The 50483-nt window shown below is 32.3% G+C and overlaps 2 protein-coding genes and 1 long non-coding RNA gene across 3 annotated transcripts; 2 read left to right on the top strand and 1 right to left on the bottom strand.

Moving 5' to 3' along the window:
* Nucleotides 1–2343: 2343 nt before the first annotated feature.
* LOC149901186 (uncharacterized) lies at nt 2344–3057 on the bottom strand. Its single transcript, XR_016457657.1, has 2 exons — nt 2831–3057; nt 2344–2527 (listed from the first exon to the last, which is right to left on the bottom strand). It is a non-coding gene; the product is annotated as an uncharacterized LOC149901186 (long non-coding RNA).
* Nucleotides 3058–4475: 1418 nt separating this feature from the next.
* LOC149901185 (uncharacterized) lies at nt 4476–7854 on the top strand. Its single transcript, XM_090111438.1, has 3 exons — nt 4476–4655; nt 4922–5026; nt 7572–7854. The coding sequence occupies exons 1-3, from the start codon at nt 4515–4517 to the stop codon at nt 7668–7670; spliced, it is 345 nt and encodes a 114-aa protein (XP_089967564.1). The 5' UTR covers nt 4476–4514; the 3' UTR covers nt 7671–7854.
* Nucleotides 7855–16414: 8560 nt separating this feature from the next.
* On the top strand, nt 16415–42714 carry LOC149901184 (uncharacterized). Its single transcript, XM_090111433.1, has 4 exons — nt 16415–16567; nt 37803–37921; nt 41996–42089; nt 42508–42714. Exons 1-4 carry the CDS (start codon nt 16415–16417, stop codon nt 42667–42669), a joined length of 528 nt encoding a protein of 175 aa, XP_089967559.1. The 3' UTR covers nt 42670–42714.
* The last annotated feature ends 7769 nt before the right edge of the window (nt 42715–50483 follow it).

The raw sequence follows: 50483 nt of genomic DNA, 5'->3' as shown, positions 1-50483 counted from the left end.
ACAAATTTACATATTTAAATCACTTGCCCACTAATTAAAAATCATGTTAGCGTACAGCAATAAACTCTGATGTCAAAAACGGGCAGGTGCATGTAGCATGCAGATACTGCAACTACAGTTATATTATACATATACCTACCTTCAGTTTATGTTCATGATAGTTATGCAGAGACTGTCTGAGCAGGTGCTTGTAAATGATTTGAAAACATACGCTGTTTGTTCAGTAGCACGGAAGTCATTTTGCCTCTGAGATATTGTTAAGCTGATAATTATTTGGCCCTGCAATCGATGTCTTAATTACTTTGACATTGGTGTATCTTACTGCTATATAGGGAATTAATACAAATATAATTTAAGCAATGTTTAAGCAAGTGTAAAAATTAGTTGTAAGAGTAAAAGTTGGCGTCTTTTCAAATGGAAGGTACTTACCTACTCACAAAAAATTGGTCAATAAGTAGTAAACATTTTATTACGAAAAATAAAACTGACATAAATAAGCGGTAAGCGGTTAAATTTAGAGAAAATACTTTAACGTCTATGCCATTGTTTTTTTCTAGTAGCAATTTTTTTTTCATATTATGCCTAACTATCTATATAAAACAAAATCTATAATGCTCATAATGCTCTACGCAAATTTCAGATGATCAAACAAAAGTAAAAAACTACTCACATAATATTAGCTTCCTCGCGAATTTTCATATATATATTATGTACATACTTAAGTAACTCTATATAAAATTAAAACTACAAAAATAAAAAAATGTAAAAAATAAAAACAAAGGCAATGGATGGTAACCATCATAGACAAGATCATAGACTAGACAAACTAATGTCATTTCGAATTTTTGCGAAAATTCAAAGCTCCGTCTCCTCTTTTGCACGCCTCATAAGCGAAGCGTTGAGGTGGGTACTACCACAGTATTACCATTATTTCCTACAGTAGTGCGACGAATGTACCTGTGCAGAGAAACGGAGGGGAACTGGCGGGGGTCGGGCGACGCGGGCCGCGTAAAGCAAACACGCTTAGTTTGCTTTACCTAGCGCGAAAGGATGACGCAGTCGTATTTTTTGTGTAATAATTTTATTATACATAGGTACTTACATATTCTATTATGGCGCGCACAAACTGTTCGGTTTACGGATGTAAATCTACATTGAAATCCCAGAAGGAAACAATATTTCAGAAAGATTGTATTAATTGTATCTGTTGAATTAAAATCAAAGCTATGTATATGTTGTCCTCATTATTTTCTAATCAGATTGTACATCCCAATGCGAATGCATTACTTAGTTAAATGTTATAATATACAATTAAGAACATCCAAAAATAAAGTGTCCACGTAAATAATATTTAGCAGTGCAATATCTGTAATTATATATTTATGAACAAATAATTACATCAGATTTAATAATCGCAATTATTTTGAATGTACATATGAATAAAGATTTCATCATAATATTAATAATCACAATTGTTTTATTTCCCATTTGTTGCAACCCTAGCGTATTTTCGTGTGGCAGCGTAAGTACCTACGCTGGCGGCGGCATCGCGCGACATCAAAGGCGATTCCTTACTGTAGGAAATAATATTGTAATACTGTGGTACTACTGTCACTTCGCGCAAAACATCTGATTTTTCAAACTTAAAATGTCTTTATGTATCATACATTGCACTTGTAAGATAATACATACACACACATATTAAGAAAAAACACTATTTTTAACGTTCATGATATTTTTGATGTCATTTTTGTTATTTAAACTCACAGAACAGTAAAAACATATAGAAGTGCTGTAATGTCTAATTAGTATGAAAACCAGTGTCGCCAAACCCACACATTTAAACCGATAGTTATACAGTACACTACAAGTAAACTATGCCTTTGATTGGACAGCTTAATTTGAGTAAAAACTGACTTAGGTTATAAATTCAGCATTTCAATATGTACCCTAACGCACCATGTTACGGTTTATTTTAGTATAACATCCCTAGGTATATTAGCTGTTTTGTTTCTCATTGCACAGAAATTCCAAATTCGAAAACATTCAGCTACTCCACAACAGAGGGCGTTAGTTTTCGATAGATATAAATTTGAAACGCAACACATAGAGATAAGGTTGAAATTTGTGTCACTCAACATTAATGACATTAACTTGATATTTATCTGATGCTATGCTCTGAGGGATGTCAGCCTTGTTATCGATAATTCACAAATAAATATTTTTTGTGTATTTTTTTTTCTTTCTTTTATATGAGTATAGTATAATGCGTCACATTTTGGAGTATGTTTATTACTACTAAGTACGTCTTTTTATATTATTATTATTAAATAAAAAACGGAATAGAATAGTATAAATCTATATTTACAAAATACAAACAGAAAATATGCATTATTTTAAATCTTGGAACTGCTGTAGGTTTGATGTATCGGTGGCCTATGTTAGATGCTTAGTACTGTTCGGCATCCAGTTAACTCGTCACGTTGCATTTATCCATTTCTCTTTTAAATTAGCCTCTTTGGGAAATCTATAAATAAATTAGACAAATGAAAGCTAAGGAAAAATAAAATAAAATTTAATATTTATAATGTTTGTCTTTTCTAAAGTATCGATACTGTCGATATGCACCACAAGCATCACTAAAGCGACATTCGTTTGTTTATTGCAATAATATTCCAGAAAGTCTTGTTTGCTGTTCAATCTATAATAGTACTAATTTCTTATGGATTAAGGTTCATTTTGACTAGATATTTGTATACAATTTTGACAAATTACGACAAGCGAAGTTATAACATAAAATATAATTAAAATAAATTAAAATAAGACTTACCGACGGTATGAAATGCCTTCATTGCTGATATTATTTCGTCTGCTATCATTTTTGCACTCTTTATACCGAACAACACGTCCTAATTAATGAATAAATATGGAAAAAAGGTTTGACAGCTGACAACCGACTCGAATATTTTTCTGCGCACAACTGAGAGCAAGTTAGGTGATCTTACCTTACTAGTGACACGTGGGCCACGCCCACATCACACTTCTATCTACTTTACTGTTCTGTGTTTAAACTAGTTAAAAAACAGTTTAAAAAAGTTCTGTCTTGGACGTCCGTGTGTCAGTATGTGCGGATCCTTTTTCTTGAGCGACCGAAATACTTTACTAATCGAGTCTTTTTTTTTCTCTTACGCTTGAGTATGCTCAGGAATAGAACCCTTTCATTTTTCAGGGTCTGATTCGATGTGGTTTAATTGTTATTAAATAAACAAAAATAATAATTAATAAATATTTATTAAAAAAAAATTATGAGGCGTGCACTTTTGGATTTTCCAAATTATTTCTTATTGTCTCTTGTTACGTACTAAATAGGAAGTAAGGGCGTATTCAGAAAGAAAGCTAGAAACTTATAAGCGCTTATCGGCGCTTGTCATGTTCATATATTTTCGTGCGTGGGTTACCAGCGCTGACAAGAGCCGATAAGCGCTTATAAGCGCTTATAAGTTTCAAGCTTTCTTTCTGAATACGCCCAAAGAGTGGAATTAAACATTCTCCATCAAAGAGTATAATGTATAATAGGGCATTCTCCATGTTTTATTGTTAACATCATTGTTACACAGCAGATCGCCCTAACTTCAATTCAAATTAATTTCAAATGATTATCGTAACGGGCTCAGTTAGCCGGTTGTTATCAGAAACTGAACAGGTAGGTACTTTTACAGGATATAATATATTGCGTTCATGTCGCAGACCCATAATAATACTAAAAGAATAATTAAATACAAATACTAAATATGAACCATTAAATACAAATATAAAATAGGTACGCTATGTTCCTGCTTATATTTTTATATGTTACTAGCGGTCCGCCCCGGCTTCGCCCATGGTACATATGAAAAATAGATGTTGGCCGATTCTCAGACTTACCCGATATGCACAGAAAATTTCATGAGAATCGGTCCACCCGTTTCGGAGGAGTATGCAGACTAACATTGTGACACGAGAATTTTATATATAAGAAGTATCAAAGATTGTTCTTACGTGGTTCTTACTATATGCATGTAATTGACAGTAATTACGTTATAGAAGCAACGAGCCGACAAGCGATATGGTGTGAGTAATGTGTCTCGCGCTCCTGTAATTACAAACGGTACATAAATTGCGTCTCACCGCTAGTCAATATAATCTGCAGAATAACTGAATAACCTAAAATATAGCCATAATATGAATAATAACCTAGTACGCTATCTATTTTGTGTTTAAACAGCTTGTCATTTTATTCCAAAATCAGTAGGTAACAAATTATATTTGTCCGAGTGCTTACAATAAAACTATAAATTATTATCATAAATAATTTTATTATGTACCATGGATAAGAGAACATTTGGATGCTACAATGTGTTCATATCTTTATTTACAATGTCATTGTCAAAAGCTAAACAAGTAAACGTCAATGTCATAAGCAATTCACTGTCATAGTTTGCCACTTCTTGTCTTTACTCTTTACTCAGTTTTAAATGGGATCTCGTTCCAGCAAAATTATTAGTAATCCGACAATGGCAGCCGAACTTCAACAATTTATAAAAAATGCTGTTGCTCAAGATAAAGTGGTAGTGTTTTCAAAATCCTACTGCCCTTATTGTAAACTAGCAAAAGATGTAAGTACAAGGTCAATTTATATTTTGGTACTTAATGTTTTTCTTTAAATTAATATTAGATAGACGAAGGCCTATTATAGTATTGTTAACCGGTTTATGTGAATTGATGTTCCATATTTTCCTAAATCAATTCAATGAAGTTTTAGTACTTCATATGAAGCATTCTATTTTCTATTTCAGATAATCACTGATTAAGTACATCAATTATCTACTGATATCTCGGTCACGGTTCCTATTATTAACCAATTATCGTAATAAATTTTCAGGTATTCAGTAAGGTGAAGCAACCAATCAAAGTGTATGAACTGGATGAGCGTGATGATGGAGCAGCAATCCAGGATACATTGTCACAGATCACTGGCTTCAGAACAGTAAGTATAATTATTATGAAACCTTGTAAAATGGATCTGAAATCATAAAAAATAACTTTTTTCCCAGCCATAAAATGATACAACAAACAATGGTTCCATACTAGATAGTCTTATTAATCCCTCAGTCCCGGAATCACAGACACAATAGAAAATCTATTGTGTCGCGGCCCGATCAGGCCGCTCGGTGGTCAATGGGTTATTGGTATCAAAGGAAGGGTCTATTGAGAGTTGTAATTGAAAAATAAAACATGATGTAATTCCTATATGTTTATTTCATATATTTTTCCATTATGAATCGCTAAATATTTTAAAATATGGTGTAATTTACCACATTAGTCATATAGACAATGACATCATATATTTTTTTCTATAACACTGGATCAATGTTTACAATACATATTACATACCAGTTCAATATTATCTATTACAAATTGTAGCCTGAGTTCAACTAATTATCACATAAGCCTAGTCACTTAAGCATGAGATATATATTTTGACACATATAGCTCGAATTTTAAATTTTAAATTATCTTTCCTTCATTATGCAGTATATCTTGTGGTTTCTATTGAACACTAACTGACTCAGGTAATTCCATCTGGTTTCAAAAGTCAGAACTTCTATTGTTTGTATCTTTATTTTATCACCATAATTAATACTCTAACTTCAAAAATGTTGTGTTTTAGTATCCTTTGTGGATAATTATTGTATTTTTTTATATATTGATTCTCTATAAAAAATTTAACATTTGTAAAATAGACCAATCCTATTCCATAAGTGTGGCAACTAGGAACAAAATATTAATCGATTCCACACAGTGAATATCATGAACCTGTATCACTTTACTACTTCATCTATAACAATAATAAAATTGGAGTGTGTAGGTATTATATTAAAATAACCGCTTTTTAAATTCACATGGATACATACACCAAAATAGCATTTTTTTACAATTTTTGTCTCTTCTCGCTAATCTTTGGAATCCCTAAACCGATTTTGATGGGTCTTTCACTGACAGATAGCTGATGTAACAAGTAACAACTTAAGCTACTTTTATACTGATATTCCCACAGGATTGAAAGAAACATCTCACTTATGCAGCTAACAGTAGGATGCAGTTGATTTTCCATAAAAATTGTATTTCCAATTTACCAATAGTATTACAATGATATAACAGTATTTTATTCAATATGATGAATGAATTAACTGCTGTCACAACAAAATAGATAGCTAATTGGCAATAGTAAAACATCAATGTAATACTTCTTCAACTATCCATTGAATTTGTTGTGTTTTAAGTATAAATTATAACTTTAAGCACAACTAAATCTTAATATACTTTTGAGTTTGAACATATACATTTACAGCTGTAGAAACTGCAATCATTTCACAAAACTTTTAATCAAACAAACTGCTGATAATAGTAATGATAAGTATATTCATTTTGTAAACCACAAATTTTTATCGTAAGGTAAATACAAGTATGAGAGATAATAATTAAAAAATTTGGTAATTTCTATGTAAATGTGGTTTTTGCCAGGATATAAAAAATGTGGTCTGGAAATAAATATTTTGTGAAGCATAGCAAGAAATTAAATTTGTTATCATTGTGTTATTTTAAATGTAAATAAATAAATCTATACTAATATTATAAAGCTGAAGAGTTTGTTTGTTTGAACACACTAATCTCGGGAACTACTGGTCCAATTTGAAAAATTATTTCGGTGTTAGATAGCTCATTTATCGAGGAAGGCTATATTATATCATCACGCTACGACCAACAGGAGTAGAGCCACGCGGGTGAAACCGCGCGGAGCAGCTAGTGAAGTAATATAAATTATTATGTAGAAATCAGTATACATGTTGGATGTTTATGAAATATAAATCGGAAGAAAACAAGGAAAAATACAGGAATGCTAGTTATAACTTTAATATTTATAACTGCAATGCATATAATATATTATGTACTAGCGGTCCGCCCCGGCTTCGCCCGTGGTACATGTTTACGTTTTCTCTACATAAGAACCATCCTCGTACTTCAAGGAATATAATAAAAAAAGAATTATCGAAATCGGTTCAGCCGTTCTCGAGTTATGCGCTTACCAACACATTTTGCGATTCATTTTTATATATAAGATTTGTAATTAATTATCAATTTAATGTGATTTTGTGAAAAACTTTCCAGTATGAGTAATCTTATGTCATGTATAATTAATAAATAATACACTAACAACCTATACATAATTATATGAAATAGAAAAATTGATTATAAATCTTAAATCATAGTAGTAATCATGTAGTTTTTAAAGCCATAATTTAATTCACAACAGGAAAACATGAGACATGAGTATTATAACTGAAAGATATTTTCTTTATTATTATGTCATGGAAACTATACAGACAGAATTCTTAATCTAGAATTCTAAGAAATTTGTTAGATAAGAACTGTGGATAAGAAGTATTTTTATATAAATAGATAAAACATAGATAATATTGAGATTATTTTGTAAATATGGCCATATATAATTATTATTTTGTTTGTTTCAGGTACCGCAGGTGTTTATCAATGGCAATTGTGTTGGAGGAGGTTCTGATGTAAAAGCTTTGTACGAGGCTGGCAAATTGGAACCAATGCTCATTGGATAGCTTAATTAATTTAAATTATTAATTATAATTTAATAACTTGGCAAATTTATTGTTATAAAAAAGAAATATTTTTGTTGCTTTTATTAAATCTCTAATAATTTATTAAAAAAGAAATAGCCAAAAAATGCAAAATGAAGTACGAAATTTTTACGAATTTTAATTCAAAAATACAATACTGAAAGTACATGTTTTTTTTATTATTATATACTAGCGGTCCGCCCCGGCTTCGCCCGTGGTACATAATATTTACGTTTTCTCTACATAAGAACCATCCTCGTACTTCAAGGAATATAATAAAAAAAGAATTATCGAAATCGGTTAAGCCGTTCTCGAGTTATGCGCTTACCAACACATTTTGCGATTCATTTTTATATATAAGAAGATTTCATCCGCATAGATAGCGATATCGTTACAACTTAATTTTTAATCACATGATAATCACCTTTACCCCGTCCCGCACTACGGCCTTTTTTTTTTTGTTTTAGTGGGGAAATCTTTCATAGATACCCACGGCCTCCGGGGGAGGGGCCGTGGGTTATGTCGGATTCCTACCGACCAAAACCCCACTGTGTTCCGTCAAGACGCATATTGGTAGAATTCCTCCATGACCCCTACGGCTTGCTCGAACAGTATACCTACTATTTTCTGTAGATTGACACTTTTAAAAATTCGTTATATCTTTTGAATGGAATATCCAATTCTTTTCATTTAAAAAGTATTTTGCTGGTATTGAAACAGTCTATAATAAAACATCATTAAATGGGATAAGGATTAATATATGTGTATCGATAACATGGTTTGATTACTGTCGGCACTTCTATTTACTTTGAAAACGTAAAAAAGTTGTTGTAGTAACATAACTACTGAAGATGGACATATGGTATCGCGGACTTTCTTGTAGATATTGATCCATTCTATAATACCGTAGAACATTTTTTTGTTCTATCTTCAATAGATTCCGCAGCGCACGCGATGACAGATTTTTTATTGAGGATTTTTTTACACCTTGGGTTACATTATTGCATTTTTGGTAAGGATCTCTAATTTTTTTGAAAATGCAATATAGCCTATGTTGCTCAGTAAAGATGCAGCTTTCTAATGGTGAAAGAATTTTTGAAATCGGTCCAGTAGTTTTTGCGTGAAAACCATACATACATACATACATACTTACAAACTTTTCCTCTTTATAATATTAGTATAGATAAACGTACCTATTATAATTTCTATGCATTATTAAAAAAAATCGCTTTAAAAGAGATAATAATGTATAAAGATAATAATATGTTATAGTTAAAGATATTTCTCTTAATTTTTTACAAATATGTATGTTTATTAAATAAAGTTCATTGCACAAACCATCTTTTTGTCTAAGGCCCTATTTTTACAAATAAACTTGTATAGTCGAAAATAAGCAAATCAATTTTTACGTAACTACTTAATTATGTGAGGAAATAATTTATGTATAGATAGCCTCATAGCCTATATTATAATAATTAAAATAAATCGTCAAATGTGTTGCTAAACGTAAAAGTCGAGAACGGGTCGACCAATTTGGCTAATTTTTGTAAAATTTGTAAGGCACAAGGAAGTTTTTAATGGAGAGAAAACACAAAAAGGGGCAATAGGGCAGAACAACATCTGCGGGGAGCTGGGGCAACTAATATTATTTAAATAAAATGCATATTACAATTTATTATTAGAAGTAAAAGAAATGATTCATATTTTGTTTGGCTACATGTCGTGGCCATATCGTAGATTTGCTCACCTCATGAAATGCTCGATAATTTCATGAAACGGTCGCATTTCATATATGCGTCCTACGCCATCTAGTTTCAAACGAGGTAAAACTTGTGTGGAAACTAGGCTTTGCCATTTTACCCGACTGCGACGGAAGAATGGTTATGTTTTTCGAGTGTATGTATATTTCTTTGGCACTCGCCAAAGACTAAAAAAACTTAATTTATTTGAGTGGTTTCAATAAATTCGTCTTAACTGTAACACTGGGTACAAAAAAAAATACAAGAAGTGAAAAGGAGATTGCCCAAGTGACTATGGCACTTGGTAGTTGGTATCGCAATCAAACTTATTGTGTCAAGATGAATTAAAGCTCAATTTAAAGCTTGATGTTAGTACTTGACATTATTAAATTTTGTATCTGAATAAGCCGCAGTTCACGACAATAAAAATAAAACAATAGTTTTATTCAACACTTAAAAAAATACTTTTTCGACTTTAAAGTTTAAACTAACGATGAACATTAAGTTTTACATTCATGACATACCTGTGTAATATTTTAATTTTCAAGACAAATGTGAAAAGTTAATCGTAATAAACACTATTTCAAAATAAATAACGTCGAACATGCGCATGCGTCAATTCAATTCAATTTTTTCGAAGGGTGGCAATTTTGTTTGAGTACAATTCTGCCAATGTCACGTTGGGAAGATAATACACGCTTGAGAAACTAACATTAGAACACATTCATTTTAAACAGAAACGTTGACAGAAACTATGACATTAATTGACGCTTCCGGCTTCAGATTGTCAGTGTTACCACATCTTACTAGTATAGGTAATGATTAAAAATACCCACCTTGGAATTTATTTTTATGTCGATTTGTCAAGTATTTATTATATTCAGATTGTGATTCAGATACTGTTACTATTTGCATTATACATATTTTTAATCAGCAATTATTTAAAAATCCACAAATCATTTTACCGAATTAAATTGAAAATACTTGCGTCGTAATTGTTATTGTATGTTCAATATACGAGAGTAGCAACACTGCAAGCAATATTGCAAGAGAGATAGATATATATTATGTTTAAAAACAAAAACTTATTGTATTTCTATATGTTCGGTATAATTACGACTTAATAGTGATATTTAAGATCATTATAATTACAAATAGGATTTATTAATATCACGAATACGTGACACGACTAAAATTTTACTGATACCATCTAGATCTGTGCCGTGGTCATTCTCCAAAGGATTGTTGGCGCCAAAAAGAAAGTAAGTTATTTAATTATTGTATTTGTGCCTACCTAAAATTTGTTTATCGAAGATGAAGATAGACGTAGATGTTCATCAAATATTTTTCTATAATAGAGGGGATCGAACACAGTTTTAGCACAGCTCACTGTTGTTCAATCATCAATAAAAATAACTAACAATAGTGTTTAATATTCAAAATATGAGCGACATAATGGAAGTTATTTTTTGTTTATGCTTGGTAAGTTACCTATTATTTTGTCCAGAGTAGTTAATTATTCTAAAATTATAATAATATGGAGATATTTAGTGCATTTCCTAAGTTCATTTCTATTTTAAACCACTTTACTAGATTAAAAAGAAATATTACCATGAGAGAGTACTAGACGCAATGACTAGACGTACTTAATACCTTTACCAATTACCGATTTTTTACGGAAAACAATTTTGTCTATTAAATAATAATAATTGTTAAGCTATAAGTACCTAAATAGGTACCTACTTATAACAAGCACACAAGTAAGAAGAAGATTGACGTTTTTCATTAACGACAAAGTGACAAAATTTTGATTTTTTTTTTAAAAGATTCATCTCTCTCTTATAAATATAATCTTTTTTCAGAGTAAATTAAGTAAGTACCTAGAATATTTAAACAAACCCAAATTATCTAAAGGCGTCAGTTATTATTATGTTAATAATGACCCTCGACAGCGAACCGGCGAGAGCTAAAATCGTCCCGAATTAATTTTGGAGATTCTCTCATAAATCCTTCAGAAGAAGTCACTTGTCCCCTCCCTAAACGTTTTATTACGCGCACGGGATGAAAACATCAGGTTCACTCAAGGCCACGACGCGCAGCCTATTGGGGGCTAAAAATACCGAGCCATCCCTAGCTGCCAATATTGTATATCCTATGTCATTGATAAAAGCGTCGTTTTTGCGTAACGCAATATATTCGGAGTTGTTAAAGAGGAACGAGTGCGAGAGGGACGCCAGACGCGGATGTTTTTCACCCTCCACGAACGGTCCTGCCGCCCAAATATTTCCCGAGCTCGCCGCTAGTCGGCGCCTGCGAGCCCGCCCTCGCACATGTTTTAATGCCTTGTTTTTTGTTTGGACCATGTAAACAAACAGTTTTTGTGAATAAAAATAGAATCCTAGACGCCTTTCTTCTTAACATGTTTCGTGTGAACAAGGTAGTAAGGTCACTACTAAGAAATGTGCAATTTGAAGATGAGAGTAAAAGGAGTTTAAGGTGAGTACGCTTTCCCGTAATTATATCTAGCTATAGGTAGGTACATTATACTATTCTTAGTCGCTACATAATCTATGGATACTCGGAATTAATTCCGAGCTCTTTCTTTGAAAGATTATAATTTTTTCCTTTTAATAGAAAATCTGAACTGTAATTTTTATTATAGGGAAAAAATATATAGATATTTTGTTCGATATCAGTATTTATCTTCAATAATGATTTGAAGCTTATCAATTTCCAAAAGTATAAGATTCATTGATTACTAAACTAGCCGTTATAAATAGTACATTAGTTACATAATGTAATAAAATTTAACGATATTTTTATGTTATAACTTTTGTAACAAAAAATATATTGGTATAAACGATCATTGTTTTCTGATATAGAAATCGTTGTATCAAAAAATATTTTTATGAATAGCATAAAGGATATTTTGCTACCCACAAACTCATCCATAGTAGATACAGACTGAATGAGTGGTTCGGCGGGAAGGCTTATTGAGAGTTTAGGCGCTCGGTCTATACTGTGCAGTGTACACTGTATAGCACTCGTACAATATAAGGCGGAGGGCAGACGGCCGCCAGTCAGAGCGCCTACGGCCTTGCAGGCGGCAGCGTAGCGCCCAAGCGTCGCGTATCTTGCTACGAGAAAGTTTTCGTACAACTTTAACCTCGTAGCAGTTTTATTAAATTGTCTACATTAGCTTTCGATCTTCTTGTAAATTATTTGGTAAGGACATATCGTAGATATATCATGCACTTTATAAGTTATTTTTTTAATAATTTCAATTTTCTTTTGTTAAAATCTTGATTAAACACATAATTAATTTTTGTATTTAAATTTATTTCATAAATCGATAGATGCTTGAACTTGCCTCGTTCAAGTTAAATAATTTACCTATTGAATTATTTATAATAAAATAAATACTATTTCTTTATTTTTTCAACATGTAGATTCACTTTCTTCGGGCTTTGTTTCTAAAAATCGTAAAAGATAGACAAACGAAAAAATATTTTCGCTTTGTAATAAGTTTAGATTTGAATGAACAGAAAACATGAACATTTCTTTTAAATTTATTTATGGGCAGTTTTGGTATAGAATATAGACATAACTAATGATATCAAACACTGTACGTTCATGATATCCTCTTTTACATATAAATGATGTCGGATGCTAGACAGATGAGATTTTCTATAGTTGCCCGCACAATAGACAGCTAATTTTTCCTTTCAATCTCTCATTTCCATGCGGTATATGAGGTCCTGTAGCGCGGTTTAGTATATTACTTCATATAAAGCTGTTTATTCGTTCTCGTTCGAGGTACGTTCAGAGAAAAAAGGAAAAAGTCTTTGCTTATTCCCTTGTATGTCAACAAAGTTCGGTCTGGAGTAGACGAGTGCTCGCGAGCTTATTTGTGTTCATTAATGAGGGTGAATTGTGAAAGTTATTTTATCTAGAAGTGCCTCATTTGTCCTCTCATGTGCGAGAGACGAAAGTATTCCATTCCTTTATCATAATTCGCAAAGTTAACCCTTACAGGTTAGGGACTTGTATTTTACGAGATATTATTCGTAAGACAAATATTACCGTTGCCCGTTTATTGTTTTGCCGTATTTTACGTACGTGGGAATAAAAAAAGGTCAAAAGCTATCAAGTCAGTTAACCGTGAAACCTGTATAATTTATTGGAGATAAGGGTCATGAATTTTTTCTGATAACTTTCCTTATTTATTATTCCTAAAGGTACGTAGTTAGTTGTTTGTTTTATCTTATTATAATTTAAAAAAAAATTTGGAAAATCCAAAAGTGCACGCCTCATAATTTTTTTTAATAATTATTTATTAATTATTATTTTTGTTTATTTAATAACAATTAAACCACATCGAATCAGCCCCTGAAAAATGAAAGGGTTCTATTTCTGAGCATACTCAAGCGTAAGAGAAAAAAAAGTCTCGATTAGTAAAGTATTTCGGTCGCTATCGTGTTAACAAGAAAATCCTCCGCACATACAGACACACGGACGTCCAAGACAGAACTTTTTTAAACTGTTTTTTAACTAGTTTAAATAACAAAAATGACATCAAAAATATCATGAATGTTAAAAATAGTGTTTTTTCTTAATATGTGTGTGTATGTATTATCTTACAAGTGCAATGTATGATACATAAAGACATTTTAAGTTTGAAAAATAAGATGTTTTGCGCGAAGTGACAGTAGTACCCACCTCAACGCTTCGCTTATGAGGCGTGCAACAACAAAAGAACTGTTACCTATCTGAAAGTATTTAATATATTTATTGACTACCTTTCTACTTATAATGAAAAATGATAAATATATTAAACTAATTTTTATGTCGAAATAACAATAAAGTAATATTCGTTTCGAAATATAATCCATTAATAAAGAGGAAGGTATTTTGCAATGAATATACTAGCATTTTAATAAAAAGTAGTAGTTATAGCTTGTAAAATGGTGAACATTACAATTTGTTACTCAGATTAGCCATGTCCGATCCTCGAGGGTCCAATAATTACTAATACATGTATCTAATGCTGATTAAGCACTATCTACGTTTTGGCGTTAAGTAGGTTTTAATTGCTATGTAGTCATATAACCAATAAGTAACCAATCACTTCATGTAAATGTTGTGCATAAAAGAATAAAAAAAAACATTTTCTCTATACCTGCATAAATAGCCAACGAAAGGGCATTAGGATCGTCCACACCGCCTAGACTTTAGAATAAACAACCGCAGTCGAAAATCAAAAAGTTTTGATGGAAAAATATATTAATTAAACGCTTTGGATATGTCTGCAAGCGGCTCATCAAAAATGTATAGAATTCCTATAATTTGCATAAAAGTCATTTTATTGCCTCGAAAGACAAACAGAATAGGATATTAGCTGTTGAAATGGATTTAGCAATGCGGTGTAAGGTGCCTGTGCAAGTTTCTTATTTATACGAAAGTTACGAATAAATTTTGACAGCTTTAAATAACCGAACTCTGGAAATGAGAGAATATTGTATTTGGGGTAGAAAGTCAATAGTCAATACGTTTCATGGCTAAAAATGCCGTATTAATATGGTTTTTTTATTGGTACTGAACCTACTCAGCCACAATTGCATAAGGAATATCCTATTAAAATTTTATTCCATTCGAAAATCGTAAAACCCGAATAATACCAACCTGGGACATGTCCTCTCAGCGAGTCAATGATGGACGTTTTCATATTTTATTGCGGGTATTATTATGATTTTTCAAAAAGGGTTGTAACGAAAAAAAAGTACTATTAACGTAGGTACTTGGTCGATCCTTAATAATGTCATTACGAAAACACCACAACCAGTGTAGAAGGGGAATCTTAAAGTATAAAATGCGCATATGAATAAGGGATATTACGTAAAAATATGATCGTTATTTTCAAGTACGAACTATAATGACTTGTTTGTCTCATATAAAAGTTTATTTAAACACTACAAAGAACATCAGGGAGAGAAAAGAATTGGATGAGCTTGTGATAATTATGTCGAGTAATTCAGCGCGCATTCGTTAGTCACTATTAAATATTCAACAGTTAGTCCGACTACAAGTTTCGATCGTGTCTTAAATACACCTCTGAATCTAGTTTAAATAAATTATTTCTGGACATTTTAAAGGTCCCCTTTACTCACAAAAAAGAAAAAATGCTTCGGCGGCGGCTTCAGCGTGAAAATGTTACGCACGTATCGTTATATCCAGAAGAACCATTATAACATGAAATATTGTTCATCTTACAAATCAAAATAACGTGCTCTGATAAGAAAATTATTGATGTGATTCCGCGTTTCTAAAGATTTTTCTATAAATAAGACTTGGGTATGTGAAAAAACAAATTCGCAATTTTTATCTATTATTTATTTAATCGGCTAATTCGTTTAAACTTTGATAATTTAAATAATTGCGATTACGATTGTTCTACTCTTAAAAACTTCTACTGTAAATTTATATATTATGTGGTTGCAAACTCGAATTCTAGAAACGGAATCGAACCTATCAATTTCATTTAAGTACATTTGGATTATTCGAACAACTTCCAAATTGCAATAAGATTTCAGAACCTTCCGTTAAAACCAAAGTTACAAATAATGGACTTAAAAGAGCTTTTACTATAAGATCTACACACACAAGTTTGCGAATAACATCTGCCCGAGTTCTACTTTTTCTATACGATCATTCACTTTCTTTTCTTTTGTTACAGATGCTGAATCGGACGTTACAAAAACGCACTATAGCAATAAGTTAGCTGTAAACTTACTTTAATTAAAACGCCTAGTACAAAAATATCGAACTTATTTCTTCGCTTGTAAATATAGAACGCGTATAATGTGCTTGTATATAAATTAGAATGCGATAGCATATCGCGCGAGTGCTAGAGAAAACAATGCCAAAGGTTCTCATAAAGCATCGATATCTCGGTTGTGAGTCTTGAATAAGGGAGGTAGGGTAGCTGTGATGTGTGAAGATAAGGAGGAAGTACGTAGCGAGGCGGCGGCGGCGGTCACTCCGAAGCGTCTCTGCTGGCCGAAGCGACCGCCCGCGCCGCTGCCCGACACACGGGGCCTGTGTTGCGCAAAGCTATTGAGGAAAAACGGAAAGGCCAAGAAGGTGAGTCAATACATTAATAATTCATTTTGTTACTATACATTCTAATCGACCCCTGCTCTGTTTCTGTACTATCTAAATTCTAATGCGTGTAAATACACGTAAGCTTTATACAAACGTATATTGATGCGATAAATTTTTCGGTTCTTTTATTTACTCATGGGTAAAATTTAATAAAGTATAGGAAGGTAATAAAATGCAGGTAATAATAAATTTGAAAGATTACGGCTACAGTGTTAAATGTTTTAAATCACTAGAAGTGTAGGTATCAGAAATCGTTAAAGGAACTCCGGGATGTTAAATAACAGCCTACATCAGAGGTAATCTCCAAATATATGACTCGATAGAGCGGAACTACCTATCCAGCTAAGATCCCCCATATTTCAAGGAAGAGCGCGCTTAAGCCTTATAATCAAAGTTTGAACTGAATTTTGGTCACGGCGGTTGACTAACCATTGTAACCGAATTGGATACATAGTATATTTCCAACAAATTGGTGAATATCGTCCCAATTAGGTTGTAATTTCAAATTAGAAGTAGCAGTTTCCATCTTGTTGAAGTTTTGGAATCCCGGACAATATTATGTACATTGCGTTAAGGATCATAACTAGTACGGCAAATAACTTGGTCGCGGAACATCTAACTTACGATCAAATTAGTTTCCGCTGACGACGCGTACTTCTTCGAGTTTGATTACCTCCCCGAGGCAAACAAGTGAACGCGGAACAATACAGTATAATATAGATATATTTTAATTACAAACAATCGTCTGTTTAGTCCTGCAAGCAGTTTACTGATGATTACGAGGTTCATAATAGGAGTTAATTGTATAACACATTGTAATTACAGCTAAGCCTATAGAGTTTGCATTGAGGTCTTAGGGGCATTATAACGTAATCATTGGATTACGTTATTAGTAATATATAATATTATGATCCCAATAATAATAGCCAGCCCGCGTCAATAATGTTAATTATAAAAGTTATGAGTTATTTAAGTCATTCATTTATTGTTTATAGCCTTCGCAGTAAAGGTTGCGTTTTTACAACAATCTCGTTTTCACTGAACCTATTGAGGAAATATAATATTATAAAAGTATTTAAAAAAAAATATGATTAACCAAGTGATTTTTAACGCATAATATATTTTTAGATTCACAAGAATTTTCAACAAATCTTGCAAAATCGTGCAAATCATAAACCCAAACCTAAAAATTTGGGTAGCGAAGCGTCCTTTGTGTCAAACAGCAACGTAGAGTGGTTTACACTACGAATAAGTAAGGTTTGCACGCTATTTTGCAATTCTAAGTTCGTAGAAGATATTTCAATCCGGCTAATGTGTCTGAGATACGAGTATTCTCTAGATTTTATTCGAAGTCCGACTCCATACCGATTATTGGAGTGTATCTGGATTAATATGTCGAAATGGTGCGTCTGAATAATAATATTTTACCACAGATATTCTCGTATAAATTCTCGTATGCACGATAATTATTAGGAAAATGGAATATGTATTTTATGATAACGCACGAGTGATTGCTGTTTTTCCAATAATTAATTATTCGTCTGCGTATCCTCATATTAACGCTTTTATACTTTATATTTCACTTGCAATAACTATACGGTTAAAATTAATACATGTGAAAGAGAATTTATAATTATCGAAGAACTTTAATTTATATGGATGATATACTCCATAATTCATAAACATTAATATTTATAATAAAATATTCTTATATACAATTTTATTCACTCAATCGAATTCACAGCGTCACTAGACTTTATTTTAATATTCTTTCGTGTACCTACGGTTTGTAAAGATTGAGATACTTACTCGTATACATATTAGAAAATACAAATAGTGTGATAAAGCTTAAGAAAAAAGGGTCAAAGTAGCAGAAGAACATTATCATAATCACCCGATAAGTATTGATCGAAAGTACTTTATCTGACTTTCCAGTGAATAGATATCTATTACTGCTTATATAATATGGGAAAGAGCTTCCATTTTAGCATAAAATTTTATTCTTTAGTAAAAATTTATTGTATTATATAAACAGTAGCGTATGTTATTCTAAAACACATTTTCTTGATTGGTAACAAATTTATTCCTCACATAAACTCGCGTAAAATATATTTAGCTAATACAGGGGTTCAGGCGTCAAGTAAATTTTATTAAGGAAGTTAAACGCAACGTGAAATTAGACGCGATTCTTCACTGTAGAATAGCTAAGTACACTCATTAGTAGTTGTAAAGTATTCATTAAATATAAGCTCGGTATTTGCAAGGCAGTAAATTGTGGGGAAAACAGTAGCGGTGAGAGCAATAATTTACGTTCCTGAGAGGCGTTTAAACGATTCGCTCACGGTATATCTTGCCGAGCTCTGAACGATTTTAATGCGCTATGGCTTCTTACGTCAACTTCTCAGATACACTTAAGAGCTTATACATTAAACACTCCATTCGCTACGGAACATCTTCGCAATAATTATTGTAACACAGAAAATGAGACTTGACAAGCTTAACTTAATATTGACTTTAAATTTTGACTTTTGAGCAATGTTGGAGACTTCGCTGGAAATAGAAAAGAAAAATACTTGTAAGAATTCTTTGCATACGAAATAAAAAGAACAACACAAAAAGCAATTGTAGTTGAATCCCTAAAACAAACTATGAGATTGCCTTTGGTTTCGCATTCAGATATACAATCTGAACGTAAAGTAGAGTCTCTTAAATCGTCTCCCAGATAATGTCAACATTTCACGTCTGAAGTTCGGTCGGACAGTTTAAAATGCACCGGGCTCAGCCCTGATGCAAGTTCAAACATGAAACTTGTCCTACTAACTACTTTCAGTTCTTTCTAAGTTCTGAACACCGGGCGCCACCAGATGTTCCACGATTTGTTTTTGTTTTGTCGCGAACGTGCAGAATTTCGTGGTCCATACTTTTCCCAGAGTAAGCACTAATGTACTGAATTTTAAACGTTTACTTGTGTGGGTAAAAAATTATATTAAGAGTGTTCCAAAATGTTTTTATTAATGTTTTAATTAGTAACAACATTATATACATATCTACGTTTAACAATTTATTAATGAATGAAAAAGATAATGTTCCGATCGACAAATTTTCTTGAAAGGGTTAATTATGCCATCAGATTAACATTTCTTTTTTGCAGAATATTCAAGTACAAAAATAATGACTTTTTCAAAAAATACCTACCTAGTTGTTCTTTTGCCTTATACCGGTTTTAATAAAATTGATCATTAAGATTAAATACAAATTAGACTCATATTTCAGTGTCAACTTAACTTGAACTAAAACTTAAAAATTATCTCTCCTATTAGTTGTGTAGAATTTCAATTAAAACTAGGTTACAGTTTATCTCAAATTCCGCAAACAAAGCTTCGGGTCAAGCTAATACTAAGCTTACGCTATATAGAACTATACATTAGACATTACACCACAAAATCTAGATTCCGGCGCAGCTAAAGTTTAACTTTAATTAAAATCTTTCTGGATAAAACGAGTTGCGTCATTCGTGTAAGAATTTATTCGAGACCATGGAACTGTAGCTCACTGCTTATTCCCCGTTTCATCAGCCGTCAAAGTGTAAATTGAATTCGGTTCAGCCAGGCGGACAAGTCTGATCGTCATACATAAAATGCTCGTAGTGTAGAATCAATACCTATCTATATCTATGAACGAGGACAGAATAAAAAGAGCGCAGTAAATTCTCCTTCAATGCGGCTACTCGCGTTCCCCAGTGGCACTCTCTAGGGTATTGCTATTCGCTGGAATGCTAGATACCTATCCCCTGGCTACCTCACCTCTTTGTTCGTGAGATTAACTCGCTTGCCTTAAGCCGACTGTCTGACTTAATAAGAGTTTTAAGTCTTTTTCGAAAAAGTAACAGTTTGAGATTTTTAATTGGTCGATTCCGATTTTATTGCAATTTAACGATTTTTTGTAAGTTTTTGTTAGAATTTACTTGTTTACCTTGTATGAATCTCGACATAAATTCCTATAAATTTATTGTGGTAATAAATTTTATGACAATTTTTTTTTATATGATTCGCAAAAAACCTAAGCTATTAATTATGTTGCGTTAAAAAAAATGATGTTTATTTTTAATAATCAATTCACATTACCCACACTTAAAACGCAATTTAAATTAAACATATCCTCTTCAATATTACCAACTATTCCCGATATAGTTCCACCCCCACAAGTTTTGCATGAAATAAAATCAAATGAAAAGTACACGGAATAGAAATAAAAAAGCAATTTACACCACAATCCCCGTTTCACCTTCCACTCGGGAATGTCTTCTACACGGCTCTTTGCTCGAAATTGAAATCACTTGCTGGTACGTGACTTTAAAACCGATCGGTGTACGAGCCACTACGAATAATATTTACCTTGCTTTATCTATTTTCTCTATTCTTGTCGCTTTTGAGACTGCTAATATTGATTCGTATGACAGCTTGTAGATACGGATTTTTGAGCATCTTTGCAAAAGTAACTTTCTCATTTCGTTGTTTTAAACTTAAGAAAGTTTGTGTGAAGTTAGAGGCAATTTGTGCGGACGTTGCCCTTTGTCTCGTGAGTTTTCCCAAAATGTCAGCCTCAGAGCATAATCATTTTATATTATTCGCGAATATCAATGAAAGAATTATAATTAACAAAAGTTAATTTATCACTACGGATAAACAAACGAAAATAAAATGTATTTTAGATCGAACTATTTCTGAACGTTGTTTTTCTTGAATTCTTGAACGTTTACAGATAGGATTCCAGTTCTTTTTCATATCAATGCATGAAAACAAATAAATTGCTATAAATTTGGATAAAGTCAGAATTTATATAAAAAATTTATAACAGATAATTGTGGTAGGTACGTGAGCCCTACAGCTGTAGCACCGTCTACGGAACCAACATAATTTTCATAGTTCGTAGCTTCGTAGCACTAAAAACATAGAACATGCTATATTGCGATTATGATAAAGTACACAAATTACATAGTACCGTCTATTGGATTCATTAGGCTGTATCCAATAACCGTTGTTAAATGGTCGTATTATAGTCAATTTGATTCGTTGACACGGCCGCCATTAACGCGATGGATCTGGGCGTTGTACAAACACTTGAAGTGTCACCTCGCCGAAGTACCACTTATTACGCACCAGATATTTGCTTTATTGAAATTGCTGAGAATATATTATTATGAATATATACGTAAATCGTAATAGATACAAATTGTGTGTACGAGTGATTATTATCTTCAGCTCTCGCTCAACCGATGAAATCTGTGGGCAATTTTTTATTTCGTAATTCGATTCTATTTTTAAATCATATCATTCATTTATTAGAGTAAATAGATTGTAGAGCAAATGAACTAAAAATACAACTATTTTATGATCTGCATAGGTATATTTTTAATAAGTAAAACGCAAACATACAAGTCGTTAAATTTTTATCATTTTTTTCAACAGTTCAAATTATTACTTAAGTAAATGCTATTTTTCCCTATGTTCTACATTAATTAATAGTCTTGTTGATGTTGTGTAAATTATGGAAATATACAGCCATTAAATGACTTATTTTCCTGATTCGATTAAGGCAGAATTAGGTTGACCCTTGTTGAAAATGCAAATGTAACCTAAAAAGTCCAGAGGTTAAAAGGGTTTTAAGTCTTATACTTAGTCTACCTTTAACCGAACGCTCTTTGGTTCATTATAAAGTAAAATTAAGTACTTGATTTATAAAGTTAGGAAAAAATATACATTGTCTAATATATATTTTTTATAAAACTTAGATAGTCCGTATCATATATATTGATTACATCTTAATTAATTTGAAATATATTTCATCAACAAGTTTTTTACAAGACATATAATGTTCTATTACAGATATTAAAAAGTATTGAGTGTATAAAATGTTTTCTATTTTCTACTTCACAAAATGCTGGTTATCTTTTAGAGAACTATTTTTCCAAAGAGAACGGGTGCTATTGCATTTTGCTTTTCATTACAATTCCTGGCTGTCAAATAATTCCAATTTTACTCGTACTCCGTGTTTCTGTCAAATAAAGTTGCAAAACTATTTAGAACTGATATAATTCGTGTCTGGCACGAAGATTTTAAAGAGCTTATTACATTATTGTATTAAGATTACATTTTTCAATCCTACAAGTTTCAGGATATTGGTAAAAGTGTACGAGAAGTAACCAAAAATATAATATAGTTTGTATTATGTTGTAAAGTAATGTTTTATTACGTAAAGAACTTAAAAAAGTGTTTTCTTTTAATTATTTAAAGTTAATTAATACTGATATCCTCTTACCTGGTAAATACTACAAAAAAACATAAGAATATAAAAATAAATTAAAAAAATGATAAAACAAAATCTTTTTAAATGCTTCTTATTTATCTTTCAACTGATAACAATACATTTATAAACCTCTTTTATATAAAGTGTAGACGATATACAGGAGCAATCACAGCCTTTCTCGAAAGTTCATTAATTTCTATGGCGAAGAGCATTGGAACCGTGACAAAGCGACAATTAATTCCACTGAAAGCTGTGGATCAGGCGATGTAATGAAAGATGCATTTCAATAAATGATTGATATTGATCGGTTTTGTTACATTATGTAGTAGCGTTTATTGTTTACTTAGCAACAAAGGATTTATCATTTGTAACAGCTATTAAGTTTTCTATTTGTGATAATTAAACTAGGATTTTTCATACCATCAATTCAATTAGTTTCTCGTCTGGTGTGGTGTATGCTCTTATTTTTTTCTCTTATATTATTCAGAATGGTCCCTGTACGCATTTTCATGTGATTTTTCGTATTTCAGCACAGATTTCACGTATTCGAATTTCGACCACTGCATTCTAGTGTTGATTAAAAGGCACAAAAAGAGCTGAGACTTGTTACTACGATACGTTACACATTTGTCCCATAAATCTGTACACTATGAATAAAATATTAGTAATAAAATATAATTCGTCGTAACTCGTAACCCGTACGTGATCAGAAATAACGATAACGAAATCATATCAAACACAAAGTAGGAAACTAAGAAAAGATAAGTTTTACGAATAACACTTGACAAAGGATCGTATGAAACAGACAATTTATTTTCGCCTAAGAACTTGGTACTTACCGCAACAGTTTTATTAAATAAACGGTCCTTCAATAGAATTCTGTGTTCACATAATAAAAATTTATGCGTAGTGTTCGCATGCATAGGTTTTCCCTGTTTTGCATTCACCCGTGGTACAGTGAAAGTGTTTTTCATTGTCCTCGCCCCGTCGAGGCTGACAGAGGGATCTTTTTGTAACCACGCTGTGCACGCCTCACTACTTCTCTGAACTCTATAGCGCTATTTTTACCTATTTTCAAACTATTACAATCAAAGTTTCGTATGTGTTTTTTGCTTCTAATACTTATTTTAGGTAAAGGCAATTAATTTTAATAAGTAGGAACTATAACAGCGATAGCTCCTCGGTAGCGACATAACTTTTAATTAGATACGCTATAATATTGCTCTGAGAAATCTATTGGCTTATGTTATAAGTCATAATAATTAATACCAATCATATTTTAAATTTGCATTAACCACTTAAATGTTACATGAATATTCTATCAGTAGAAACAAAAAGTGTACTTACTTCCTTTTATTTGTTCCTCTTAAAATTCAACGGAGTTACCTATTGTGTACCAATAGCCAATTCCTTTATTTCGTCTTCATACATTTCGTATTCGGAATGGAAAGACAAAGAAGGTTCCCAATCGAAGTGAGAAGAAGGCGCCCTGAATACATTGTCTTTGAATTTTTCCAAAGCTATAAAACTTGACAACTTATAATTCAACTCACGTGGCGACCGCTAATGAAAGACTTACTTAAGTAACTGCGATGGAGACGAGAATTAACAACTTCCAAATACAATTCAGACCTTAAATGAACTTCATTTTGACGTCGGTAAAGTGGAAAAGTTGGACCGTTGAGTTTTTTCAGAAACGCCGCTGGAAAGTTTTATTTCTTTTGTTAAGACACACAACCCCTTAAAGCAATACGGCTGTGACGTCGAAGTGTTCACGCTCGTACAAACTCCTCTATGGAAAGGGCTTTACATAGGTTAAGAAGGCGGGTGTCATGGAGCGCGGAAAATATTTTATACCTACTTTCATTTACTTCAATCGTTAAAGGGAAAGTGGAGGGTAATTCTGTGGGAAAGGGTATTCTAGAGAGCTTATCTGCGGCACAATTAAGAAAAAACCTCGGAGGCATTTTTTCGCCGACGCGGACGGTGCCTCGCCGTTGGTTGATTGCTAATTTCAACGACAAAGTACGCTATTATGTAGCCGCTGTGATGTCACAGGAAATTATAATTATAACTTCAATAAAATTGAGTTGTTCTTTCTTCAATTTTTTGCTTTGTTTAAAGCATCTGTAAAGAATATATATTTTCTTGTTTTAAATAAATATTATGTGGTACCTATTTATTACGTTATGTTGAATACCAAATAATTTTATTTTAAACTAGCGGTCCGCCTCGGCTTCGCCCGTGGTACATGTTTACGTTTTCTCTACATAAGAACCATTCTCGTACTTCAAGGAATATAATAAAAAAAGAATTATCGAAATCGGTTCAGCCGTTCTCGAGTTATGCGCTTACCAACACATTTTGCAGCGATTCATTTTTATATATAAGATGTCATCTCTATTAACAAGGTTCATGATATTAGGCATACTATCTAATCCAATATAGATTTAATTTTAAAAATCTAAAATATCAAATAGGTAATAAAAGCAAAAACAATCGCTTTAGATAGTTTCCCAAATCATTGACGCAAATAAGATTAGTAAAATTACAAGTACCCAATTAATTAACATTATTTTTTTAAAAGCTTTTATTTTTTATTGTAACTGTAGGTAACTAACTTTCTTATAATTTTGGTAGATAGTGTTTTTTCGTTTTATTAATGAAAAAGATTTAATTAAGAAAAAAGAAACACGCTTATCTCAGCTTTTGGAACAACTCTTTAGCCTTATCTCCAATCAATCTGTCTATGGATTATATTGATGTATTGACTATACACAATATAAACCTAAAGAGCGCAATATATCGTCGCAGACGAGCAGATCTCCAGCTTAAATTGCCTCGAAAATACAAATTTCATCAGACGCAAAATAAATACCCGCTGAGTTTATTGGCTGCATTCACAAATGTTCTTACAATACGAAATTCGAATAATAAAGCCAATCTGATTTCACTTGAAAAATTTTCTGCGAAAACAAACATTTTTGCAAAACATGTTTGTCTCTGCTTATGGGAAACTGACGTGAATGTAAAACATGGATCAATCTATTATTTTATTATGTTTGCAAAGCTATGAAATAGAATGTTGCGAACAGAATGTTCTCTGTCTCTTTGTATGCTTAAATCTTTCAAACTACGCAACGGATTTTGATGCGGTTTTTTTTAATAGATAGAGTGATTCAAGAGGAAGGTTTTAGTATATAATTTATTAGGTTTAAGTCAAAGCGGGCGAAGCCGCGGGCGGTAAGCTAGTTTATTTTAACTTGGATTTCGTTTTGTGTTAAAACTTGTAAGAGAAACAAATAATTCATTTTTCTTATATTGAATGGGAATTAATATTTGATTATTCCGAATATAGGTCCAATTTTTGTCGGTTATTGGGTAAATGTAGGGGATGAGTCCGTGAAATGGTATTTTATTTCTAATTTGCATTCTGAGAGGACGCTGGGCACGAAGGGACCAAATCGAATTCCAATCGTTCCTCAAAAACGGAAGCACCAAAAACTCACGCAAATATGCAGACATTTCCTAAAATAATCGCTTCCCCTTGAAATCAATATAATGTTTTATTTAGTAAGCATTATTGTCTGATGTGTATATACATCCAAGAAACATTAATCATGACATAATTCAGCGTCATAAGTAGCTAATAACTTAAAACATGTTTTGAACAAAGTTTGGATAACTAAAGTAGTACTATTCAAGTTTTAGCAAAAGAATTTTAAAATATTAAATAACAAACTTTTTACAGTATTATGTTTTTGTATATTAAGGAAAATACTTCAGCCGGCAATCATGACTATAAAAACACGATTATTTATTCACCTATAATTATTATTTTACTGATTTATTGTTAATAATATATTTTCGTATTCCACCATACTACCGTAATGTTAAAACAAATATTTGTATTTTGTACTTATAGTTTTTACAGTATAATCAATACACTGGCAATGCGCAATTGTGTACTCGAGTCACAAAGGGTTACACAAATGACATTAGGAACGCGTGAATTGTAAATTGGACATTACTCGTTACACCACCCCCTGGGGTTGGTTAGCTAACGACGCTATGGTATAAATATTTTCATATATATTTTATTTAATACAATATTTGTTGAAGCTACCGTTATATCTTCATGTTCAATATATAAAAATTAGGAATATAATTTTTATAGGATGAAAGCATAGCTTGTGCAAGTAAGGTATATAAGAACATTAGAGAACATAGCCAACTTAATAAGGGCAATGAATAGTCATGAGTTTGAATGATTTGTTCAAGAACTTATAAATCAAATTGATCGATGACATGACATGATTCAAATTCATATCTAGACCCATGTCTATCTTCAGATAGTTAAAGGATCGGACTAAAATGTAAGTCTGGAAGATTATGTCTTCCGTAAGTACCATTACTTACATATACTTTAAATTTGAATTGCTTAAGAGAGCTTGATTGGTTATATACATGAACCAGAAGCAAAAGAAAACTTTATACAATTCATACCAGATCTTTTAAATGATAAGATCATCATCTAAAAAATATAATATGGTATATAACGTAAAACAATATCAAAATGTGGTATTTATATACAGAGAGAATTATTTAAAGAATATCATACAAAAATCGTTCCCTATAAAGTTATAAACACCTATAGCTATACGAGCATAGAGATCATATCATCAATTTTCTGCACAGCTATCACTGCTCAGAGCAATCACTTTTACAATATCATAACTTGCGCTCAATGGGGGTCTAAGAAGAATGTCCTCTATATAAAATGAAATATATTTCCTCAACTACGTAATAGAAACGATTCAAGTAATGCTTCACACTGCGACAATTCGAAAACATTCTACATTTAGTCTCAAATCGAAATGTAAGATATTATTCGCTATATTTGTTTCATTTCCTCATGAAGTGGGGACGAGATATCCAATAATGTTGCTAACCCACGCTGTCTCGTACAGGCCCGATAGTCACGAGTTCAATCATTGCCAATTTTATTTTGATGACGCTACTAATGATATTGTCTGTACGCTTACAGCGTAATAGTTCGGAGTTCTATATGCGAGAATTTATAAGAAACTATGCATTTTGTAATTCCTTTGATACCAAACAGTGTTTTATTCTTATCAACGTAAAAAATATTTTTAGGGCCGATTTTTTAATGCTTGGATAAAACTTATTGCCCGTATTTGACAGTTTACGTGACATTTTAATATTATCGTGTAATACTTTATTGGACGGATAAGTTTTATCCAAGCATTGAAAAATCGGCCCTTAATGGATTGCAAGTTTAACAGACAAAAGTATGTTTTTATATTTGTTATCAATATAAATATGCACACTAAGATTATTACGGTATTTTATTAAGCTCTTTATATTTAAATGATGTAATCAAAAAATAACCATATATGCATCCAATTAAGACTCTTACGTAAAATCATGTTATGTTATATTTTGTTTAATTAATTTTAATTACGCACGCATTAATTAAAGAACTTATTTTATTGGAAACATTATTTAATTGGAAACAAATGCAAACCGAATAAGCTCTCGGCCAGTGGAGGGTCAAAAGTAATATAGTTTCACAGGCCGACAAGCTGAAACAATTGAATTATGCTGAGCTATTAAATTCGCCTCGTCTCGGACTGTGTACACTCTATCATGCGTGTGTGCAGCTAAGTGCATCCATTTCTAAACCATAGCTTATTGTGAGCGAAAATGGACAAAATTATGCAGGCGATTTTAACTTTTTTTATAACGATTTTTTTAACAATAAATACAATACTTAAAAAATATAATAAGTAATTAAAAAAGATGCCATACTTTTAGAAGTCAGCGATTGTTACTCATCCGCAATTAGGTATGTATATGTATCTACAATTAGGTAATGTGTATAATATGATAATGTACTCCACTGTATGTCCTTTAAAAATATTCACAAAGACCTAAATATTTACCACAACAGAGAAAAAAACGTACTAACAATAGGTACCGCAACCTATCTTCAGTTACCAAGTTCATTAAAAAAGGTAACACCCTTTAAAAATACAAAAGAAAATATACCACAGGTCCATTATCATTATTTCCATTCCGAGCTCTCAATTCTCGTTGAATTTTGAAAATTTCTGTACATTTTTCCCGGTTGTTTCCATCGATGATGCGGTTTCGACATAACGCCCTTTGTGCATTACGGCCTGGTGCCCCCGGCGTAGACAACTAGTTACTAGTAGAGGATAAAATTCACACGTTTCGACTGCATATATAAATGTAATTTTTGTTTATTGAGTTTGGTGCACAATGATATTTTAACCTAATACCTGCATTATTTAAAATATAATTGATAGAGTAAGCCAAGTAAGTCTGCCGATTTTACCATACATTTTTTAACTTATATTTGGTATAATATTAAATGCCACACATTATATTATTACAAGTTATTAAATTATCTTATATATAATCTTTATATATATAAAATTCTCGTGTCACAATGTTAGTCTGCATACTCCTCCGAAACGGGTGGACCGATTCTCATGAAATTTTCTGTGCATATCGGGTAAGTCTGAGAATCGGCCAACATCTATTTTTCATATGTACCACGGGCGAAGCCGGGGAGGACCGCTAGTCTTATATATAAAATTCTCGTGTCACAATGTTAGTCTGCATACTCCTCCGAAACGGGTGGACCGATTCTCATGAAATTTTCTGTGCATATCGGGTAAGTCTGAGAATCGGCCAACATCTATTTTTCATATGTACCACGGGCGAAGCCGGGGCGGACCGCTAGTAAGAATATAATTTTCAGTTGTCAGTTAAAAATATTGCAAGAAAATTGCGGAAATTAAAGAAACGGTACGGTGCTTTTGCGTAGGTACTCAAGTCCGTAACATGTGATGTGCGTAAAGTTTTTCACAAACATTTAACCTTCGAAACAGTCACAATAAAGAACTTTCTTACAAAACAACCAAAACAACTGATAAATAACTTTTATTGCTTTTGTATTTATTTATAGAGGGAATTTCATTTAGGTTTTAACAAAATTCATTTGTTTTCTTTCAATTAGTTTCTTTAATTGTTATTACTCAAAGTACACATTGCGCTTCAAACTAATAGTTTGGATTTGTTTAGAAATATCACACATTTTTTTAGTACATAAAATACATACTAAAATAACTAATCAGAACCTATATAATAAACAGATCAAGAAGTAATGCAATTACGAACCAATTAATGTTATCTTACCTTACTACGACTTATTTAAATTCACCCGTGCGCTACTTAAGAAACTACTCCAGAATACAAAACAGATATAATCGGAATAAGTATATAATCCTCGTGAGACACCCCACTATTTGGCAACTTTATGCATTTCTGATGAGCCGATATTAGTTTTCAACTTGCTCCGACGCGTTGCTTTGTAGTATCATTATAATATCTGTGATATGCTGATGTAACTTCGATGTAAATTCAAATTCTGAAGTTCCATTGACATGAATACTTATTGCAAATTATAATAGTCCGGGATACATCGCCCATTTTTGCAAGTGATTACTATCAAGCTAATTTTTCGTGAGTAGCTTTATTTTGATGAGATGCCCAATAATTTCATGAACGAAACTCTCGATTGTGGTAGCTTACAGAGGTAACAAGGATAAAATTTTTTGATTTGACGGTTCTCAAATATTTATTACGCAATTTGTAGGACAATATGTCTGTTGAATTATATAAGTATTAAATAAGTGAAAATAAAAAAATCAGCTGGTTACTAATCATTTATGATGACTTCGTTATCGATACACATTGGAAAGGGGGACTCTTTGATCAAACCATAGATTTTGTAGGACAAATATTTTTTCGAATAATTTAGATAATTATCTTGAGATTGAACAAAAAAAACATTCAGTTAGTAATTAATATTTGAGAACCATCAAATCAAAATATTTTATCCTTGTTTCCTCTGGTAGCTACCACAATCGAGAGTTTCATACATGAAATTATTGGGCATCTCATCAAAATAAAGCTACTCACGAAAAATTAGCTTGATAGTAATCACTTGCAAAAATGGGCGATGTATCCCGGACTATAATAAATCAAACGGAATGTTAAGTCTATTATGGAATTGTATTCAGCTATCTAAATATTCAAAGCCGAATAGCTTCGCAAAATTTTGTATCAAATAGTAAATAAAAATATACCTACTCAGCTATTATATTTATCATAATATTGTGGATATAAAAAGTATAAAAGTGTGGTAAAACCTGACTGGATCGACGGATGACGCTCAATTATCTGATAAAACCTGTCACCCTCGTCGCGACCTCATGTGATCTCTGTTGCCATGACAACGCCGGAAGAAAAATACTGAAATACCCAATCGAAAATTGGACCGCAAATTAAATTATTCTTTCCCAAATATACTCTATTTCATGCGCTCGGTCGACTTAAATTAATTTGTTGCCTAAATCCACCTTCGGATATTCAATTATACAATTATTTCATATGTAATATTAATAACTCTGTTTTTATTGCATATAAAAGTATAAAATAATAAAACTCTTATTTGGCCTCTAAAGAATAGAGCTAATATTAACAATTGCTCTAATATAATCAAATATTCAAAACAGAGTACTTACTTTTGTTGGGATTGTTACCTATTTCGTATTTCTAATTCAACGTAACGTGATTATAAATTATAATATTAATGATCGTTTCCGAAATAAATTGCATAAAAGACAAAATAAGTAATGCAAGTACCCTCTATACCACAAGTATAAAATCAAGACCGACAATCTAAATCGCTCAAAAGTCGAATCCTATATGAAAAGTGACCTAAGGACACCCACATGAATAGAAGCGGTCTTTGTGACCAATTTGCGAGTATGAGGAATTGAGTTTTGTTGGAGCATCGGTCCGATGTATGGCTACCCTTTGTCGCGTCATCAAGCTACAAATTGGCAGTTTAGTTGCTAAAGCTACTGCGCTGCGGGCGATCGTTACAGCACAACGAAGTTTCAAACGAACTTTTTTTTTACAACTTTGCTGCAAGGGTGTACTTACCCAACAATCGAGTTGAATGAATAAAGGTTAGGAACACAAATAATGACGTCATATAAATTATTATTAATTTAATTTCACATAAAAGTTAAAATTTTCAACAGGCAAAAAAAGGAAAAGAGGAGATCGTAAATTCTTTATTTAAAAAAAATCCTTCAATTTGATCGTGAAATAATTAATTATATATTATGTATATTCATTAAACATCTAACAAAACAATAATTAAACAGTAATTAATTTATCAAATATCATAAATGAAATAAATACTTGTTCTGTTTCAATTATTAAAAAATTGTATGAATGAATGTCGTCAAAACTCTTGTTACTCAATTTACTTCAAGGTAAGGTCAAACCAAACCTTTTAATAATAAAGTTAACATAATATGGTTTAACATTTGGTAATGAAGGTCTAGCTTGCTAATGAAATGCAATGAGGAGTAACTCATCAAGCGAGTTGGAGGTGCCAGCTTAATTAAATTTTCATATTAGTTCCGCTTTCATATACCTAGGTCCCAAGTACCTATATGAACCCGATGATTGGTTAGGTCTATTAAATCAAGAGGATGTATTACACTTTGATATATTGTGCGAAAAGTTATATTATTCAATGGGTTTGATGTTACTTTTCTATTAAAAAAGTAGTTGTCTTTAGATTGATTTATAATAAAACGAGATCATGTATAGCGCTTCCCCATCGTACAATAAAAAAAATGTGTATTTGATGTGTATGTCATAACATGTTAATAAATTACACAATAAAAGTACATATTCAGGTACACTGTTTTATTAAACTTTTTATTTTTTCAAAATTAAATGTTTGGTGAAAATTTAAATGTTTCCAGTTCCACCAAGTACCTACCTTACTTCCACGTAATGATGTATGTTACTAAATCCTTTGTGGAGTTTTCCCATTGATATAACTCATAAGGTTTTACTTTGAGCTATAAATCGTCGCGAAAAGTTCACGCCCAAGTTATGAAAAGTCGCAAAAAATGTTTTCTTACACAATATATAAGTAGCGGGGTCTGGGGACTTAACCTCGAGTTTCATACATCATCTGGAACCATTTTTTATGAGATGCGTCCTAAACTAACAGACATAATCGAGCAAACAATGCAAGTAATAGGAGATGCTATCATAGTAAAGGCTCGTTGGATTGAAGTGGACATTATTACATCCATCCTCTGCGCCCATTGGGAATTGTCAGTGTACCTTTGTAAAATAACAACTTTTAACTTTCTGTAAATTGGACATAAAGAAGGATACATATAAACATGGGATAAAATATTTGAAGGAGTTGGTATTTCTAGGAAAATTGTAAGTATGAAGCCATAGGAGTATACTTACTTGTGTTTGTGTTTACATAGAATAAGTAAAATTTATTCAAATGTCAAATTAACTGACCAAAGTCTACAAAACATATAAAGGAAATATTAGTATTCTCACCTTAGATATAAAACTTTCGGCGAAAAAGTAAATTTGAAATATTAGTGATTCTAATCAGAATAATGCAACAAAAAAAAGCCTTCTGAGCTTACTCTTTTAATAAAAACCAATTATATCATAAAAAATTAATTAAATTATAGGTCTACCAGAATCTGATGGCATATTTATATTTACGAAATAAAAGATTTTCATATGGCAATTTTATTTGACAACTATCAAATTGGTTGTCAAATTATTTGTCTTCTTTGCAATTGATGAATAATTTTTAGGATTTTGTCTAAAAAATCTTCGAAAATGTCGAAAAAGCCGCTGCGATCACAAGCAAGAGGTGTTGTTTATAATGTGTATAGAAAAACATTCGATGCAGAAGGGTCAAACACATCATAATTTTCAATTTTGAATATTTTATTGGTAAATTGGACTTACCCGTTTTGATACTTAAAATAAAAAATATTATAAGTAGGTAATTATAATATTGTTTGTTGATTACAATATAGTTTTATGAAAACTTATTACAGGAGTTTCCAATACGGCTATTCGTCAAGTCCAAGCTGTCCAAGTCAATTTTATAATGTGTGTGTCTTTAATACTTACGAAAATAAACATAGTTTTATTGTTATTTTATTTTATAAAAAAATATTAGCAATCTAGTTTTGATCTGCATTATCATTACATCCATATTTTTACATGGCATAATGATAATGAATATACAAAATGTGTAAATAATAATATGTATTACATAGATAAAAGTAATATGTATATTATACATGTAAGTATGTACCTACATAATATTAAGTGGATATCTCATTATTAAGTACAGTATTGTTCACTTATGTAATGTGCCTAATGATGTTGAGGACAAAATAAAAAATAAGCAGTATCAAGATCGTTCAGTCCATTTTCCCTAGGGTTGAACACTCAAAATTTTTGATTCCCAATTTGCCATCAGATTCTGGTTTACCTATAATACAATAGCAGTGTAGCCGATAGAAAACGATTGACTTTGAATTTAAGGCGCAGCTCTCACTATAGCGATTATAATTGATATTTGTAAAGTCGTCTGCATTATTTTATATACAAAATAATACAGAGGTAAAATGTGTACAGCGATAGGTAATCCTCACGTCGTATTCATAGTCCAGCCGAAATCCATAATCCAATTACGTAGCTGCCTCCGGATTGCTGACGCGGAATTACAGCCAACGAACTGAAAGAGACGCCGCAAACTAAATATCATTTAAAATAAACAAAATTTGGCAGAATTATATATTCACTGGCCTATTTTAAATTCACTGTACATTTATTTACATTTTGCCTACGTTGTTTTAATAACCTCAATATACTTTTGGATTTTTAAGTATTAAAAGAAGGAATTATATTCTCATCGTGAAATTCGACTTCGATACAATTGGTGAAAATACCGCGTACCTATTACACATACAATTGAGACCCTCTTATTTTGCAAGTTGATTGAAATTCGCACAATCAAATAGGATCTTGAGGAATTACACAGAATACACTCAATGATTCGCTCGTTTGGTTTTATAGTGTACATACAATCATTTATTAATTGCTTTTAGAAATATATAAAGATAGACCAGACTGTAAAAAACTTCAAGTTAAAAATAGTAACGTACAATATCAGGTAAAAAATCCAGTGATTTATAACCTCACACGTAACTAACGCCCAAGTATCGATTACGCAGTTTCAAATCCTTTCCAGCGGTGATCGTTTAGTCGAAGAGTCTCGACTGAATGCAGGCCCCAAGCAGTGAAGTGCTGTCAAGTGTCAGGACGTGACTATCGAGTCAGCACTCGGCACTGCGCCTTAATCCTCTCTCGACGCAAGGACGTGGTCTTTAGTGATAACTTCATAATGAATTTAATGTCTGTACGTATTTAGTTGCAACCAGGGTATTTAACTATGTCAGAATGGCCAATTGGTTTGGAAACGTTTTGGTAATAAATTTCAGGAATTTTGTCAAATTTCTGAAAATCGAGAACTAAGTGAATTTTTATCTTATACGTATACGTACACAGTACAATGTTCATGTGTGGTGTTGCTAATTTACTGTTATGAAGTTAATAGTTATTAATAATTTTTACTTAAAAATTATGCCGGAAATATATGAGGATTCCTGGAGAACTCTATAACTCTATATTTTTTCTCCAGTTTTTGTATTTTGTAACTACAAAGAATTGAAAAAGTGCCATAAAGCATAGGTTGTCTAGTCTAATCAATAAATAATTGATATGTTCTATATGTTTTATTTATTATTTATTATTATTTATTTAACCATTGTAACCACACCATTTAACATTACGATGTACAGTTGCAAGTGAAAAAAAGTTTTAAGTATTTGAAAATAAAACACGGTTTAGGAAATTATATTTACAGCGTGTCTATAAGTCTACCCACCCATTGCCCATTTTGCACGCCTCATAAGCGAAGCGTTGAGGTGGGTACTACTGTCACTTCGCGCAAAACATCTGATTTTTCAAACTTAAAATGTCTTTATGTATCATACATTGCACTTGTAAGATAATACATACACACACATATTAAGAAAAAAACACTATTTTTAACGTTCATGATATTTTTGATGTCATTTTTGTTATTTAAACTAGTTAAAAAACAGTTTAAAAAAGTTCTGTCTTGGACGTCCGTGTGTCTGTATGTGCGGATCCTTTTTCTTGTTAACACGATAGCGACCGAAATACTTTACTAATCGAGTCTTTTTTTTTCTCTTACGCTTGAGTATGCTCAGGAATAGAACCCTTTCATTTTTCAGGGTCTGATTCGATGTGGTTTAATTGTTATTAAATAAACAAAAATAATAATTAATAAATATTTATTAAAAAAAAATTATGAGGCGTGCACTTTTGGATTTTCCAAATTATTCTATTCTACTCTTACAATGCATATTAATTGTCAGCATGCACTTATTTACCTTTCATTTTCATTTGAATCGCGTCCAATTTGGCTGCGTTTAATTGATTGACACGACTTTATGGGAATGGCTTTGTAATTGGACAACTCTCGATCAGACATGACGTTGGGTGAGAACACAAAAAAGGTTTCGCGCCGACTACAAGTGCATTTGAATTTTAAATGGTATACGAGAGCTTTCGCTTGGAAATATAATGAATATTAAACAAAACTTCTGGATTCTATGTTTATATTAAATATGGGGCTAAATTAAACGTTGCTTCGATAAGGCTCACTGAACCTGACAATCATGGTAAATCGGTCTACACTATTAATATGGTATTATAAGCATTTTAAACTTTAAAACCCGAATTGCTGTCGCTATAAATTAATATGTATTGCATCAGTATTGAGTAGGTATTGAAAAATGAGTTTCACGTTGCATTTTAAATTTCACTACATTGAAACGCTTTTAAGTCCATTATGTACAAGTTGTCGAAGGGTCGAGGGAGGGGACAATACCTGCATCCTGGCGCAGGTCGCTTGTATTGTCTCCGTGCACGTTCCGAGCCGGAACCTAATCATTAGTGTGCTCACTCGACGTGAAACCGATTTCATCCCCGAAGAGCACCTCTTTGAAACTGCCGCAATATTGTCGAAAGCAGGAAAACTCCTTAAGAGAAAAAATATATTGCTCAAGTTGCGGCGAAGAAAATGAGAACGGAATGTCGAGAGCCAATCGAGCGTACGAGTCTTAGCAGCCAATATGCTTCCACGTTTACGTTATCGCTGACGTTGCCAGTCGAAATGCTCAAACCGTCAGACGCTAAGCGGGGCCGCTACTCCGCCCGCCCGCGGTTGTAAACCCGGCGCTGGGAACAACTTCGTTACAACTCCGCTGTTTTGTTTCTGCCAATATTAGTTTTAGTCAAAAAGCTATTTTTCAACCCGCCGTCGGAAGTTTTGCGAAGTTTTCTAATTTAGCAAATTTTACTCTCAATGTTTCGTGATGAGGCGCTTTAGATCGATTGAAGATATAACTTTCTTCGCTGAATTTAGAAACAATTGTTATAATAACATCTGAAGTTAGAAATGATCGTTCCTTCAATTACGTACAGTTATTCTTATTATCTACAAAATCATAGATATCGAATGATAACAAATGTCTACATTCCTTTATAAGGAAAAAGATGATAAACATAATAACAATAAACTATATTATATTTGTAGTACGAAGATTCTGATTTTATCGTCTCATAACATGGATATCTTACTAACCTAATAAATAAAAAGTACATCTACATCTAGATTACGTGTTGAACATGTCTTTTTCATTCGAAATTTTACCATTACCTATATCAATAATCTACCAATTCAATGTCGCAAATATCCAAGTCTTACATTTTTAATTTTTATATAATTTGGTGCTTGCTATTTTATATAAGTTTATTTTACGTACATTTTTATTAACAGGTGCTATTATTCCCTGAAGAGGGTTGGGCAAGGAGCGCCTCGTCTTCCTACTGGACCCTGCAGCCTTGCTGGTGGCGCCGTTCCCGGTGCAAGGTGGTGGAAGTTGCTGGGACGAGAAGGTTAGACAGTAGACACCCAGTATACCTATATATTGCTTTAATATACACGCCTAGGAGGATTACCATTATGTCTTATAGCAATATTATTTCCAGTGTGGGAAAGTGACGACTCTAGACAACCGATATAGCGCTGTCGTTTTTCCACATTGGAAGTAATACTGCTTTAAGACATCTTGGTAAGGTGACAGGTTCCACCTGATCCCTTTAAACGTTCATGAGTAATTATATATTCTTTACGCTTTTTATTATTATTTTTTAATTTTTCATATAATGCTAAGTACATATGTGTATCTCATCGCTAATCCAAGGATCCTTGACAACAAGTGCCACATTTAAACGTTATCATGATTTTATTTATTACTTGTAACTGCTCATCTAGCTTTGCTGTGGTAAAAAATTACAATTAAATTAAGTATCTTTTTATTATTTTTGCTATTAAGTTCAAGCAAGGATTAAAAACAAAGAAATATGTATTGTATTTTGGATAGCCAATATATGTAAGAAACCACGAACCTCAGTTCAAACTTATGAGTTTACAAAACATTTGAATTAAGTACATACCTACCTAAATTGTAATTCAAGCGCTGAAGTAAACATTAGAAAGTACTATAATCAAGCAGTTTTATAATTTCTGGGCAAAGTAAGAATTTCAAGGTCGTAAATTGCATATTCAAAGGCATTTTTCATATTCTACGTAAACTAGTATGTCATGAAAAGGTTGTTTTAACGTTCATTTTATTTCATTCACATCACGTTTTTCGTGTTTTTAGTTTTTACATTTTCAATGCCGTATTATATACCTACCTTGTACATGTAATAAACGACCTTTTAATCTGATATTTTTAGAATATCTTGATTTTTCATTCAAACATCAAATAGGTTCTTATAATTCTGTATAATTTAACAAGATTTTTATGATATTAATCGCTTAATTAAATAAATTATTATAGCATGTGTTTATTATGCTTAACGGTTAAACACATTTAAATCTCCATTTCGCCATAGTCGAAAAAAAATCATCTTTTTGTCAGCAAACGTTAACGTACCTATTAATTTTATCTACGCATAATTATTTTTAATTTCCGCAAAAAATGGTTGTACGGAAATAAATTTTAAGTAAAATTTAATGTTTCGTTTTAGCGAAGGAAGCAGTTTATCACGTTTGTTGAACATTAACGAGCCTTATGTAATTAATCGCGGTTTTGACTTCAGGTGAGGCTTCCGTTGAAACGGTGAAAGAGATCGTACGTTGTACGTTACTGACGAATTAAAACTGATAAACATTCACGGATAATATACTCATATATCATCATCATATTTATCTCTAACTAGACATAGGCCATAGCCTTTGTATCTACCACGTACCGACACAGTACTACCACAGATGATGTCTGATGTACATAACCCTTTACATAACCCTACAACTTTATCCATAAAATTTTTACGTGCTTGGGGTAATCTGAAATTATATATATTCTATGGGTCTGTACAATTTGTGTGTTACCTGTTATATAAATGTAATAAATAAATAAAAGTAACGTAAGGCTAAGGTTAAATTCTTGAAATTCGTCTTGTCGATAGTCTGTAGTCTGTACGTCACGTGAGAAGTGGCGCGAACGTGCCGCAAATAAAAATGGCGTTCCCGCCAAAAGGCTTAACGAGAATGAGATACTATTTATTTGGTACCAGCCGCCAGGTTGTAGAATATTTTATCAATCCATATTCATATTATAAATTGGAAAGTAAATGTCTGTCTGTTGCGTTTTTAGTGAAGCATGGATGCACTTTAGATGGAGAAATAGAGAGAGTAAAAGTATATCTTTTGGTAATAATGAGTCGGTTGGTAAATCATTACAAAGTACAGCTTTTACATAATATGAAGAAGCGTTATACAATTTAGTTGAGTGAACTGTGAACCGGAACACTTAGCAATAGGTTATCATTAGATCGTAGGATCAAACTCTTGGCAGATAAAAATTCAAAGTTGTATTTTAAGTAGCTAAGAATATAAAAATCATTTATTTTATTTTATTTCATTAAATTAGCAGTAAAACCAGGCATTATTTTATTTTCGTTTAATCTTTATTACAAGAAAAAATTTCAGTTAAAAATATTTGTATAAGGTTACGTAAGTTTTAGAAAAAATCTCAAGGTGGCAGCCTCTCACATTCTTAAAACCCTGTATTAATAATAATATTATCTTCGCAATATTTCATTATAAAAAAATCTCTACATATTTTGCATTCAATATATATTTTGTACATATCAAATGACTTGCGTTCAAAATATACCTAATTTACAGTAGACTATAATTCTTTACATAGGTACACAAAGATATAGAGTCAAATTACACAATTTATGAAACTTTGAAGGAAGCGTACTGAACCATAAAGACAGGCAAAGTCGCTGACACTGTGCAGAAAATCCTCCCGCCCCCATTCCCTGAATCGTATAAGCTCTAGTATACAACATGAAAATTAACCTCTTAATACCTCATATTCAATATTAATAAATATTTATTGGCGATGTCATTAAGCGCTACATTGCATTAAAACTATTTTCATTACAATCGCGTAGCGCCATTAATATGGCGATTTGGTTTTGTCACGTAACAGTTTGTATAAGAGGTGATTTCAATTTCCCCCGACCCGTAATAGTATCGTTAGGCGAAAAGATTTCCAAGCGGCGATAGGAGGATTAAAGTGGATCTGTTAGCGTTAACGATTATTGCTGCCCGCTCCACTGTTTTGCCTAAACGACTCGTATTTCATGATAACACTACTCGAGAGATCTCTTTATATCCTTGACTATTACTTGCGCTAAGATTTTAATAACAATAGTTCTTAAACGGGTCAAATGGAATACCGATTATCGCTTTCTCTTGTTTCAAAACGAAAGTTTTACACAACCAATTAATTGTATGAGGATCAAAAAGAGGGGAAGTCACAGTGTATGTCTAAGCGATACCTTCAGATTGTTTAAGAAAACGCTAAAATATCTCGACATAAAGAGACGATAAAGAGACATAAGATATTTGAAAACTAATTTCATCAGGCCAAGTACCTAACAATGTTATAAGGAACTCTTTATAGAAGCAAATAAAAGAGCAGTATCTTTACTCCAACTTCACAATGTATGTAAAATACTCATAAGGTTTTCCTTGTGAAGCAATTTCAGTTTAAGCTCATTTTCTCTTTACTCTGCAAGTTCTAGACTCGTAGGGAGAATGTCTAAAACAACGCTCACCTCCGTACCTAATTTAGCGGACTCATTCCGGTCGTCGAAACAGCGAACGTTATGAGTCTACGATTACACGTGAAAAGTAGTACAAAAGGAGGGTATAAAGGTTTTTAATTTGTTCCCGTGGTGTGGTGCGAGTGTCGAGATGTTTGGGGCCATTAAGGGCAGCTATTACGGCGTCTGTTAGGGCTGTTGCTACGTGCTGGATGAGCCGGTAACAGGTCTACGTGATTGGCATGGCAACTTCGCATTCGTGATCTATTTCGTTAACGCATATGTTTTCTATGTCCCTCGTAAAAAGTTAATATTAGAACCGTACCTTACCTATCTATTAGGTATTAATCGTCGTTAATATTACCAATAATACTTAAAGAGAAGCCGTATTCAGTATGACCTACATGTTACATGAGACTTAATTATCTTTTAATTTCTACTTGAGCAGACTTCGCCAATAAAATATTGTTATGTAGGTATTCGTTGCCTCTATTCACTATAATACGAATTCGTGAAATAATGACATTTTTCTGAATTTAAACAAGTAGCCAAAATGTAAACAATATATTAAAAATGAATATGCTGTCCAAGAACAACGGTCAAGGTTACGTACGTTGTAGCAATAAGGCTCGTATGCACCTAATTAATTCAAAGAATGAGCTACGAATATGCATATACCTATATACATGCACGAAGTTTTTATAACGCTGTATTTACTACAATTTTGGCACTTCCTTTTCATGAATTTTAAGGATTAGGCTACGGTACTGTTACGTGGTTGTGTGTGTTTAAATTCTTTCTTTCTTACTATATGAATTAATATATTTTCTTTGTTTGCAGACACAGTACTCAGGCGAGGATGGTTGTTAGCGGGGTGAACGCCGTGTACATAGTGGGCACTTTCAAACACCTAGGCACAGATGCAGACTTTAAGGTATCTACGCACATATATTTTACACATGATTAAAATAAACAAATGGTTGTAAGTTAGATGATTTTCTATGCACGTCTCAAAAAGTAAATTTGCCATAAAACAGCAAATTTTTCTCATTATTCACAACATTAAATTAACATTCGAAAATATAATCCCTCAGCCATTGCATTATTTTCTTAAATAAAACAAAACTTTATACAAAGAAAGGCTGTACCGTAATTATATACTTAAACAACGTCGCCAACACGACGTTTTACACAAAATCTTTCTTATATCTCATAAAATTTCCAAAATAACACAGACAAAATATCCTCCAAACTCTATAAAAGATATGCTAGACGATGACATCTATTATAGCACATGAGTACTACACGCTCCCCGGATCATAGTTAATATAATAAGCACGTTGATTTCACAGCTGTACCTGACAACTAACGTGACACAAGCCGACTTCAACATGGGCTACACGATGACAGGCACCCTGGAGCGCGGCAGCAGGTCCACAAATACATTTCAAGTCACCCATTTCGCAGTACTACGTCGATGCGATCACGAGGCACACCACCTTAAAAATGCATAACCTAATACTGCCATTAATATAAATGAAGAATAGAAAAATGTCGATCGCGAGGCGGGACTCGAACCCGCATTTCACGCCAATCCGGGGTGGACGCTTGACCAACTCAGCCACTCGTGACCCGCTAGAGCGATCGAATTTATTCTATTCTTTCAGTTTTATGTGTCTAAGGGACACACCGCGTAATATAAAGCATTTGAATGCCATAAAACCAAAAATATCAAATTCAACTGCCATTAATGTCAATCGTGTAGCGGCTTTGACAAACGCTAAACTTTACATAGCAATGTCGTGATAAAAATGTTAAATATTAGAGTTAACTTTGCTCATATTTACTATTAAATTATTTTTGCACATACTATTTTATGTCATGAATACTTCAATCTAACTTTTGAAAGATCATTTTATATCTTATATCAAAGTCCAAATTATTCAATTTACAACTCTTTGACTATAACATTATTTCTTCAATCTATGTGGACATTGAGCTTATTATGAAATGCATTAATGATAAAAAAAACAGTATTGTATCGATTAAATTGCATTGAAGTAAGTTTTCGAAACTAAGTCTTTGTTCTTAATGCTATATAGAAATTAATGTGATCTCGTAAAGTACTAGTTTTTAGACTAAGTTATATTGCCAAGCGATATTGTGATTTAAAATAAGGGTCTGTGTTTTTTTTTCTAGTCATAAATATTAAGGAACTTAGGATTTAAAGCTCACTCATGAGTATTTCAATATTTATTCAATTTCGTAGTTCATGTTAGTTATTAAAGACATAGTTCATTATTTTTGTATTCGTCCTGAGTCCTCTTACTGAGGGATTTAGTCATGTAATTCAGTAGAGTGTAATTATACATTCCATTATTTAATGTTTAGATGTTTCTGTTAGAGATTAAGATTCGCTTTGCTGTATTATGCGTTAACAAGTGGTTAACACTAAATTGTTTAAAAATACAACGTGGATTTCACGTGGATGTGTCCATATTATAAGTATATTAAGTATGTATTCAGAGTCAAAAGTACCTGTTATTCTCAATTAATGTTGTAGTAATGCCATGTATATATACGCAGTTGTTTAATAAAGGTATTTCATGTTATTTGAGACACGTTATATAACCTCCATTGAGTAAGACCTTCGCGGTTCAGTGGATAAAATAATAACGTATTTTATTACGTCGATTAGAGAACGCTTTGCTTTTATATTTTCCCGCGTCGCTCTATATTTACTACGTGATATAAAAAATTTATTGGATTTCATATGTTTTTTGGTTTATAGATGAACGCATAAACGATTTAGCAATGATAAAATAAGTAAACACAAAATCTAAAAAATTGGAATAGTTTTATCCGAATCTACGCAATAAATATTACATCTCTTGAAATTTTCCAAGAATTTTTTTTATACTATTTTCACTTTATCATGATAATTTTACGAAGCTCGTTACATAATACATTGAGGAAATCTTAAAAATGTTCAGTATAAGGCAGACAAATGCAACGCTCCCGTAGATAGATGCGCGGCAAACCGCCCACTTCTCTTGTCTTTATGTGTTTCGTGAATTTCACGACATTTTCATGTGACATATCTACAGCCAAGTGTTGCATTGCATTAGCTTGAAAATACACGCAGTAAATTCTTCTTATTATAATAATATCATAGTATGTAGTCTTACGTCTAGTGTCAGTAAACTCTTGAACTCTTAATGAATATTGTAAAGTAAATAAGATGAACACTGACGTCCAGTATCGCACTCCCTCCAGTGTTATTACACATGTTTTGTACAAAACTAAGGCACCTTTGCCATCTAGTGGTAGAGCTTCGAAGATATGGTACTCTGTGCCTCGCCTATTTTCATAATACTCGCCATGTAAGGCTTACGAATCTTAGATCCTAGATAAATTTGTAGCATTATTTTTGGCATTTTATTAACTCTTTGTGTAATTAAAATACAATAAATTAACGTTTTGAAATTTACATAAAAAAAAAATAATTGTCTGCATACGTAGCTTATACAACAACCTTTTATCATTCATATATTATAAAAAAATCAATATAACTGGTATCCGGTGTAAAGGAAATTAAAACATGCTATTAAAGCGATAATGATAAGAGCCTGTATGTGCACGTACGACGACGGCAATTAACAATTATTATGAAACATGGCAAACAATATGTCGGTTAATTGTTTAATATTATTTATTTATAATAACATGTTTTTTATTGAATCAGGTGAATGCTCATTTGTTTTAGAGAATCAAGATTTTGATAATTAACATTATATGTTATTCCTTTATTTAGGTAAGTTTTTTAATTGTTATAAGTTATTATATAAGGCATTGGTTGTGATGTATTAGATGAATGTTCGTAGCACGCGTGTAGTTTTGAATGTAGAGTAAAATATTTGTAAGGTAACATTTCTTGCTTCTGAGAAAATGTGAAAATATTATGAATCCATTTCTCTATAATTTACTTAAACCATGTTTTGAGAAATTCGAAGAATTCGTCGAATAAATTTTATATGTTACTGATGTTGGTAGATTGATATACGGGTTACAGGAAAAGTCGATGTAGATCCGTTAAGGGCACATAGTACACATCATTTCTGAATGATTTCACTACGGAACCCCCCATCCTAAACTTAACCGTTTTCGAGATATTCGAGTTTTAATTTTTTTTATGAAAATGCCCAATTTTTCGGCTATTCAATTGAATATTTTGAATTTTTTTGACTCTTATGATTATTTTTTTGGTTTTTTACATGAAGAATGAGATGCTTAATTACCTCAATGACTAAAATTGCACGTAAGTTAACTAAATAGGTCATGGTAGACGATCGAAACTTTAGAAAATAAGTACAAATTATAAAAACATATTTTTCTTTTCTGGATATCTCAAAAAATTATTATGGCACTTGCTCTGCAGATATGCTTAAAAACATCTACATTTTATCAGCTATCCAACGAGGTATAACACTCTAGGGTATTTATTAACCTCAAAGGTGAAACTTAGTTTCTAAGGCTACGTGGCAGTCAGAATAAATAGCCCTTATTTAATCTAATTAATTTGACTTAAGTTCAGCATCATCATTTCAGCCTACTGGCTATCCACTATTGAACATAGGCCTCCCTCGGCTAGGTACAACCTTCATGCATCCATCGATATCCCGCTATCCTGACCTAGGAGATCATTCAGTTTTATAGCATTTTTTTTTTGTTCACATCGTCGATCGTACAAATAATGACCGTACGCCAACTATTACTTGAGCGTAAGTGACTAGTTACTGGCTATTGTTTGGAAAATAACGTAATCGGTGCGTTGTTAACGCTAGTTGGCATACAAAGTCACTCACGCTCAACTCATAGTTGGCGTAGATCGTCGGTGATTGTAGTAAGCTAAATGAAACAATAAATCAGTTCAAAATAACATTTATTCACCTAATGTTTTTGAATAAAATTTTATAGTTCATGTTCTACGTGTCCACCTCTATTTCGCACACATTTTCTCATTCTTTCACGTAGTCCACTTTTCACTACACCATGCGGTTAATGTTCTTCTTATGTCGTTAGCAGCATTAATTATCCTTTCTTTGAGAACTTCCACTGACGATATGGGGTTGGGCTCACTGTAAACGAGGCTCTTCATGTGCCCACATACATAAAAATCAATGGGGGTCAGGTCGGGACATCTGGGTGGCCAGGGTAAAGGCCCACCTCGTCCAATCCATTTGTCAGGATAGTTAGTGTTCAACCATTCCCTAACGCTTCTTCTGAAATGAGCAGGGCAGCCATCATGTTGAAACCACATGTCCCGCAGTAATTGTAATTGGAGATCATTAGTAGGTCACTTAAGTCACACACATAAGTCGTGTGGGAATCCGAAAGCACAATAATTCGCATCTACCATGGACGAATCGCATGAGCAGACTAAAATGGATGGCAAGCAAACAAACGACCAAATACAAAACAATGGGCATGTTGTATCCCCAAACTTGTTTTTGCACATTATTTTTCTCACTCTCATCTGCATAAATCGTAAGTTGTCTCGCTCACACGCACCGGATTAACTTGAAGGACAATAGCCGAGGGACCCGTTAGACCTACCACCTGAACCTTTTCAACTATGTTTTTTTCTATGAGTTTAAATACAACCCTAGGTTGTTATACCTCGTTGGATAGCTCATAAAATGTAGATGTTTTTAAGCATATCTGCAGAGCAAGTGCCATAATAATTTTTTGAGATATCCAGAAAAGAAAAATATGTTTTTATAATTTGTACTTATTTTCTAAAGTTTCGATCGTCTACCATGACCTATTTAGTTAACTTACGTGCAATTTTAGTCATTGAGGTAATTAAGCATCTCATTCTTCATGTAAAAAACCAAAAAAATAATCATAAGAGTCAAAAAATTTCAAAATATTCAATTGAATAGCCGAAAAATTGGGCATTTTCATAAAAAAAATTAAAACTCGAATATCTCGAAAACGGTTAAGTTTAGGATGGGGGGTTCCGTAGTGAAATCATTCAGAAATGATGTGTACTATGTGCCCTTAACGGATCTACATCGACTTTTCCTGTAACCCTGTATAGGTCATATTACATTGAGTAGACCGTATATATTTATTATGTGAAGAAATGTGAATGACGCAATTCTTTATAAATGATATTCTTATAATCAACCTTGATTTTATGTTAATAATAGTTACCGTTTTTATATCAATTGATATTCTTATAATCAACCCTGATTTTATGTTAATACATTAATAGTTACCGTTTTTATATATCAATTAATAATATATATTTTATATTAGTTTATAAATGAATAAAATATATACGTAGGTACCCTACCTATACGTTTTTTAAACATGACTAACCATATTATCTAATTAATACTTACGTATAATTACTCGATTTAAAAAAGTGTATATTTGCCTATGCGTTTAGGGTTTTCATATGACTATGTAAATGAAAAAAGATATTATAATTTAATAATTTATTAATATTTCTTAATTGACTCAAATATTTGAACAAATAAGAAGTAGGTAGCATATATTACTTGTATGGCTAATATCTATAGATACTTTACCAAAATTATGTTGTTATCTAGATAGCAACACCGGCAGCGGCGCGGCCGCGGAATCTAGCTATGACTAGACTCTAAAATTCTGTGTAAATTATTATATGCAACTAGCGGTCCGCCCCGGCTTCGACCGTGGTACCATGTTTAAACTATCCTATCTCTCAAGTTGGATCGAACTGCACATGGTGTGCGAATTTTATTATAATCGGTTAAGTGGTTTAGGGTCCATTGAGGACAAACATTGTGACACGAGATTTATATTAAGATTATATCGAATAGTCCAGGATCCTTCGCCCATTTTTGCAAGTGATTATTATCAAGCTAATTTTCCGTGAGTAGCTTTATTTTGATGAGACGCCCAATAATTTCCTGTACGAAACTCTCGATTGTGGTAGCTAATAGAGGTAACAAGGCCAAGGATACAATTTTTCGATTTGATGGTTCTCAAATATTTATTACGCAATTTGTAGGACAATATGTCTGTTGAATTATATAAATATTAACTAAGTGAAAACAAAAAAAACTGCTGGTTAGTTACCACAATCGAGAGTTTCGTACATGAAATTATTGGGCGTTTCATCAAAATAAAGCTACTCACGGAAAATTAGCTTGATAGTAATCAAGTGCAAAAATGGGCGATGGATCCTGAACTAGAAGTGATGTCAATTGTAAACAACTGTTAATGCATCCCATTATTCAATTGGCGTAATTATTGAACTGCAATTACCTGCACGTCTGCAGAGTATAAGGCCTTGGCCCTTGACTATAAAACTAATATAGTATTTATGTTAGTATTTCAAATATTTACTATATTCTTCCTCAATATGCTACATCGTTAGATACCTATATACACAATACATTTGCACGTAAATTATGTGCCATTCACTCCTCTCATTATTTTTATTTTTATAAGTAATATTTACATTATTTGAAAAAGCAAACGTCTATCAACATCAGTAACTAAATTATGTATTAATTTTGTTTATATTTCAACCGCTTTCGCTATTGTGAATGTATTAATTTATCTCATTTGATGTGCCAAATTAATCTAGGAGCTTTTAAATAAATAAATACTTTAGAGTAAGATTAAGCAAAATATGTATATACCTATGTAAATTACAGTGCTTCAAAATCAATTGTAAAAATCGCATAAAATAAACTGTACGAATTATTACGTAATGTTTTTTTTATTTACCTCACGCGGTCACGAAAACCAATCAATGCTATTTGCAAAAAAAAAATATATAATAAGATAAAAACAATTTTAATTAGAGAGCTTTAGTCATTTATCATTATTAACCCAACATATAATTTTTGTTTCTTAATTCATGTACAGCAATGGCTATGTAATCTGCCAATCATCATCATCACTACTATAAATACCTACTGGTGTAACAAAAATATTTGGAGTGGTTGTGAAAAAACTTTACAAAAGGGCTGTAAAACAATATAGCATAGTCCGCAACAATAGCAGTCGTAATATATTACGAACTGAAACATAATCCAATCCTCAATGTCAAGTTGCGGTAGTCGTGATGAAGATAAATTATATTTGTAGACAAACTATTGAAATAAATTTCACAAAATAAAAAATAAATAAAGTAAGTAACAAAAATAAATATATATTTTATCATCTATACTCGACGTATAAATCCGTAAAATCAATTTATTTTATAGTTGTAAGTAGAAATGTTATTCAATAATTGTCTTATTTTTTTCTTCAACATTAATCATACCATTGCATGAAAAAGTTAAACTACAGAGCGTCACTGTATAAAAGCATTGTCTCTGTATCTTGCCTTCACTATGTTTTGCATTCACGACGCTCACCTCTGCATGTCGTTTAAAACTTCTCAATTAATCAGTACTTATTCAGTCGTCAGTCAGAATGTTCAACGATAAAGTTGTTATATTAACAGGAGCCAGTGCAGGCATCGGTGCTACTTGTGCGACTCGTTTTGCCAGTTTAAACGCTAAGCTAGCGTTAGTTGGGAGAAATGTAGACAACCTGAATAATACAGCTGTAAAATGCGAAGAAATAAGCGGGAACAAACCATTGACTATAAGAGCAGACATAAGCGTTGAAGAAGATGTCAGTAGAATCATTGAAGAAACCATAGCGTGCTATGGAAGAATCGATGTTCTTGTCAATAACGCCGGTTTTTTAATAATGGCAGGATACCAGAGCGACGCTTCAAATTTGGACAAACTGATGGCTACAAACGTCCGCGGGACGTATCTTCTCACTCAAAAAGCTATTCCATACTTGATTGAAAACAAAGGGAACGTTGTAAATATTTCCAGTGTCGTGTCCACGGTGCCCATTCCCAATATGATGCTGTATTGTATGACGAAAGCGGCCCTCGACATGTTCACAAAATGTTTAGCAATAGAATTAGCGCCCAAAGGAGTGAGAGTCAACGCAGTGAACCCGGGACCAGTGAATACTAACTTGTTTACAAGAAGCGGTTTTAGTGATGCACAAAATGATTATTTTATTAATGCTGTTGGCTCCGCGATACCGATGAAGAAAGTGCCTACGAGTGAAGACGTGGCGAAGCTAATTACATTTTTGGCAAGCGACGATGCTGAGTCTATTACCGGCACTTGCAATATCATTGATTGTGGCTTACACCTCGGAAATCCAGCCAATCTATAAAGCGTGTTTTTTATTGAATGTTAACTGCATAACGTCATCGTGAAACATATCTTATCATAGGTTAATTAATATTGAT

This window comes from Colias eurytheme, chromosome 17, assembly GCF_061535395.1.
Source record: "Colias eurytheme isolate Ceu_HAF_F1 chromosome 17, ilColEury1 Martin Lab GWU primary, whole genome shotgun sequence".
NCBI classification, from domain to species: domain Eukaryota; kingdom Metazoa; phylum Arthropoda; class Insecta; order Lepidoptera; family Pieridae; genus Colias; species Colias eurytheme.
The sequence above is the reverse complement of the archived record's forward strand: the minus strand, read 5'-3'. Positions and strand labels throughout refer to the sequence as shown.

What these genes read in the sequence shown, in the direction of transcription:
- LOC149901184 (XM_090111433.1), top strand. Translation starts at nt 16,415, where the DNA reads ATGTGTGAAGATAAGGAGGAAGTACGTAGCGAGGCGGCGGCGGCGGTC. An exon ending in AAAACGGAAAGGCCAAGAAG is followed by an intron (nt 16,568 to 37,802) that starts GTGAGTCAATAC and finishes TTTTATTAACAG; the next exon opens with GTGCTATTATTCCCTGAAGA. An exon ending in GAAGTTGCTGGGACGAGAAG is followed by an intron (nt 37,922 to 41,995) that starts GTTAGACAGTAG and finishes CTTTGTTTGCAG; the next exon opens with ACACAGTACTCAGGCGAGGA.
- LOC149901185 (XM_090111438.1), top strand. Translation starts at nt 4,515, where the DNA reads ATGGGATCTCGTTCCAGCAAAATTATTAGTAATCCGACAATGGCAGCC. An exon ending in ATTGTAAACTAGCAAAAGAT is followed by an intron (nt 4,656 to 4,921) that starts GTAAGTACAAGG and finishes ATAAATTTTCAG; the next exon opens with GTATTCAGTAAGGTGAAGCA. An exon ending in AGATCACTGGCTTCAGAACA is followed by an intron (nt 5,027 to 7,571) that starts GTAAGTATAATT and finishes TGTTTGTTTCAG; the next exon opens with GTACCGCAGGTGTTTATCAA.